Raw genomic sequence first — 71497 nt, forward strand, 5'->3', positions numbered from 1 at the left:
GAACTTTCTTGGCAACAATAAGGCCAGAAACTACGCAGAACTTGTCAACAACATGCTGACTGCTTTCAGAAACCTGGGCTGCAACATGAGCATCAAGATGCACTACCTATTTTCACATATGGACCGGTTTCCTGAGAACCTGGGTTCAATGAGTGACGAGCAGGGGGAGAGATTCCATCAGGACATGAAAGAGATGGAGACCAGGTATCAGGGTCGCTGGGACGCAGTCATGATGGCTGACTACTGTTGGACTCTGAAGAGAGACCTCCCTGTCGCTGAGCATTCCAGGAGTTCCAAGAAACGGAGGTTCAAGCCCTGAAGTTTGAAAAATGGTGAAGCAACATGCAATTTACGTGTACTTACCTTTATCAATGCCCACCATTCAGTTTACAGTAATCGATGTTTCTATCAGGTAATCAATATATATTGTTGGAAAAACATTTTTTTCTCTTAAAAACATATTTAGGATGATATGTGTTGTCAAAAATCAGCTGATAATGCCACAAAAATGTAATCGATTTTGTCACAAGATCTGATTTTTTTTCAAATCAACATAGCACAAAAACCTGACCTGATGGAGAGAAACAGATGCCATTTCCTGATTCAGCAGTGCAAAAATACCCTAAATCAGTTGTAGAAATCTAGACAACATTCAAAAAGTAAAAAATTGCTGCCCAGTGTAATAACAACAGGGCATGCTGTAGTATTAAAGAAACCAATAATCATGAATAACAATAAAATAATGAGCGGAATATTGATTCTTATTATTCATGGCTAATAACAGCAGCAATAAATATTAATCACTGTAAGTTCGGTGAGTATTTCTTTTTTATTATCAGTGACTAATAATAATAAGAGAGTATGAATATTAACCAACCAATTAATAATTAACTGTAAGATGGTAAGGAGAGTATTTCATTTTTATTATTTATGGCTAATAATAATTAAAAAGATGTTTTAGTATTAAATAAACCCATCAGCATTAATAGCAATAAAAAAGTCGTGCGGGTATTTAGTGTATAGTATTAATGACTACTACTACTACTACTAATAAAAATAATAACAGATCATGCTTTAGTATTACGCAACTGACCATCATCAATAACTATGAAATAACGGCGAGAGTATTTCTTTTCTTCATCAGTACTACTAGAGTATGCTATTATTGGCCAAACATTAAAAAAAAAAACGTGTCCCGGGGTTTAAGCCCCACCAGCGCGGCCAGGTGGAGGCGGCGGGGGCGGAGCTTTGCGCGCTGCGCTCGGCACCCGCCTCGCCCTTTCCCTCCTGCGTCCCGGGGCGATTGCAAAGCCCGGTTGCACCTGCGGCCACTCGCGGCTACGGCCAGGTGGGCGGCGCGGGGCGAAGCCTGCTGACCAAAGGAGGGCTGCCATTGGTCCCTCGCGCGCGCCCGCCCCCTCCCCGCCGGCTGGCCCCGCCCGGGCTCTGCTTTGCTCATGCCAGCGCAGCGCTGCTCCCTCGGCTCCCCTGTGCCGCATCGCCAAGCAGCCGCCGCCGTCGCCGCGATGCTCCGCCGGGCCAGCCGCTGAAGGATGAGCGCCGCTCCCTTCCTCCGCCTGCTGCTCCTGACGCCCCTCGCCTGGGGCCTCCTCAGTAAGCCCCCTCCCCCTCTGGGGGTCTCTCTCTCTCTCTCTCTCTCTCTCTCTCTCTCTCTCTCTCTCTCTCTCTCTCTCTTTGGGCCTCCCCCGCCTGCGGGCTTTCTCTCCTCCCGGTCGCTGTGCCCCCCCCCCTGCACCCATCCCCTCCTGGATTTTCTCTTCAGTCCTAATCTCCCCCACCATTACTTTTCCCCCTAGCCAGAATAACCCCCCCCCAACCTTCCTCTTCGCCCCGCTTCACTTTGTCCTTCGCCCCCCTCCACACCCCTTGTTCTCCTTTAGATACGCCCCCCACCCGTCCTTTCCTTAATTAACATTTCTCTTACTAGGGTTCAATCCCATTCCTCCCCGCATTTCCTTCATGACCCCCCCCCTCGCTTTATTTTCCTAATGATTCTATTCCGAAGCTTTAATTCTCTCCCCCTCCATTCTATCCAACCCTGATTCTGTCTGGCTGACCCCACCCTGCCCGAATAATTTCCTCTTAGTTATGTGCTGCCATTTATGCACTTTGTTGTTGTTAGTGGGGGCTTGGGGGGGTATTCCACCGTTGGCAGTTCTTTCTGAGGTGGACTGGCTTATATTGGGGGCTGGGAGTTTAGCTGCAGGACTGGATAGCTCCTGCCAAAGTTATACAGTACAGTCCAGTCGTACCTCTGGTTACGTACTTAATTTGTTCCGGAGGTCCATTCTTAACCTGAAACTGTTCTTAACCTGAGGTATCGCTTTAGCTAATGGGGCCTCCTGCTGCCGCCACACGATTTCTGTTCTCATCCTGAAGCAAAGTTCTTAACCCGAGGTCCCATTTCTAGGTTAGCAGAGTCTGTAACCTGAAGGGTATGTAACCCGAGGTACCACTGTACTGATATGTGGCCTCAAGGCTGTTTCCTTGGTGTTGTTTTTAACGTGAGTGCTCTTATTGTGCCTTACTTCTCGGTCGATGTGTCTTGCATGTGTGGCCTTGGAGCATAAGCTCCTGCTTAGTGGTGGATTTCACACCCTGCCCCCACCCTACCCGTTGGTGTTCACTAAAGGAGAAAGGCTTCATTCCTTCCCACTCTGTTGGACGGAGCACCTAAAACCATGTGTCATCCAGTAAAGAAATAGATTCTGGAAAAGAGGACCTCTTTTCTTGTTGTGCATAATGGGCAGGTAGCTTTTTTGTTGTTGCTAATTTACCATTTAATCATGGTATGGAATCAGACCCCTTTGTCTGTGTTGCAAATACTGTAGCACAGCAGTCCTTGCTAATCTGGGGCACCTCCAGATGTTTTGTACCACAAACCAGCACAGTGGCGTAGCGTGGGTTGTCAGCACCCAGGGCAAGGCAAGTAATTTGCGCCCCCTAACCCGTGGATTTGCGCCCCCTAACCCGTGGATTTGCACCCCCTAACCCGTGGATTTGCGCCCCCTAACCCTAACCCCCAGATGTTGCGCCTGGTGCGGCCGGCCCCCCCTGCACCCCCCACGCTACGCCACTGAACCAGCATAAGCCTGGTGGGAGTTGTGGTCCAACAGACCCGAAGAGCACCAGATTGGCAAAGACACCACCTGCACACACTCACCCTCCTGGCACCTGAGCTGGTTTTGCAACTTCTGACTCTCACAAATACAACCTTGGACACATCACATAAGTCACAAAGCTCCTTGATTGATTGATTGATTGATTGATTGATTGCCCGGATGCCCCGATAGCAGAGATGCTTCCTGCGTTCCCAGTAGTGTGTCAGGATTAGGGTTGCCCAACCTTTGGAAGATGCTGCATGCTGTTCATCTGCATGAGTTACTGATCCGCAGCAAAGGCTCCTGCAGAGAGACAGAGGGCAGCATCCACTAAGGGAGGCCCACTGTCACCACCATTGCACTGGTGTGGCAGAATCAGCCATTTAGACCCCTTGAAGAGACTTGGCGTGATTGGAAGGAGGTGTAGTCAGAGCAGCAAATCGGCCAGGGTTGCAGTCTGCATCTTCTTTGGTGGGTGACTGATTGTTCTTGACTGTGAAAATTTAATGAATTCCTTGCTCACTGGGTGGAAGTTGTTGTGTAAGAGATGCAATAAACTTTCCCCCTTCAGCTGTTTGGGTTTGTGGACTTTGTGAACTGTCTGCTACCTTTACGCGAGGAGCTGCCGCTCTCTTCAGATAGCAGCAACGCTCTTGACTTTCCTCAGTCAATGGATTGACACATCTTGACTTTTACCTGAAGTGGCTAGAAAGCATTATCTCAAGAGGGGCGGTAGGATGCTAGAATCTTGCAGCGGTAGTAGCAATTGTGGATGTACTTCTCAACTCTATTCAGGCCAGTCAGTCAGTCAGTCAGTTTTATTGCACATAGCCAAAGGCTGCCGCAATGTACACAGAATCATTCAACAATTAAAAGAAAATATACTGGATTGATACAAAAAACTTAAAACATTTATATTATGAAGACATTACCTACTCTAAACAGAGCTATAAAAGTACCTTAATATACAAGCTAAGACATTAAAAAATAAAATTTATAAGCTAAAGCTATCACATGGCCACTAACAGATTAAAAAATAATGTTAATACAATGTGCAATTATATTCAGAGTTTGGTGATAAAGATAGAATATAGCTTGATGTAGATAGGGTCAAATAAATTCATCTCCTTTACAGTTGGGGGCTACCTCGGCTATATAATTTGCTCTAATTTTCCTAGCGGCAGTTGCAAAGAGTGCTACACGCCAGGTCACATACTTAGCTGTTTCTGCGAGGAGATATAAAAACACGTCAGAGGGGTTCTGGCCAGGGGACCTTGTCCTTATAGGTGCGAAAAATCGTTCTCTTTCTTCATTATATAAGGGGCAGCGCAAGATATAATGCATAAGGTCCTCTACTTCAGGACATCCCCTAAATTGTGGGTGTACTGCTCAACTCTGTGAGGCATTCAGGCAGTGGATGTGGAAGACAGTTTAGAGCAAATGTTTTAGGTGTCCTCTTGGGTGTTTGGCCTTCATAATAATGCTGAGGCCATCTTTGCATCATTGAAGCACGTAATTTTGAACAAAGCTGTTGCTGCCCTGGCATAGTGCAAAATTAAGGAGAGCTGCTGTGCTAAAATGTGGGATTGCTCTCTTGCAACTCTGGCCCCGGTCACACCATACAGTCAAGGCATCTAAAGCAGTGTGGAGTAGTGGTTAGACCGCTGGACTGTGACTCAGCCATGAAGCTCAGTGGGTGACCTTGGGCCAGTCACTTCCTCTCAGCTGCCCCCACCTCGCAGGGTTCTTGCAGGGATTAAATGAGGAGGGGGAGAACCATGTACACCAACCGGAGCTCCTTGGTGGAATGAGCATGTGTGTGTAATAAATAATAAATAAAGAGTCATGGCTTCCTGCAAAGAATTATTGGAAGTGTAGTTTAAGGGTGCTGCAAATTGTTATATTATATCACTATATTCCCCTCACTGAACTACAATTCTTCAAGTGATTTAGCAATCCATCCCTCTTCCCATAGTCACTGCTGGCTGGCACCATAAGGGAAATGGGGGGCATTGTCCCCACTTTGCTATTTTAAACACGCTTTGCAAGCAGGAATTAAATTGCTTTAACTGACAGTTTGGCAAAAAGTGAGGGGGGGGGAATCATTGACTTGTTGGCATTCATCCAGGGCTGCCTATCCTCTACACAAAGAATTATGTGCCAAGAGAAACTGAATTCTGTGATTGGCAAAAATTATGCAAATTTGGCTTGTTTTGCCTAATTTATTTGGCTTCTACTGACTGTCATGGGGAAGAGAGAGATGGGATAAGTCTCTCTCTCTCTCTCTCTCTCTCTCTCTCTCTCTCTCACACACACACACACACACACACACACACGCAGGTAGCCCTGGTCAGCTCCCCTCTTGCTCTTGAGGTTTTGCCAGGTACTTCCACATATTTTTCATTGTTATATTTGCTGGTGATGAGGGACAGGACCTTTCCTCTTTATTTGTCTTTTAAAAGTGAAAGCTGAAAATGCAATTAAAAAACAAGCAAGCAAGCAATTGGTGGGATTGTTTGGGCTTCAAACCACCAATTAAGAGCCAGATTGTGGCCAGGTGCTATATGGGAATTGACTAATTAAAGGGTCCTTAGAATCCTAATAGTTGGAAGGCACCCAGAGGGTCCAACTCTTCAATGCAGGAGCGGGGAAAAGTGGAACCCCAGCTGAACAGGGCTGCGCAGATGTCCACTGAGACCTCAGCTGTGGGGGCTTGTCATTGTGGAAACACTCTGGAGAATTTAGCCCCAAGTTAAGCATTGTGCAGATATGCTCTTCTAATTCCAGATTCCAAGCAAAAATAGTCTCAGAAGTCACTCAGATTCAGTGGCACAAAATGCATGCAGAGCTGGTCATATCTTGATGACACTTTGCCAGCCCTAAATCAGTTTTGAAAATGACGAGTTAGAGTTATTAACATAATTATTCTTGGGCAGCTAAATAGGTATAGCCTTCCTTAGCTTGAAGGCGTTTGGCTGAGCATATCTGGGACGCATCTATTCTCCACCCATTCCCATTCCATTGCACAGTAGTTGATAAGACTGTAGCTTAATAGCTCGGTTTTACGCCTGTGTCCATGTACTAAATCACACATTCAGAATAAGAGTCTTTAATGGCCTGAACCACTTCAGAAGAGCAATTCTGTTCGTTCCTTTTTTAAAAAAGAGTCCATACTTATAGAAAGCTAGTTCATCAGGGAAGATATTTCTTTCCCACTCCTTTATGTGGTATTTCTACATGCAGGAAGTGCATGTTGGTGCAGTGTAAAGTGATAATTTAGAAAGGACCCTCCTGTTTACATTTTATTGAGGGAAACTAATTTGCAAATACTAATCAGTAATGCATGCATTATTTTAGGTATGCCCATAAGGGGCCATTTGAATGGTGTCCATATGGTCACAATTTGAAACCTGAGCTGGTTTGAAACCATTTTGCCTATTAGTATCTTATCTCCTGTGAAGGACACTCTGGTAACCATGATTTGGGTAAAGGAGTTGAGATATTAGTTTCAACATCACAACTGATGACATGCCTTACTGGTTTGTTTATTTTTAGTACATTTGCTTTTCATATGTGTTTTGATACATTTATTCTCAGTCCCCCCCCAAAAAAAAAAAATTCTCAGGGCACAGTGCATGGTTTTTCATCTTCTCTCAATCTCGATTTTATATTCTCAGCAACCCTGCGAGGTAGTTTATGCTGACAGAGAGTGATTGGCCCAGTTTCAGCCAGTGAGTTTCATGGCTGACTGGGAGGGTTGAACTTGGCTTTCTCCTGGGCCATGTTATTGTTGTTGTTTAGTCGTTTAGTCGTGCCCGACTCTTTGTGACCCCATGAACCAGAGCACGCCAGGCACTCCTATCTTCCACTGCCTCCCACAGTTGGGTCAAACTCATGTTTGTAACTTCAACAACACTATCCAACCATCTCTGTCATCCCCTTCTCCTTGCGCCCTCCATCTCTCCCAACACCAGGGTCTTTTCCAAGGAGTCTTCTCTTGTCATGAGGTGGCCAAAGTCTTGGAGCCTCAGCTTCACGATCTGTCCTTCCAGTGAGCACTCAGGGCTGATTTCCTTAAGAATGGATAGTTTTGATCTTCTTGCAGTCCATGGGACTCTCAAGAGTCTCCTCCAGCACCAGAATTCAAAAGCATCTCCAGGGCCATAGATGGGAAGTTTCCAGATGTTGCTGGACCCCCCAGAAGCCAAGATGGCCAATGGTCAGGGATGATGAGAGTTCCCCATCCCTATCCTAGGTGGTCTGTCTATCCAGGCACTGCAGTTGTCTTCTGTCAGTTCCCCTGCCAGCACTGCTTCCCTTGCAGCTGCATTAGTGCCGCATTGGACGGCGCAACAAAGGTTGTGTGCCTGGAGGTGGTGTTGTCAGTATTTTGGGTCTGTGCTGCAGGCATCTGCTTAGAGGGGTGTGGTGGTGTTGTGGGGAAAGTCTGTTTGCTGTCCATTCCTGAGTGGCACAGCCCATTGAGTCGAGGTGCCATGGCTGCAGGCAAGGGTGGCACCAAGTGCAGCTGTAGCAGATAGAATGCTTCTGAACCTTCTGAACGGCTATAGTGATGCACAGTCCTGTCAGGATCAGCTCCCAGGATACTCCCCCTTGCAGGGAGGACCAACGTAGTCCAAAACATCAGGAGGTCACCAGGCTGACATATGGTGACACTGTGCAAATGAGCACCTAGAACAGTGGTTCTCAATCTGTGGGTCCCAAGATGTTTTTGGACTACAACGCCCAACATCCCTGAGCTCTGGCCTAGCTAGCTGGGGGTGATGGGAGTTGTATTTCAACAACATCTGGGGACCCACAGGTTGAGAAAGGCTGACCTAGAACAAGGGTAGGCAACCTAAGGCCCAGGGGCCGGATCCGGCCCAATCACCTTCTAAATCCGGCCTGCAAACAGTCTGGGAATCAGCGTGTTTTGACATGAGTAGAATTTGTCCTTTTATTTAAAATGCATCTCTGGGTTATTTGTGGGGCATAGGAATTTGTTCATCCCCCCCAGCAAAAATATAGTCTGGCCCCCCACAAGGTCTGAAGGACCGGGCCCCTGCTGAAAAAGTTTGCTGACCCCTGACCTAGAACTTCGGATAATATCAGAAGAAAGGGGGTTGGGGAGACCATTTCCCATAAACAGACTACCCTGTAATAATTTATTTCCCAACTGTATGATACGTTGCTTGATTGCGGTCTCCACTGGGTGGATAAGCTGCATGTTCCGTTTAGTTCTCAAAAGGGTGTTTTGATTTTTAGCACTCTTTGCTTGTTTCCTGATCTTCCAGCTAGCATCCTCTCGGGTCTGATGAGGAAGCAAACGAGATTTATGAAGCTGAGGTCTTGTGGGCAGACTGAATGGGCTGTTTCAGGGATGTAGCTCAGCAGCAGAGTCCCAGGTTCGCTCCCTGGTGTGATCCTTCTATGCTGAGGAAAGATTGTTGTCGAAGGCCGACAGAGAACCACTGCCAGTTCATATGGGCAGAACTGAACTAGGTGGACTAGTGGTTGGACACCATATAAGGTAAAGTCATACATTTCCAGCGAGAAGAGGGTTAGGGCCCAGCAGTTCACAAATTTTGATCCTGGAGAACATCCACACTAGCATTTTACTGCAGCTTTCTCCTAATAAACACATTTTTGTATGCAGTGCTGACAAATATACACATCTTTGCAAGCAGTTTCCTGTAAAATAATGCATTTCTGTATGTTCTTTTCACCAGTGTATCCATTTTTAGGTACGTCATCTTAGCATGTTTGCACCCTTTTTTTTGTTTGGAGGACATCACTGCAACATTCAGAGAAATGTGATTTTCAATGTATTATTGTGACTCTGAGTGTTTACAGCCCTTTGCCTAAAACCTAGATACACATATACCTGTACACATATGTATACCGGTATATATACATATATGTTTAATCAAGCTGCTGCTTTGATGGTATTGGCCTAGATAATTTAGAGTCCTCCCTGTGAATAAGGAAACAGGGGCAGATGTTTCTTTACGCTTATCTGGATTTGAACATTGTGGGTTGCCAAACCTGCTTTTCCTGAAGCATTTCACAGGAGGCCAAAGGTTTGCAGCCAGAGAAATGCGTCCTGGGCTTGCATGTGAGTGACACGATTTGAGGACAAGGAACATGTGTTGTTATTATTGTTAATGGCTGTGGTTCAAGTGCTGCCTCTTTGCTTGGCCCTGGCCTGCAGTATCCTGATCACTGGCTCAGGGTGATGGGAAGGGGCCAAGACCTTGCAGAAACAAAATTTCTGTGCTAAGTCCATTGAGGGGCCAATGGGAGAGGAGTCAGAAGTGGAGTGGAGGCTTCGTGCTCCCCAGCTGAGCTGCCCCATCCCGCTCCTACTTGTGTGCAAGCAGGAGCAGGGTGGGGATCTCTCAGCTGGGAAGCACCAAGCCTCCACTTCTGAGAGATCTCCATCCACTCTTGCTTGCACGCAAGTAGGAACAGGATCAGGGAGCTCAGCTGGGGAGCGCCAGGCTGCCCTCAGGCGGTGCAGGGGCTCTCAGATGCGGCTTCCAAGCTGCCTCCACTTTCCCCAACCCCAGCAACTATTCATCCTGGCTGCCTTCATGGGGTTGCAGGGGATCTGATGCGGAGGTGGGGACTCTTTTAAGCTTCTCCCTTGAGGGGAGTGCAGCCGCGAACCCCTCAGTGGGAGGTGTGACGGAGCCTGTACTTCCCCAGCTGAGCAGCCCCAATCCAACTCCTGTTCCCGTGCAAGCAGCAACGTTGCCTAACAGAACAGCCCAATCCCACTCCTACTTGCCTGCAAGTAGGAGCAGACCAGTATAAAGTAAGCAGCACATAAGCGGCACACAAAACGCTACCAAACCATTCTACGTTATAAAGCTTATATTAATAATCCAAAAATTGAGAGAGCTATGTACAAGATCTACTACAGAAGCCATTCAAATTGTGCCCAAAAGGAAGATTCAGTCTTTAAAGTTCCTTTAGCCAGGCTCCTGTAGATATCAACAAAGGTAAGTTTGATCAAACGAAGTGTCGGCAATGTGTGGCACTCACAATGGAAGTTATACTCAGAACAGAGCATGTTTGGCTTCCGAAAAATGTTCCAAAACTGGAACACTCATTTCTGGGTTTGAAGTGTTCAGGTTCCAAGTAGTTTGAGAACTAAGCTGTTCAAAAACCGAGGTACCACTAAATTGCTCCACTTTCTCTCCACATGGATGCGCCAACCTCCCCTTCTAAACTAAAATCTCAGTATTCAGGTTAAATTGTCATGTTCGCAGTTTGTGATACATAAGTGGGTTTTGAGTTGCAGCTTGTGTACTCTCTCTCTCTCTCTGAAAAGCTCGCCATCACTGCTCTAGCTAAAAAGCCCCAAATGTTGTGACCTTTCCTCATAGGGCAGTTGTTGCAGCTTCTTAATCATCCTGGTGTCTCTTTTCTTCCTGGACTTTGAGATGAGCTTTTCTTGCTCTGACATCAGGTGACCAGGGGGAAAGTAGCATGGCTTTTTCAGTGTTGGCACCACGGTTGTGGAACTTGTTCTTGGAGATCTTCCAAGCTCTCTCCCTCTTTCCACCTTCAGCTGGATGATGAAGTTTTTCATTTTAAAGCCAAGCTAGCTTTAAATAAGTGACCTGCTGCATTTGTTGTTGATTCAATGACGTTTTGCATTCTGCTGTATCATTGTGTTTTAATGGATGTTTGGTTTTATCGATTTTGTTATATTTAAAAAACTGGGTTCGTTTTGGATAGGACAATGGGCCTGCAATATTAAAGTGAAATGAAATGGATCTTTTAAGTGGAGGTGCTATAGGATTGAGCTGGGCATCTGCAGGCAAACAGGATTATGAGCCCATCAGCCCAGGTCTCTGGCCTGTCACTGTCTCTGTGTTTCAGCCAGCCATTTGGCACTGAGAATTTGAACCCAAGGCTTTCTGGCAGGCTCTGCTGTTGAGCTGTGGGGCTTTACCTTTCAAGTGTGCCAGATCCTCATTTTCCTCCTCCAGACTTTTTTTCCTGTTAACTGAATGCAAAATTTTGGGGGCAAGGATACGGACCAGTGAAGCTCCTTTAATCTAAACCTCTGCAGTGTGTTTGATTCTGCTACCCCTGGCAGTAGGAAGGAAGGAGGGGGAAATCCTGAACCTATTATGAACCAGCATGGCCAGGGTGGGGGTGGCCAGGATTAAGAATGGGGAGAAATTCGGTTAAGTTCACATTGAAAGGTGAACCTACCTAAATCACACATTCTGAAATGATATGAGAATGAAACAAAGTTCACCCTTCTCCAATTTTTGCACTGCTGTTCTGCAGCCAAGTAACATGAAAAAAATTGCATATAGCAAAATCTCCATAAAATGCATATTTTATTGTAAATATCATGTACAAATGCATTGTTTTATAGAAAGTTTTTTTTTTTTTACAAATGTGTGCATTAGTGAGATAAATTTGCACTAAAATGCTAATAGATTTTCATGAGCACTTTTTAAAAAAATAAATCACAAACTATGTAACTTTTACGTTGTAAACCAGAGCTTTCCAAACTTTTCATGTTGGTTACAATGCTTTTGTAGACATGCACCATATTGTTACACAGTAATTCAGTTTTACTAGCAAACCGGAGGTTAAACTAATCCCTTTTCAGCCACGGAAGGAGCGCATGCAGTGTTCGCACGACACACCTACACACTGCAGCTGGCACAATAGAGAACTGAACTTTAAATTGGAAAAATGAGAACCCGGGGGGAACTGAAATCTGAAGCATCTCCCAACCCTAGTCAGGATAGGCTAGCTCAGGCCTCCCCAACCTGCAGCCCTCCAGATGTTTTGGCCTACAACTCCCATGATCCCTAGCTAACAGGACCAGTGGTCTGGGATGATGGGAACTGTATTCCAAAACATCTGGAGGGCCGAAGGTTGGGGATGCCAGGCCTAGCCCAACCTCCATCAACCTGGTGCCTTCTGTATGTTTTGGACTACAACTCCCAAAGGCCTCAGCCAGAGTGGTTGTATGATGCTGTGGCTGATGGGAATTGTAGTCTAAAACAGCTGGAAGGCACCAGGTTGGTGAAAGCTGGATGGCCTAGTTAGTGCCTCTTAAAATATCTGTTCCCCCTTCCCCCGTGCAGCTGCCTCATTTGATTACGTGAGCTGATTTGACATGGTGGTTGAGAGCATGAGCAGTGAGTGGGAAGTCGTGGGCTACAAACTCAGTTTACTAGCACAGGAGGTGTCCCTAGATGATTGTGAGTTGGGGCTCTAACCTTCTCCCCCCCCCCAACCCTAACATATTACAATCTTCATTTGTAATATGGTGATAATCATGCTGATCTACCCTACCGGGGGCTGGTTGAGACTGATTTAAGTAAATATTTATATCCCGTCTTCGTAGTGCTTAAACCCCACTTGAGGCTACAAACGATAAGATTCTCTATAGCAGCCTTTCTCAACCCTAGGTCCCCAGCTGTTGTTGGAATACAGTTCCCATCATCCCTGACCACTGGTCTTGCTAGCTAGGGATGATAGAAGTTGTAGTCCAACAATATCTGGGGACCCAAGGTCAACAATATCTGGGAACCAGTCAGTGTAGATGGACTATTGGCATAGGTCTCTGCTGTTCCTGTGTCATATATTTGACAAACCATGAGTGCCTTGTGTAGGTCATGCTCCCCTAAATTCTCTTCTTTTTCCTTCCCACTTCCATTGAGGTACAGTATTGGGAAATCTATTTGGGATGGAGGAGCAACTGCTTATAGCTGCCTGGATGTTGGAACTCCCCAGCCTTTTGAAAACTTGTCAAGTACCTCCACGTGTGGTGGTGGTGATTTTGACATTTTTGTAGCCATCCAAGGTGAAACATTGATAAGGCTTTAACACTCCCTGTTGCTAAAAACCAAGAGCAAGCAGAAACCCCTTGTTTTGCAGAGAAGGTCTTCATCCCCAGTAGCATTCTGCAGATTGCCCTGTTCTGACAAATTTGTGCTTGGGGAGCCCAAGGGCCTTCTGCGTCCGAGATTCTCTTCTTCTTACCCCCAAATAAGCACCACCTTAATAGCGCCTGGTGATGGCTGGCTCTGCTCGAATAATCCCTTAAGCTGCCCTTAAGGAGCTGCCTTTCCTGGAAGTACTCCCAAGGCTGCTTCGAAAACCCAGTTTCTAATCTGGAGCTAGAGCTGTAAGCACTCTGCATCCTGGACATCTGTGCTTCAAGGGCAGGCCTGTAATCCCAGGGGGCGGGGAAGGGGGGAGCTTTTGGGAATGGGTGGTTATATGACCCATTTGAGCAGAAGCATCTTCAAATGCTTGGTATCTGGAGGAGAAGAGATTTTTTTTCTTGAGGGGCTGGGGTGCAAATTCATTCCTCCTAAGAACTTTCCTTTTAAGGGGCAATCAATGTATTTTTATTTTTAAGGCATGTGCCGTTCTTCAACAGTGTTCCCCTAACAATGAAGTTTTAAAATAAAGGCATGGTGTCTCTGGTTCAGGGGATCTCAAACCCCTTGGAGCTGAGGGAAATTGCCCTCACTTCTTTCAGGAGCCCAGGCTGCCCGCTTTCTCCCCACTGGATCAGAAAAGCTGTCCTCGTCATGGGGGAAGGTAGATAGCCCCACCAGCTCCTTGATTCTCCACCTAGGGTCAGCTTCTGCCTCTTTGGCCTCTCCCCCCCCCTCTGCTGTAGTGGCTTCCTCTGGGGCTTATAGGCCAGGGGTCAGCAACCTAAGGCCCATGGGCCACAAGCAGCCCACAGGGGTCGTTTAACCGGCCCCCGAGCCGCCCCCGAACCAAGCCGCCCACTCGGCAAATCCTCGCGCACTGTGCTAAACTGGCGCAGCGCGGCATGGGGACTCGCTTCCGCGGTGCTGGAAATCATGTCTGCGCATGCTCAGACGCCGGAAATTGCGGCCGTGCATGTGATCCAGCCCACGGAGGGATCTCCGCTGGAGTGAACCGGCCCAGGTGAGGTAAACTTTGCCGACCCCTGTTATAGGCCATCAGGAGGAGGCTGGAAGTTTGTATCCTCTAATAAATTGATCCCTTTTGTCCCCATCTGCACCCTTCCTTGACTAACGGTGGGCTGAGCTACTCACGAGCCAGTAATCAGTCTAGCATTCTAACAGACCGTCTTGGCTGTCTCTTAGTGCAGACTCAGGACTGGCAGCAACAGCAGCAGATATGTTCTGTGCTTACAATAATAACTCACTTGTTAATAATGCTGTTTTAAATGTGCATTTTGACTTGCTTTAGAAATGCCTCCATTCAAAACGTTTCAGAAACTTTTCATTCTTAGCTTTGCTGCGTTAAATGTGCATTCTGTAGTTGACCTTTTTGTAGTGTTTTATTTTGAAATATTTTAAATAATATTTTAATTGCCCCTTAATTATGTTGCTTTGACTGTATACTTTATGGTTGACTTTCTTCACTAATGTTTTTTTCCTGGATTCTTTTACTTGATGCTCCAATTCGTTGGAAACAGAATCCTGCTCTCACACTGGCCAACCAAATGCTTCCAGTTGCTGGAAGCCATAGGAAGAGAGAGTGTTGCTTTTGTGCTCAAATCCTGCTTGCAGGCTTCAGAGGCGTAGCTAGTGGGGAGCAGGGGGCATTGTGCACCACACTGCAGGGGTTGACACTTACCACGCATGAGCCACGTGTCTCTCCTGGGTGTGACATGGTTGCTCGGGCACCTGCAGGCTCCGTGCTGCCCAAAACGGCAGTGTGGGGCTTGCATCCAGGCTAGATGGGACATTGGCCTCATCCAGCAGGGTTCTCCTTATGTCTCCACCCCCATCGTTCAGCCCGGATACTGAGATCCAGCACTGAGGGCCTTCTGCAGTTCCCTCATTGCGAGAAGTGAGGTTACAGGGAACCAGGCAGAGGGCCTTCTCGGTGGTGGCTCCCACCCTGTGGAATGCCCTCCCTTCAGATGTGAAGGAGATAAGCAGCTATCCTATCTTTAAAAGACATCTGAAGGCAGCCCTGTTTAGTGAAGTTTTTAATATTTAATGCTGTATTGTTTTTAACACTCGATTAGGAGCCGCCCAGAGTGGCTGGGGAAACTCAGCCAGATGGGTGGGGTATAAATAAATTATTATTATTATTATTATTATTATTATTATTATTATTATTATTATTATTATCCTTCTTCACCCATTGTATTTTGTATCATACCCTCCCTTTCAAAGAGCTCAAGGTTGTAAACATGAGGGTTATCCTACTTGATCCTTGTAACAACCATGTAAGGCCGGGGTCCCCAAACTAAGGCCTGCGGGCCGGATAAGGCCCGAGAGACTTTTTTATCTGGCCTGCGGTGACCCCCGCCACCCACTCTTACAGGCACTGTGCAACTTCCCACTTCCGGGTCGGAGCACCAGAAATAGCTTGTGTGCATGCGCAAACGTTATTTCCGGTGCACATCCGGGTCAGAGGAGGCCCATGCACATGCGCACAAGCTATTTCTGGTCTCCTCTGAACCGGAAGTGCGCTGGAAATAGCGTGTGCACATGTGTATGGGCATGTGCTCCCCCAGCCTCTGGCCCACCGCATGATCAGCGCTGGAGATACTGGCCTGAGGTGCAGTACGTTTGCTGACCCCTGATGTAAGGCATGTAACAACCATGTAAGGTGGGGAGTTTAATGGAATAGCCATAGCTCAGTGGGTAGAAGAGGTTCCAGGCTCAGTCCCCAATGGCCTCTCCGTGCAGGGCTCTCAGGAACACAGGACAGCCGCTGCCCATCGGGGCGAAGGAAGTTTAATCGGCACCCGGTGCGGGGTGTCGGGGGTGGGGCAAAACGCCCGGCGGCACATGTGTGCGTGCTGTACATACGGCGCACACGCAGCGCCACTATGGGTGGGATCCTCTGCTAGCAGCTGCAGCTCTAAGAACTGGAGCTGCAAAGCTGCACACAACCAATAGCTAGTGGGTAATAATAATAATAATAATAATAATAATAATAATAATAATAATAATATTTTTATTTATACCCCGCCCTCCCCGGCCAGAGCCGGGCTCAGGACGGCTAACACCAATAAAATCACAGTAAAAACATAATGGGGGGGGGAGACGGGGGGAAACCAATTTAAAATACAGGTTAAAATGCAATTTAAAATGCAGCCTCATTTCAAAGTAGCCGATAAATCAAGACCATAAGGGGAGGGAAACATAAGGGTCAGACCAAGTCCAAACCAAAGGCCAGGTGGAACAGCTCTGTCTTGCAGGCCCTGCGGAAAGATGTCAAGTCCCGCAGGGCCCTAGTCTCTTGTGACAGAGCATTCCACCAAGTCGGGGCCAGTACTGAAAAGGCCCTGGCCCTAGTTGAGACCAATCTAACCACCTTGCGACTTGGGACCTCCAAGGTGTTGTCATTTGAGGACCTTAAGGCTTGCCTTGCGCACCGCTGTGCAGCTCCCCCCGGCTCGCTGTAGGCTTGGGAGTCGTGGGCGGGGGGGGCAGAATGTCTCCCCCATCAGGATGGCACCCAGAGCGCGCCGCACCCGCCACACTCACCGTGCTCCGCCTCTGCTGCCCATCAGTGTAGACAACACTGAGGTAGCCTCACTTAGGATGAGGCAGCTTCTTACATCCTATGGCGATGATGTTAGCTTTGATACTAACAGCAAAAAAGATGATTTCAGTCATCAAGCATTTGAAGCGACCTTTGGAAAACCTCAAGGTTTTGCCTTCCAGCCTTGCAAATGAGCCCTCAACTGTACTAGCCTGCAAACTTCCTAATTCTGAGCTAGGTAAACCATTGGTCTGACTCGCTCTTGGCCTTGCACATTCGTTTTCCTTTCCCCATAAGTAATGAGTGCAGACTTTAACCCAGGCTCCTTGCTAGACCCAGTGGCGCAGTGCTGGTTACCGGTGCCTGGGGTGGGCATGTGCGTGCAGACTGGGTGAAGTACATGTGCAGGGCAGGTGCCAGCCAAGCCCTCATGCCTGAGGCCACTGGAGCAACCCCACCCCTGCTGGAACAAAGTGGGGCCGCACTGAGCTGCTCGCATGCACAGGGTGGAACCCAGATAGCTGATGCAGACTTTGGTGGGTGGAGAGGAGCTGCACTGGGGGGCTGCACTGGGGGCACCTGCATAGGGGTGCCTGGTTCGTGCGCCCTCAAAAATTGTGCATCTGAGGCCACAGCCTCCTGGCGGCACCACCCCATGTTACGCCCCTGGTTAGACCACACCACCTGTCTCTCACTCATCCTTGTTCCTGTTGTGCTTCTGACACCTGTGCCACAATAAACTCTTCTGAGACAAGTCAAATGGAAGCTGGCAGAGGTGTAGGCTCTAGGTCTCTTCTCTCTTTCTTAAAACCTTCTCTTCTGCTGCTCCTTCCTCTCTGCCTGTCCTGTCCCCTGCTCTTTCTCCAGCCTCTGGGATTGCCTCGTAGAGCATCTATCTGTCTCGCAAGCAGAAGAGGATCCTGGCTTTTGCAAGAGCACCTGCCAGAGGGAGGCACAGGTGGGTGGAGTTGGGTAGCAGGAGCATCTGTTGTGGGGAGGGAGGCGGGCTGGATGGCCTGGCATAGGAGGAGAAGGCTGGTTTAGGTCTCTTGCTGGCACCCCATGTGGCGGTGGGAACCAGGGTTCATGGCTGCATGAATCATGCAAGAACAGCTCATTGTGTGTGGAAGGCGAGCATCTGTAGTCTGGCTCCTGAGCTGCCTCTGAGCACCGTTTGCCTCCTGAAAGCATCTTCTGATTCTGCATGGCTCATGCATCTTAGCTCAGCCTTTTCCCAGGCTGGTGCCCTAGGCTAGATATTTTGTTCTGCTACTCCCATCAGTCTCAGCCAGCAGAGGCTGGTGGGAGTTGTAGCCTCAAACAGTGTGGGGACGGGGAGGAAGACAGGGCACCAGGTTGGGGAAAGATGTTTTTGAGCCTTGGAGATCTGTGCTGTGCCAAAGGTGAAGGCACCTTTGTGAACCCACAATGTGTATGACTTTCAGTTTGAGGGCACTTGGTTTCATCTGTGAAGGGAAAACTGCCTGTCCTTTTTGCGTGTGTGGTGCAAGGTGTGGGGGTCCGGACTAAAAAATGGGTATATGAGCACTGACCCATCTGCTGGGCTAGATTTAATGATGACTAATTTTTATGTGCCTATTTACATTTATATTCTCCGCTTCACCCTAAGGTCACAGGGGCAGGTTACAGCACTGGGTAAACGTAAAGGGACCCCTGACCATTAGGTCCAGTCGCGAATGACTCTGGGGTTGCGGCGCTCATCTTGCTTTACTGGCCAAGGGAGCTGGCATTTGTCCGCAGACAGCTTCCAGGTCATGTGGCCAGCATGACTAAGCTGCTTCTGGCGAACTAGAGCAGCGCATGGAAACACTGTTTACCTTCCCATCAGAGCGGTACCTATTTATCTAATTGTACTTTGACGTGCTTTTGAACTGCTAGGTTGGCAGGAACAGGGACCGAACAATGGGAGCTCACCCCGTCGCGGGGATTCGAACCACCGACCTTCTGATCGGCAGGACCTAGGCTCTGTGGTTTAACCCACAGTGCCACCCGCGTCCCACACAGCATTGGTTTACTCTTGTGCCTATTTATTACATGCAGCATTGGGTACCATATGTAATAAATAGGCACAAGAGTAAACCAGTTGTTTTTTTTAAAAAAAAACCCAAAACCCCTGGAATCTGTTTTAAGTCAGACAATCATAGAACTGGGCAGCAGTTGTTTTTTTTACCTGATTTCTCAGCACCAGGGAGTAACTTTGCCAAACATTTCCATCTTGGACTCAGCCTTGAAACATACACTTTTACCATATGTTTGCATGGTGGCAGTGTTCTTGTTATAACCCACCTGGGTCAGCCTGCAGACCACTAGGAGGTCCCAACCTACTACATGGACCAGCAGTGGCTCTCTGGGGTTTCAGACAGGCGACATTCCCATTAGGGACTTAACCTGGGAGCTTTTGCATGCAAAGCAGAGGCTCTGCAACTGGGCTGTGGCCCTATCCTGACTTCATGTAATCTGTAAGCTGACCTCATTACTATAAGACCCAACCTATTTTTTTCCTCTCCTTTAAAACATTGATTTTCCTTGTTCTGGCAGCACTTTATTTACAGGCTCCTCCTCACCCACTTAGGTGCAATCAGCTTACGTGTGACTTGGTGTATGCACAGCGCCAGAAAATAAATAATTCAAACCCAGAAAGGGAGGGAGAGATTGAGAGAGTCATTGTGGCTCACAAGGAGACTCTCCCTGGAGCCCGGAGAGGATGTTGGTGAGGGCGGAGGAAGCCCCGAAGAGACTGGAGGCAGAGCAGAACCTTTTTTAACACTGTTCAGCCTTCCCATCTAACAGCTGATGTGGCGCAGCTGCAGCAGCAGAAGCAGCAGTCTCAAGGTTCCTGCCTGTCCTCCAGCCTTTTGCAGGACCCAGAGCTTCAATTCTAGTTACCGGTTTTTTTCTCTCTATAAGAGTCACTTTTTCCCTCCTAAAAAGTAAGGGGAAATGTGTGTGCGTCTTATGGAGCGAATGCAGGCTGCGCAGCTACCCCAGAAGCCAGAACAGCAGGAGGGATTGCTGCTTTCTCTGCGCAGAGATCCCTCTTGCTGTTCTGGCTTCTGAGATTCAGAATATTTTTTTTCTTGTTTTCCTCCTCCAAAAACTAGGTGTGTCTTGTGGTCTGGTGCGTCTTATAGAGCGAAAAATACGGTATTTTGGACACAGTGGTTTTGGTATTGCTTGAAGAGAGAGTGGCAGAGAGGGTGTTTAGAGGGAGCTCCCCATTTTACACAATTTCAGTTATGCGCACAGGGGCCTGGAATTCAATTTAGGGATTCAATTTAGGGATTTCTTTTGACGAGGCACCATGGAGCGATTTTACAACACCATAAAAGCATACAGAGATTTATTTGCAACCCGTGTGTTTCCTGCCAAAGAGTTCTCCTTCCTCCCCATCTTACCCTTACAACGGCCCTTCAAGGTAGGCTAGGCCAAGGTCACCCAGCAATCTGCATGATTGGTGTGAGAATGTTCAGTACTGTACTGTCAGAAAGCTGCAATGGATCTCAAATCCCTCCCTCCCACTGCAGCACTATATAGGAGGGGATTCCCTTGCTCTTAGGGAAACATCAGTGCTTGGTGTGTTTTTTTGTGGGGTAGGTGGGCTTGCTTTTCCTGGCGGGAAAGATGAAGGGGGGTACAGTCCTGCCTTGTTCATTAAGAGGGAATCTGTGGAAGGGCCTCCTCTTCCTGCCTGTTTTGGAGCATTAGAGTATAATCTGCTTCTAAATCTGCCTTGTGTGAATTTAGCTATAGGTGCCTTTTTCGGCTGAGGAAGAAAGAGATTTAGTGTTTATTCCCAGCTACTGTAAATCTCCAGCTTTAGGAGCACTACAGAGCTCATATTTTCCCCCTCCACCCCCCCCCCTTACATGCTGCTGAACTGGATATAATATTTAAAGAGGAGAGATTAAGTTATTTAATGCAGAGGCTTGGCGGTGGTGGCAGGGAGTGGGGCTAATGTTTATGAGCTAATGGTACCAGGATCAGGGCTTGGTGTGTTACCTAATTTGTTTTTAATTACATGAACGTTGCTGGTATGCTTGCTCTGAGTTTAAAATGTGTCAGAAAGGTGTGTGTTATTAAATGAAATTACTGCTAACAGTAATCATTGTGTTTCTGCCTGTATTGTGTAATGTTTAGCATTTGGTGCACAATTCAGTTTCCTATCAATGTTTCCCCCCCTCCCCTTCTTCTTCTTCTTCTTCTTCTTCTTCTTCTTCTTCTTCTTCTTCTTCTTCTTTCTTCTTTCTTTCTTTAGCACAGTGATCGCAAGTTGTCTGCCTAGGCTATGGGTTTGCTGTGCTGAGTGGATAAAAATAATTGCCATAGTGATAGCATTCATTTTTAAAGTGTGTGGAGGATACTCCAGGCGGTCAGGCCATGATAGCAGCTGTACTTTTCGTTATGGGCAAATAACAAAGCCAAAGCTATTCAGCATAGCTGAAATGAGTTTATAATCATAACCCCTTTGAATTAAAAAAACTAGTCATTGACCAAAGTGATACTTGAAGGACACTTACCTGACTACAACAGCTGTCTTTTCATAAACTGCTCTGTGTAGCTTTTTTTCCCCAGTGGTACCTCAGGTTACATACGCTTCAGGTTATACCACTTCAGGTTACAGACTCTGCTAACCCAGAAATAGTACCTCGGGTTAAGAACTTTGCTTCAGGATGAGAACAGAAATTGTGCGGCTGCGGCAGGAGGCCCCATTAGCTAAAGTGGTTAAGTGTTATCTGAAGAAGTGTGCATGCACACGAAAGCTCATACCAAGAACTAACTTAGTTGGTCTTTAAGGTGCTACTGGAAGGAATTTTTTTATTTTGGTTAAGAACAGTTTCAGGTTAAGAACGGACCACCAGAATGAATTAAGTTCTTAACCCGAGGTACCACTGTACAGTGAAGCTGTATATAAATGCAATGAAATATATAGAAAAATAAACTGCTGTCTTATTTGCCTGATGATGGTTATGGAAGCTCAGCCTTTCCCCCCCAGCCAACCTTAGGGTTGGACCTTCAGTCCAGTGGTTTCCAAAGCAGGTGGTCCCTCCCCCTGGGATCCTCTAGTGGGGCTCTAAGAAGCAAGCGGGTAGCAGGGAGCACTGGAGGTGCAAACAACGATCACACTGGCATCGCTGGATCAAGTTCATCAAGTATCGATCAAAGAAAATCATTTAAATTGGATTTTGAATAAACATGCAATTAAAGGTTACTGGTTTCAAAACAAATTTTCAAAACAGTGTCGAAGCACAAAATGCTGTTTTCAAGAACAAATACATGTACAGATGCAACTGTTTTGAATTTGATTGTGCTGTGGATGCTGCAAACTGCTATTCTGAATTAAGCTTTTTATAGGGTAGCGGGCACTGAGAGAGAGTTTATGGAACTAGGGGTGGGAGGCGTAGGGGCCAAAACAGTTTGTGAACAATTGCTGGAGACCCTCTACCACCTTGCATTTGTATTTTAACTTTTTAAAGAATGTTTTACAACTCTCTTTAAAAAAAAGTTTTGTTATTGCTGTGCCTGCCACTCTGGGCTCCTTTGGAGAGGAAGGGCAGGATATAAACTGTAATAATAATAATAGTAATAACTCTTTTGCTGTGAGTTGTGGCTTCACTCCAGCAATGACCAGGCACCTGGGCAAGTGAAAAGGGTGCAGCTGCTTGCTTGTGGTGCATGAATTGCTTTGCTTATGCTGGCTGGCAGAGGGTGAAGGAGGAGAAAGGCTGCCTACAGAATTCATAGAATTCTAGAATTCTAGGCTGGGAAGGAACCCCTGCGGTCATCTATCCCAACCTCCTGTAATGCAGAAATCTTTTTGTCCAGCATGGGAACCCACATCCCTGAGATTAAGAGTCTCATGCTTTACCAGAGGCACCCAATTGTGAGGGCGATTGGGGGTGGGTGATGTCAGGGTGTTGGGAGGAGCTGGGAATGGAGCCGGACACAGGGGACGGGCGACTTCAGTGGCCAATAGCTCCGCCGCCACCGCCTGGTTCTGCCACTGGTGGGAGGCTGATTCCATCCTCCTCCTACTTGCGGCAAGAGGAGGAGCCAGTCGCTGGAGCTGTGCCACGCTTGGTTCTGCACTCAACCTCCTCCATCATTGGGAGGGTGCCCCCCCCCAAAAGCCACACCTTTCCTAGAGAAACTGGCACCTGAACCAAGTGCACCAGCTTGCCCCTGCAGTTGAGGGGACTGTGACCATGTGACATGCTCTTGCCTCGGTCCAGTATACCTGAAGGAGTACCCTCAGGTATCCTGGACTGAGGCCGTTTAAGGCTTTAAAGGTCAGCACCAACATTTTGAATTGTGCTCGGAAACGTACTGGGAGCCAATGTAGTTCTTTCAGGTCCGGTGTTATATGGTCTCGGCGGCCGCTCCCAGCCACCAGTCTAGCTGCCGCATTCTGGATTAGTTGTAGTTTCCGGGTCACCTTCAAAGGTAGCCCCACGTAGAACGCATTGCAGTAGCCCAAGTGAGAGATAACCAGAGCATGCACCACTCTGGCAAGACAGTCCACGGGCAGGGAGGGTCTCAGCCTGCTTACCAGATGAGTCTGGTAGACAGCTGCTTCCTGAAGTGTTGCTGTTGTGTTGTGCTTGTGTGGCTGGTGGCTGGAACAGCCATGCTGAAACTTCTGGGGAAACTGTGTCTCAGTGTTTTCAAATGAGTAATAAAATAAATGCACATGCAGTTGGTGGATGACAGGAGAGTGGGTGATTCAGCTGCTATGGGATCGCATAAGGAGGGGCTTCTGGATCAGGAAGGGCCACTGGCCTGTCCTGGGCGTGAGGGCGACTTCCTTCCTTCCTTCCGTGGCTGCAGGCAGATCTGACAGTCAGACAAAGATGCTTCCCAGGCTGTTATATGATGGGCTGCCAGCTCCATATTATTACAAGAGCGGGCGGCTAATGTGATAAAGGATCCTTAATGGGAGGCAGCAGGATTGCAATTAGTAACTTTCTCCCTGTCTCACTTCCCGTAATTGGAAGGAACAGGAGTATATTTCATTCCCGGGTAGGAACAATTCCTGTTGCAACGGAGGAAATGTTGTGCAAAGCTTCATGTGTATTCATGGAGCACAAGCAGATTTCATGAGCCTGAGCAAATATTGGAGCAGCTGAGTCAAAAGAGATACTGGGACCCAGAAGCATAACCTTCACCAGAGTAGCTGCAGCTGGGCTAGCTTGAAAACCAGCAGCTCATTTCGTTCTCCAGTGGCTGGAGTTGACACAAATGGGGCTTCCATGTTCAGGAGCAATATATCCTTGTGTATTGGGAGGGAAATAGGGAATAGCCATAGTGAACTGTTAAAGGAGAGCCTATTCATCAGTGCTTTACTAGTCATAAGGAGTGAGATTGGCAACAAAATGTTGCAGCGTAGAGCACTCTTCTTCAGGGTTCTGGTTAGGCAGCAGTGCCCTCCCCCGTGAGGCACAACATCTCATTCATTAGAGGCCTGGCTGGTGGATCAGACTAGTGACCCACCTAGACTAGCATCCTGTTCTCACGTTGGCCAACCACATGCCTGTGGGAAACCTGCAAACAGGACATAGGCACAAGGGCCCCCTGTGCACTCCAGACACTGGCATTCAGAAGCGCTACTGCCTTGGACTGTGGAGGCAGAGCAGAGCCATCCCAGCTAGCAGCCTTTGACAGCCATATCTCCTCCACAAATGTGCCCCATCTTCTTTTAAAGCCATCTAGATTGGCAGTCACCGCTAACTCCTGTTGGAGTGAGTTCAAAAGTATAACTATGCACTGCGGGAAAGTTTCTTTTGTGCACTTACTAACCATTGTACTTTTTGGGGTGGGGCGGGGATTCCACTAGTTCCCACCCACACCTTTAAAGATACTCACTTCTGTGAACCTCAGGGCTCCACCAAACCTTCTGATTCTTCCCTCTTGAGCATCAGAATGACATCTAAATGGAACCTCCACATTCAGAGGTAAAGGTAAAAGGACCCCTGACCATTAGGTCCAGTTGTGGAAGACTCTGGGGTTGCGGCACTCATCTCGCTTTACTGGCCGAGGGAGCCAGCGTACAGCTTCTGGGTCATGAGGCCAGCATGACTATGCCACTTCTGGTGAACCAGAGCAGCGCACGGAAACGCCGTTTACCTTCCCACTAGAGCAGTACCTATTTATCTATTTGCACTTCGTGCTTTTGAACTGCTAGGTAGGCAGGAGATGGGACCGAGCAACAGGAGCTCACCCCGTCGTGGGGATTCAAACCGCTGACCTTCTGATCGGCAAGCCCTAGGCTCTGTAGTTTAACCCACAGTGCCACCCGCGTCTCTACATTCAGAGGTAGCATAGCCCTGAATTCCAGCTGGCTGGGGAGCCCCACCCCAACCCCAGGTGAGGACAGTTGCTGTCATTCCCTGACAGTGGATTTCTCTGGAGGCATCCCAAAGCCCTATGAATTCACAGACTGCTTCCTATTTTGAAAATGCAAGTGAGAGAGAACCTTAAAAAACAAAAAACCAACAACAAATGCAGCTACAGTACTCAGCTACTACAATGGGTGTCAAAGGCTAGGCTGCTTCCTCCCTTTCAAAGAGTGCTTTGATGTCTCTGAAGGTTACCTTGATGGGGGTTATTTCTGTTTTGCTCTTTTGCCGCTCCTCAGAGTTGTGGAGAACACCATCAATAATTCAGCACTGCTTACATGGCAGAGAGAGAGTGGGACTGTTGCTGTTGGCAGAGCAGGGCTTATAACGGGAGCTGCTCAGGGCCTTGCAAAAGAACAAAGAAAGGGGTGGCTCAGCCAAATGGAAAAAGGTCACCCTTCCTGCTTTGTGGCATTGGTGGGGGTCGGGGGCAATGAGCACAGCAATGCCTTCTCAGTCACAGGTGTTCCCAGCATAGCTGTCAAGCGTCCCTTTTTTGGCGGGACAATCCCTTATCCCAGCGCCATGTCCCACTGCTGTCCCTTATTGATGGTGTCCCTTAAATAAGCTACTGAAGGTAATGGGGCCCTTTCTATGTCCAGCTGTGCTTTGTCAACAACAAATTGTTGCTATTTTTTGTGTTGAATATATGCTATATGGTAATTTATGGACCTAATAGGTATCTAAAGCCATTTGCACGCAACAAAATATGTATTTTATCAAAGTATTTGATCCCTTATTTTGGCTGCTGATCCCTTATTTTCGAGGCTACTGGTCCCTTATTTTCAAATCTGTAAGTTGACAGCTATGGTTCCCAGGCTCTATTTTAAGAGAGCTTAGCAGAAGAGGAACTTGGCTGCGGAATCAGCCACCTAGGCCACATTCACACCTGTGACTTGTTAGGAGGGCCCCTGTTCCCTTACCTGAATTCCCAGAATTTCCTGGGAAGAGGATTGTCGATTGTTAAACCCTTCTGGGAATGGCATCTCTTTGCAGTTGCATCTCAGCAGAGCTGAGAAACAACCTTCAACACCTCCCACAGTGCTTTGGGGGAAGCCATGACAGTTTGAAGTGGCACCAAAGTGTTTAAAATGGAATGACTGATGGGTTCCTGGAGAGAGGACTTTATTGGTCATGCCCTCAATGTGGACTGGCACCCACATTGTCATTCTTTGGGCATCAGGAGAAGACCTTTATATTTCCCAGCTGTTTGGGGTTAGTCTTCTAGTACTTTCTTTGTATGGCTTGGTGGTCGTATTTCTTCTGCTTATGCTGTAGTGATTTGTTTGCTTTGTTAATTGGGGAGGGAGGGAGGTTGATTTTGTGATTTCTATTGATTAGCACCCAGAGAAAGCTAATTTATTGGTTGGTATTCAAATGTTGTAAGTAAATACAGTGGTGCCTCAGGTTACAGACACTTCAGGTTACAGACTCCGCTAACCCAGAAATAGTACCTCAGGTTAAGAACTTTGCTTCAGAATGAGAACAGAAATCATGCGATGGTGGCACAATGGCAGCGGGAGGCCCCATTAGCTAAAGTGGTGCTTCAGGTTAAGAACAGTTTCAGGTTAAGAACAGACCTCCGGAACAAATTAAATTCTTAACCTGAGGTAACACTGTAAATGAAATAAATAAGTGAAGGTAAATGTGAGATTCCTTCCCCTGATCCCAGGTCCAGAAGTGATGAAATTGTGCATCAGAGCGCCTGAGCGAAAGTTATTTGGATGTTACCTTAAGGGTTTTCCTATAACAGTCTGGTCTGATCCGCGGCTTCTGTGTACCCTGAACTGTGCTGAAATGGGGACACTTGGGTACAAATTGTGTCCGGATCAATTATTCAAGAGGCTGGGGATTTTACTGCTTGAAGCAAGTGGCAGTGCTTACATTGAGTGTGCAGAGACTGCTGGGGTTGTGAGTGCATATGGAACCTTGGAGCAGTAGGGATGAAGTGAGTTTTGCACACTCACACCCTGAGTGATCCATTTATGTCCTTGTTTTTCTCAGTGGTGCAATCAGTGTTCCAAATTTATTTTCCAGTTTAGGTTGTCCCTGCACTTCAGAACAGAACACCCTTTTCTGCTGTTCCCCAAGACTGCTTTCATCACTTCTTCATACATAAGATAAAAATGTAACACTGTCGTCATGCCACAGTTTGCATGGCCACCTACGGGCAGCGCGTGAGCAAGCAGCGTGGGTGACAGGCAGCCCAGGCAATCTGTCTAACAGAGGGTAAGGCATTTCACTGCAGCCCCCTCCATTAAATGTGGCTGCAGCGAGGTTTAATGGAGGGGGGTAGGCATTTCAGAGAGTGGCTTGACAGGAAAGGAGCTTGGTCAGGTGCAGAGGGAGGAGGGGTTGGCCAGGTGTGAGGGAAGGGGGCTAGAGGGTGTAGGCAGGGTTATCAAATGGAGGAGGGAATACAAATACAAATAGGTACAAATTAAAGGTAAAGTGACCCCTGACCATTAGGTCCAGTCGTGGCCGACTCTGGGGTTGCAGCGCTCACCTCGCTTTATTGGCCGAGGGAGCCGGCGTACAGCTTCCGGGTCACGTGGCCAGCATGACTAAGCCGCTTCTGGTGAACCAGAGCAGTGCACGGAAACGCTGTTTACCTTCCCGCCGGAGTGGTACCTATTTATCTACTTGCACTTTGAGGTGCTTTCGAACTGCTAGGTTGGCAGGAGCTGGGACCGAGCAACGGGAGCTTACCCCGTTGCAGGGATTTGAACCACCAACCTTCTGATCGGCAAGTCCTAGGCTCTGTGGTTTAGATCACAGCGCAACCCGCGTCCCTTTAGGTACAAATTACAGCAGCACTAAAAACTGGCATGCCAAACAGGAAGCTGCACTCCTAAACAGTTTCACGTGGTTTTATGATCTCACTGAAACTGAACTTGGAAATCCTGGTAAAATGAAAAAGAGGGGTTCCCTGGCGTTGAGAGGTGACAAAAACTGTGCCACCAGGCAAAATGTCCTGGGGTGCTGCTGGTACAAGGTTATGTTATTGCTTGACGCAGGATAGCAAATGGAGCAGCCTCAAGCAGAGAGTGTCCAAGGCTCAGTCAAGTGGTTTTTTGCACCCGAGGCTGTTCTCCCTGGCTTAAAAACATAATGAATTAAATGGTGCCCCCTCCGCAAACTGACTGTCCTTTATGGCACCCGATATCAGGTCCCCAGGGCAGTCACTTCTCTTTACCTAATGGTAGGATGTGTTCTGGGGAAGGTGCACCACAACTGGAGCATCACCCCAGAGAAGGCCTGCTTCTGGCGTTGCAGCTTTCGCTCCTCCGATGGTAGGGGCACCTGGAGGAGGGCCGCCACTCACACAACACTTTGAGGAGTGCAATCCAAACCAAGTTGGTTGTTGGAAGTGAGCACTGGTGCTGCCTATTGCACCGCCAAATATTTCTGGGGCTGTCTTAAGTACAGTGGTACCTCGGGTTAAGAACTTAATTCGTTCTGGAGGTCCGTTCTTAACCTGAAACTGTTCTTAACCTGAAGCACCACTTTAGCTAATAGGGCCTCCCACTGTTGCTGCTGTGCTGCCGCAGCACGATTTCTGTTCTCATCCTGAAGCAAAGTTCTTAACCTGAGGTACTATTTATGGGTTAGCGGAGTCTGTAACCTGAAGCGTATGTAAGCCGAGGTACCACTGTACAGTCATACCTCATGTTGCGAACACTGCGGGTTACGTCTTTTCAGATTGCGTCCCGCAGTGACCCGGAAGTACCGGAAAGGGTTACGCCGTTTGCGCATGCGCAGACGCGCAAAATAACATCACACGCATGCGCAGAAGCAGGTTGCATTCCGTTCAGGTTGCGAACGGGAATGGATCCCATTCGCAACCAGAGATACCACTGTACTGCCAATATGTGCTTTCAAAGCCTGTTCTGACTTAGAAACCAAGGAAAGTGTATAAAATATACCAGACTTCCCCAGCCTGCTTCCCTCCAGATGTTTGGGACATAGTTGCTGAAGGAAGAAATAATGCACCCAAGTTTCTCTGCAAAATTCAGCTCCCCATTGCCCAGATTCTTTAAAAAGAGCATTTTAATAAGGGGGGGGACACATCCCACATCCCCTTCCCTCCAACCCCCAGTTGTACAACTTTCATATCAATCTCGATATACAACTAAATACCTACATTGCCCAGATTCTTACTTTGAAGGCTGAAGAGACCTACCCTTGTGTCACAGTTACCAAAACTGTTATTTGTGTTCCGATCTCAAATACCACCCCTTCTACTTGCCATCTGATGTAAGCGCTTTCTTCCTCGCCGTGGTTGGCGGGCCCTTGTTTACTCCCCTGTGTGTGTAAAACAGACTCCGCTGACGTGTCCAACTGCTGCCGCACAGCTGAGAACACCCTCTGTGAGAACCTGAAAACCTGTTGTTTAATTTCTCAGTTCCCTGGGTTTTAAGCTCACAGCCTCTTTGCAGCCGGCTGAGGCGTCGCAAGTGGTGTTTAAACATTGCACACACATTTTTAATTCTTTGAAAAGTGGAGCGTCCATGTCTTTTTAAAACAAAGTTGGGGTGCAACTGTTGTTTTAGTGCAGAACTGGAGGCATGGCCCCTGCTATAGTAGATGTGTTCCAACTTACTGTGAAGAGTCCTAGTTTTTATTCTTGTAATTTGTGTGTGCACTTGATAAATATCTAAAAGATTAGCATCCACTTTACCTTCTTTGGGGTGGGGTGAGGGAGGATACTTGTCACCAAGTTTGTAAGTGCGCATTTGTATGGTAGGAGTTTTTCAGAAACAAGACTCTCACGTTCCTCCACTTCAGTTCTATGTTTGACATAGGAGTGCAAGAACAGCCTTGTTTGCTCCAGCATTTACCGTATTTTTAGCACCATAACACTCACCATTTTCCTCATAGAAAGTAAGGGGAAATGTCTGTGTGTGTTATGGAGGGAATGCCTACGGGTGGCTTGCCTACAGATTTTCCTCCTCTAAAAACTAGGTGCGTGTTATGGTCGGGTGCGTGTTATAGAGCGAAAAATACAGTACTTTTTTGGGGGAAAAGAAAATAGAGAAGGCTCTACGTGCCAGAGGCTTGCAGGTGGACTACTTTGGAAAACTGAGGTTCTATTCAGCTACCCAGACTAGTAGCCATTCGTAGACCTCAAATCCACTTTTCGCTAATTCCCATACTCCAAGCTAGCAGCAATTTTACAGAATTGTAGAGTTGGAAGAGACCTCCTAGAGGGTCATGTAGTCCAATCTCCTGCAATGCAGGAATCTCAACTAAGACATCCATGACAGATGGCCGTCCAACCTTAAAAACGCTCAATGAAGGAGAGCCCACCACCTTCTGAGACAGTCCGTTTGATTGGCTGACTCTTACGGTCAGAAAGTTCTTCCTGATGTTTGGTCGGAATCTCCTTCCTTGTAACTTGAAGCCACGGGTTCGAGTCCTACCCTCCAGAGCAGGAGAAAACAAGCTGGCTCCATCCTCCATGTGACAACCCTTTAGATATTAATAATAATAATAATAATTTATACCCCGCCCATCTGGCTGGGCTTTCCCAGCCACTCTGGGCAGCTGCCAACAAAATATTAAAATATAGTAATGCATCAAACAATAAAAGCTTCCCTAAAGAGGGCTGCCTTCAGATGTCTTCTAAAAGTCTGGTAGTTGTTCTTCTCTTTGACATCTGATGGGAGGGCGTTCCATAGGGTGGGCGCCACTACCGAGAAGGCCCTCTGCCTGGTTTCCTGTAACTTGGCTTCTCACAGCGAGGGAACCACCAGAAGGCCCTCGGTGCTGGACCTCAGTGTCCAGGCAGAATGATGGGGGTGGAGACGCTCCTTCAGATATTGGAAGATGTCTGTCATCTTTCCTCTCAGTCTCGTCTTTTCCAGTCTAAACATACCCAGCTCCTCATAAGGCTTGGCTTTCAGAACCTCGTTCATCTTGGTCACCCTCCTCTCCACACTTTCCAGCTTGTCAATACCCTTCTTAAACTGGACACAGGACTCCATGTGGGGTCTGACCAGGGCAGAATCGAGTGGTACTATTACAGTCGAATATTTTTTAACAAGTACATGGCACATTTCCCTCCCACCTGCCTCCCAAAGCTCAGTTTCCCCTGTTTCTTGCTTGCTTCTTTCTTTTCTTTCTTAGAAGGCTGACACTTTGTAAAGCTTGTTTGCTTCTCCGCTTGAAGACAACAGGGCTAGCAAGGCTTCACCTCTGACGATAACCTGCTGTCTGTGAGCCGGATGACATAGTTTGCCTGGGACAATAGCAGGATGGAAGGCTTGGCTCTGCCTCCTTCCCTCTTAGCTGTTGCAACCCTCAGAAGGACGTCACTCCCTGGCTTTCCGGACTGTGTTAACGCTCTTAGTGTTTCTTCCTCCTGCCCTCCTTTGCTACCAGGAGTTCGGCTTGCTTGTAGCAGCCATTATATAAGGCCTTCTGGAAGGCAGGCAGACAATTTTTAGAACTGTTTTCTTTTTTTCATTTGCAGCAGAAGGGGGGGAGTTCTGATTTTCCCTAGTGTTTGTGCGGCTTGACTCCTGAGCAAGTAGTGATCAGCAACATAACCACTAGATGAGATTGCTAGGAGCCATCAATTGCCCTTTCCTCCTCTATGAATTCATCTAATCCTCTTTTAAAGCTTTCGCAGTTGGTCACTGTCACTCTCTCCGATGGATTCCATAGTTTAACTATGTGCTGCACATCGATCCTACTGCTCCTGAGCTCGCTGTCCAGTCTGCCTGGCCAAATTTTTTGAAAGCCTCTTGACCTAGTGTCCTTGTGGGATTTTTCTTTTCAATTTAATTATTTATTTTTTAGCAGTCTCTGCTTACTGGTTGTGGGTTTTTTCCTTCCAGTTTGAAAATTTACAATGAAATGATTAAAACGTGAGGCTGATAAAATAGTGCTCAATGAATTATAAATTATTTGGAGGCTATTATAAATGAAGGCATGGAAGACCCAAGCTCAAATTTGTGCTGGTTTGTAAGATTTGTATTGGCCATTGGCCAGCCATTTATCTCTTGGCACCCCTTTCCCATCTGTGAAATGGGCATGTTTCATGCTTGCTTCATAGAGTTGTTGGGCTGTACTGAAGCCAAAGAGCAGTGCAAAGGATATCCTGTGCGACTGAAAGAGCTGCTGTGCAGCTTTGACTCATCAACACACACACCCCAACTCTGTTTTCAAAGAACTCAGCTAGATCAGGCCAAGGCTTCATTTAGTCCAGCAGGTAATGTTCCTGACCATGTACAGAAGCAAGTTGCTTATGGAAAGGCTTCAAGCAGGACATCAGCCCTCCTCTCTGCACGGCTGCTGTTAGGTCCTTAGGTAAAGGTAAAGGGGCCCCTGACCATTAGGTCCAGTCGCGGACGACTCTGGGGTTGCGGCGCTCATCTCGCTTTACTGGCCGAGGGAGCCGGCGTACAGCTTCCGGATCATGTGGCCAGCAGGACTAAGCCGCTTCTGGCGAACCAGAGCAGTGCACGGAAACGCCGTTTATCTTCCTGCTGGAGTGGTACCTATTTATCTACTTGCACTTTGACGTGCTTTTGAACTGCTAGGTTGGCAGGAGCAGGGACCGAGCAATGGGAGCTCACCCTGTCGCAGGGATTTGACTCACCGACCTTCTGATCGGCAAGTCCTAGGCTCTGTGGTTTAACCCACAGCGCCACCCACGTCCCTTCTGGGTCCTTAGGGGTGGACAAATCCGCATAGAGGAATTTGTATGTGGGTGGGTGGCACTGGGCAAATGAAGATGAAGGGTGACTGATGCTTTGCAAGGTGCCTCCCACACCACCTCTGCTCTGAGAAGGAGGAGGAGGAGGCAGTGCTGGAGATTTGAAACTCAGAGGCCTGGATATACTCCTAATGTTCTGCTCCCCTGTACGCCCATGTCTCCAAAAGAAAACCAGGGTTCACGGTTGTTCCTGTCTTCTGTTATCTCCACAACAACTTTATAAGGTGGTTAAGGCTGAGGGATAGTGATTGACCTAGATTACCCAGTGAGCTTCAGGGTTGGAGCTGGTTTTGAACTTGGGTCCCCTTGCCTCTGTTTGAGCTTTTGGGACTGGTGTAGGCCACACATCCCTCCTTACCAATTCCTGCTCTGCACCCTCCTTTAGTTCTTTTGGCCGACCAGAATGTGTCCTTAACCTGGTCAACCTAATCCTCTTGCTTGCTAGGATAGAGGGGTGGGCTGCGTGCATTTGTATGTGCACACATATACACACTCACACATACATGCACAGAAACCTATGCCTTACCCGAAAGTAAGATTCGCAACCTCTGCTTAGCCCACTCTTGCCTCTGGCAAGCCTCCCCCATTAGACTCTCCATGAGGAAATGTGAAAACGTTTCCCTGTTTCCTGTTCTTACCCCCATGCTGAGAGTCAGTGTGACATGTTTGCAGGTGGGCTGCCTCTGAGTGTGCAGGCTTTGCTTATTTCAATTTTGCCTTCTCTGGAACTCAAGGCAGTTTTTGTGGGGTTCCAAGCTGGTCCTAGACTAGACCCTCAGATCTGCCTGGCATCTTGCGTCACCCCTCTGTGCCAGGCAGGCTCTGATTCCATTATAGCAAACATGACTAATGGCACCTGATGGAAACAATTCTTGGCAAATGTGTCTAATTCTTTTCCAAGGATGTGCAGAGCAGTTCATGTTTACGAAAATCTCAGGTGCTGGTAAATGAGGCCAGACTTCCTTCCCACCCGCTGCCCTTCTAGAAATTTCCAGCACCGTTAACCACCAACAAATGGGAGTTTAATTGCATCGTAAGTAGCAGTTGCAACCGGAGACTGTAAGTGGCAGCCAATAACCTTATTGGAGCTTTAATTAGATTGAGAAGTATCTCTCTTGCTGCTTAATCCTTGTTGGAGGGAGGGAGGGGGAGGCAGAGCAGAACTGCGCCAAAACCTCCCAGAGGGCAAAGCAGAGGCAAGATAGGTTTGTTGTTAGCAGGAAGCTGGCGACAGCTGCAGGGTCCCGAGAGCTTCGCTTGGAGAATCCCCTCTATCTGGAGGAAGGGTGTGAGGATTCTCTCCTGTTAACCTAAGATGAACTTTCTGGACTGGGCCCGAAGGGGACCCACCTAGCCCAGCGTCCTGTTCTCAAAGTGGCCAGCCGGGTGTCCCAATGGGAAGCTCAGAAGCAGGACCTCAAGCACAGTAGCAACTTTCTCCTTCTGCGGTTTCCAGCACAGAAACCAGCACTTCTTTGGTGTTCTGGCTGGCCAACCTTCCTGGCCCTGAAGGCTTCTCAACAAGTGGTTTGCGGCTGTTGCTCTTTAATAGCAGTATCAAAGGAGAGAGGCCATCATTATAAAATCAGATTCTACACAGGGCAGGAAAGGCAGTCACTTATCACATTATTCAGCTGTACACTTTAATTTTAAAAGAATGCTTTAAAACAGCTAGGAGATACGTGAAATGGATGTCCAGGGTGTGTGTGTGTGTGTGTGTGTACAACTAGAGGAACTACCTGCCCACCCCACTGGAAACTTCATCTCTCTGCCACCAGCATTTTGCCGGCCCAGCACCTAAGTCAACAAGAGCAATCATTGGGTTTCTTTGCAAAAACCCTTCTCTCTCTCTCCTCTGCCAACCTTCCAGTCCTGTAGACAGGTAGCCAATGGTCCTGAGATCTAGCTCAAAGTCACCACGTGCAGCCAGGTTGTGTCTGCAGTGGATGGAAACTGCTCCTGTGTCGTCGTCTCCCCTCGCATTACCACCCTGTGACTTTTTTTTTAATTTAAAAAAAAAAGCTTCTCAATTCTTTTCAATCAACAAATTCTCAACATTCTCTCCCTGCCCCCATGCTCATCATTGCTTTGCAAGAAGTACATAGTAAACCCTCCTTGCTTTACTCTTCTCTCCACCACCACTAATAACCCACAGTATGAAGAATATAGTCACCTGAGGCAACACCATCACATCACATTCTCCCTCTGCTAGCAGGCTGGGCATGGGTTGTTTGCTTTTCAGGTGGGGGGGGGAGTTTCAGTCTACACACACACACACACACACACACACACACACACCCATTTAAGCAAACAGTTCCTGGAAGGGAGCAGGATGTCAGGGCAGGCTCCAGCGTCCTGTGAGTTGCACCTTCTCCTGGAAGACTGTGGAGCACTTTTAAGCTGGTGTGTGGCAAGTGACTGTGTGAAAGGATGGCAGATCCCATCAGTCTTGGTTGCTGTCACTTTTTCATTTTTCCAGTCTTAAATCCACAACCCCCAAATCTGCATTGTTTGCTTTTTTTTAAGTTACACATACACACACAAAAATCACATGCTATTTCCCTCCAATATACACGGGGTAAGTTGATTTTGAATAGGACAGTTGTGCAAAGCTCTACATTCTAGTTGGGGAAAGAGGAATGGGCATCCACACAGGGCAGTGGAATGGTAAGTCCTCCACTTAGGCGAACCCAAATCCCCAGATTCCCAGCTTTCATTTTTTGAAAAATATACATACAGTCATACTTCAGGATAAATACGCTTCAGGTTAAGTACTTTCAGGTTGCGCTCCGCAGCGGCCCAGAAGTAACGGAGCGCGTTACTTCCGGGTTTCGCCGCTCGCACATGCGCAGTCAGTCAAAATGATGTCACGCACATGCGCGGAAGCAGCGAAATGCAATGCGCTATCGCGTCTTATGTTCTGTTCGGGATGTGAACAGGGCTCCGGAACGGATCACGTTCGCATCCTGAGGTACCACTGTATCTGTAGATGTGTAGAATCTGAAATATGGGTGAAATGTACTGGTGGTATTAATATTTTTCTTCTGAGAAATTAGCCTGCTCCCCACAGCCTTTTCAGTGCTTTGTTCTGCTGCTGGGGAAAACTTGCAGACAACCATGATGTGTATGTGTATGTGTATGTGTGAGTGTGAGTGTGTGATAGAGACTTATAATACAATGCAGGGTGTGCAGGAAGTGGGTTTGCCCCCCCCCCAGCAATACAAGAACTTGGGAGGCCGGTGTGTCTGCCAAAAAGTGGGTGGTAGATTCAGGCTAAATAAAGGAATGCAACATTCATTTCACTGCCACAGTGTTGCATTAATTTATGCAACAACGGGATGGCCACTAACTAAGGTGATTTTTTAAATGGAGTCTCCATGAAGTTCAGTCCAGGGCTGTTGGTGATGTTGTTCCTGTTTAGCAGTGATATGTAGCTGGGTGGCATCTGCTGGGGGAGTGGGAGGGCTGGAGCCCCTGTGGCCTCTGTTTGGGGGGCAATGCTCTGCCCGAGCCCCACCGCCGCCGCCGCCGCTCTTGGCCCTCCTTCTCCGCCTTCCATGCCTGACCCATCACGCACCACTTCCCCACCCCCCCACCCCCCGAAGAACCAATAACTCAGGATTCATTGAAAAAAATCTGGTTACCTTAGCTCCACTACAGGTGTAACTCGAAAAATTAGAATATTGTGGAAAAGTTCAATTATTTCAGTAATTCAACTTAAAAGGTGAAACTAATATATGAGATCGGCTCATGACATGCAAAGCGAGATGTGCTTCTACTTCTCAGAAGTCCAATCTTGCTCGATTTGCAATCCTTGTTTTGCTGATTTCCTTGAATATTCTAATTTTCTGAGATGGTTAATTTGGGGTTTTCATAAACTGTACACCATGATCATCTCAATGATAACAAATCAAGGCTTGACATATCTCGCTTTGCATGTCATGAGTCTATCTCATATATTAGTTTCACCTTTCAAGTTGAATTACGGAAATAAAGGAACTTTTCCACGATATTCTAATTTTTCGAATTTCACCTGTAGAACAAATAAGGCTTGACATATCTTGCTTTGCATGTCATGAGTCTATCTTGTATATTAGTTTCACCTTTCAAGTTGAATTACGGAAATAAAGGAACTTTTCCACGATATTATAATTTTTTTAGTTTCGCCTGTAGGTCACGGTGGTGCTTTTGTCTTATCTAGCAGTGGCATTGGGGGTGACAACTTTGTGCAAAATGCATACAGATTACTAATGGGTTCTCTCTCTCACACACAGAGTCTTGTCCTCGAAGTCTGGAATGTGCTTTGCTGCGCCGTGAGTTCTGCCTCCCCGGATCGTATTCCTGTGGCCCGTGTCTCTCTCAGTTCATCGAGGATGAAGACGGCCAATGCATCCCCAAGGCACGAGCGGCCAGCGGTAGGTAGGGCTGGGTGCAGAAAGCATCAGCCAGAACAATATTGCCAGTTCTCTTTCCGCAGTTGAAACCCAGTAAAGCTCTATGCCAGAATCAGAAGTCTGGTGTCCATGTTGCCCTCTACTGTTTCATTTTCTGTTTGGAGGAGAGGCCCCCATCCTCTGCTGCCATGCTGTTTCCTCAGAGCAGCATTCCCTTGGGAGACTTGTAGGCAGCCTCCATGCTTTGGTGTGAAAGGTGAAAGCCGTTGAACCCAGACAAAGCATTTGAGTGTTAAAAAGGAGTTGTTGATGTGTTGTTGTTGTTGTTGTTGTTGTTGTTGTTGTTGTTGTTGTTGTTTTTGTGAACACAAATAAAACAATTGCAACTCATGACAACATAAAACCAGGATTCCTGCAGCATGGAGAAACTTGCTGAAACTTTCCTCCTAGAAAATTTATGGGGAGGAGGTCCAAATCCTTGCAGTAACACATTTGTTGCATCAGTATTTGACCTGTTTCTTATTCCTTTGGACCTCAGCAGCTCCAGTGATAGGCCACACATCTAGATCGGCCCTCCCAGGGAGAGCAGAAAGTGTTAATTTTCTCGGGGCTTCCCACCCCCCCAGTTTTGTAACTCAGTGGTTCATGTTAAGCAATAGCACCATCTCTAGGCAGCTGATGATGATAACTAAAAAAAGGTCTTCAGTGCACTTTGGTGCTACTCATTCTAGCCTAATGCAAAAGCTGGTTTTGGAAGTGCAAGTTTGAAGATCTTGCCACCTGTTGTATAAGGAACCTATTTGTCCCAGGTGAATGTACTGGACCCATGTGGGTACAGTTGTCTTCCACCTACCCACCTTTTGAAAAGTGAGGAATGGTGTTGGAAAGGAATGCAGTTTGTACACTGTGGTTCTCAATCTCCTGCCTGAAACATGACTTCATGCAAACTGATGATTCTTAGCGACAGATGGGAGCTTACATAAGAGCTTGTTTGTTAACGGATTGGTGTTCGGACTGCATTTCAGTTACCCGGGGAGATTATGTACTGCAAGTGGCACATCCTTTTCCCTTTAAAATGCTGGAGATTTGGGGCTTCTCTGTTCCTGCGCTGTTTGTCATTTCCTTTAACACTCTTGCAGTGGGTTAACTTCTAATGGAGTCTCACAAGAAACAGCTTGCCCTAGACAACTCATTCCCCCTTACTCATCGCACAAATGAATAACAAACTGGATTATCTGAAGGTGGACCCACATTTCAGTCCCAAATGCTTTCGGAGAATGCCTGAGGCACACCTCTTTACCCTGACTTTTAATACATGAGGGGCATAGTTTTAGGCCTCACCTTGTTTTTATGGTTGTAAGTTGTTTTATATATTTTTAATATTGATTTCAATGCTGCAACACATAGGTGAAGGGCAGATAATAAATGAACTAACAATAATAAGAAGTTCACCACCACAAGTGCACAAGGAGGAGGTAGCAGTTTGCAGAAGTCTAAAAAACATTTAAGGGGTGGGAACGTAACACGTATTCACAAAACAGCCTAGTGGCTGACTGGGGGACAGGGAAGAGAGATGAAACAGAGCAAACTCTTCAAAAGTGGTGGGCCATGGATCAGTGCTGGCCAATAATAATAATAATAATAATAATAATAATAATAATAATAATAATAATAATTTATTTATATCCCGCCCTCCCTAGCCGAAGCCGGGCTCAGAGCGGCCAACAACAATAAAAGCAACGTAGTTCACATAAAATCACAATCAATCAATTGAAAAGCATTCTAAAATCAATTCAAAATCAAATTAATGGCAACCATTGGGCTATAGTTCTGTGAGCATTACCGAAAGAGGGGGTCAGACTGTAAAAGTATGTTTAATTACTGTTGAAAATGATATGTTAAAAAAACTAATAAAAATTTTATATATATATATATATATATATATATATATGCAGGTTTTGGTGTCTTCGGGTGTCTTCCCGTGTAAGAGTTGGGGTGTCTAGGCGACGTTTCGACGAGGTCTCACTCGTCATCTTCAGGCTGGTGCTTTCGGCTTCTTGTTACTGGAACAGAGCCGAAAGCACCAGCCTGAAGATGACGAGTGAGACCTCGTCGAAACGTCGCCTAGACACCCCAACTCTTACACGGGAAGACACCCGAAGACACCAAAACCTGCATTCCTGTACCCGTGAAAATCTACGAAAGCATATATATATATATATATATATATGAATGAATGATACAGTGAGAACAGTATATTGGTCTAGATGGGCTACTGGCCTGCAGCAGACTTTTTATGTTCTTATGTACTTTCCCACACTCAAGAGCCCAAAATTCTGGATACCAGCATTCCTTTGCGGGGGTGGGGGGGTGTCCACTACCCAGGGTACACCTTGTGTCCCATGTAGTCCCTGTGTTACTATTTTTAGAACTCTGTGAATATTTCATGACTCCGGCAAGCTTTCCCAGCTTTTTATTGCTTGGGACATGAAAAAGTGTCTTTAATAATGCAAGCATATAGCACAGAACACACACAACCGAGGAGAACTGCACTCCTTCTCTCTCTCTCTCCGCCTGCAGCTCTAGGCTTGGCAGAGTTAACAGGCCTCTTTGCTCTGAACTACCAGTAGAAACAGACTCGCCAGCCAACCCAGCCCTTCCTCAGTTCATATTCTCAACCCTTGAGACAGCTTCCATCAAAACATCACCAGGAACTCATGTTAAGATTTATTTGCTTGGAAGCGTCCATAAACAGTTTCACCAAAAAAACAACAACAATCTTTTAGCAGTGTACATAAGCACAGTATAAAACAATCACTGGTAGTACACAAATAAGATCAGCCACATTTTAAAAATAAGTGTAGCCAGCTAGATGGTGTGTCCTGGTAAGGTTTGCTGAGACAAAACTTCCAGGCATGTGAAATCATGCAAGGAGGGCCAAATCTGAAGTGTCCCACTCAACCTTGGCTGTAGTGGAATCCCTGCAGGCCAGCAGCTGATCTTGTACCTACAGGACCACCTCTCCTGGTATGTCCCACGGAGGACCTTAAAATAAAGAGAGCCTTGCAGGCAAACACTTGATATCTGGGGGAAAGTGACGCAGGGGCCAACATCTAAGATGCTGGGTTGGTGGTGAGGGAAATGCAAGCTACAACTTCTCAGTCATGTTTTGAATCAGGACTTCGTGTCAGTCTGGGCTGGGAGATATTGGTGGCCCTACAGGTGTTATTGACCAGGAGTCTGAGATGATGGGAGTTCAGCAGCATTTGGTTCCCCATCCCTGATGAAAGGATTAAGAACTAATGCCATGTAGTAGAGTTTTCTTCTCTTTCCTTTTTTTTTGTAATCTGCTTTGTAATAAAACCTAAACCGGGGAGCATTTAAATTTTGTTAAATAAAATAAAGATTAAACAATAAGGGACAGGATAAATTGAACCTATTTATGTCACTTGGAACCTTGTGGTTACTGATTTGTTACGCTTTATTCTGGTATGTAAATTTGTTCCTTTATGTTTGGTTCTAGATATCCTCTTCAACTTTTGCTTAATTTTATTTGTCATCCGTTTTTGTACTTTATGTTTTATTATGAAAAAAATATATGAAAAAAGCAACTGCAAAATAAAATAGATTGAGTATGAAGTTACAAGTCCCCAGTTCAAATCTTACCAAGTTGCTTCTGGCAAGTCTCTCTATCTCTCATCCTCTCCACCAGGAATAATATTAGTGGCCTACCTGCAAGGTGGCTGTAATACATGTCAAATGCTTGGCAGAAGTCTACAGACAGTGTGGCAGCTTTTCCCCCAACCTGATGGCACTGCTGTGCTGATTGGGCTGATGGGAATGATAGTCCAAAATATCTGGAGGGCAGATAGAAGGAATCATAGAATTGTAGAGTTAAAAGGAACGCCAGGGGTCATCTAGTCTAACCCCTGCAATGCAGGAATCTCAACACATGGTCCATCTAATCTGAAACTACCAGACCCTGCTTAGCTTTGAAAATGTGGTAGCAGTTTTCTTGCTCTAGTACTAGGAGTAGGCTGGCATATATAGACATTTCTCATCTACACTATTAAAGGTAAAGGGACCCCTGTCCATTAGGTCCAGTCATGACTGACTCTGGGGTTACGGCGCTCATCTCGCTTTATTGGCCGAGGGAGCCGGCGTACAGCTTCCAGGTCGTGTGGCCAGCAGGACTAAGCCGCTTCTGGCGAACCAGAGCAGCGCACGGAAATGCCATTCGGTACCTATTGATCTACTTGCACTTTGACGTTCTTTTGAACTGCTAGGTGGGCAGGAGCAGGGACTGAGCAATGGGAGCTCACCCTGTTGCGGGGATTCGAACCGTTGACCTTCTGATTGGCAAGTCCTAGGCTCTGTGGTTTAACCCACAGCGCCACCCGCGTCCCATCTACACTATTAGGGTGGGGGTTTTTTTGGGGGGGGGGTTTGTTAAAAAAAACTGCTGGGAATGTGATGCCAAAGCCAGCTAGCTGCGCTCCTTGACCCTCCCTCCCCCATGCCAGCCCCCTCCCACACCCTGCGTACAAGAAACTCTGGCAATCATTCACTCTGATCTGAGGACGCTTAGCTCCTCCGGCAAACATCATAATTGCCACTCAGGGAACTGCATCTAACTGAATTTGAAGAAGTGACCTGGAGGGGAGGGAGAGAGAGAGAGAGAGATCTACAATTCCATCCTTTCAAAGAAGCCTGGCTTTATATAATTCCTAGCAACATAGGAGAAAACTCCCTAGGGGCTGAGGGGTCTTTCCCCCCATAAAACATTTGAGAGGGCCATGCCCCCCCCCAAGAGTTGACAGACATTGCCATTTTAAATGGTGTGTGTGCGCTGCTTCTTGTGATCAATTATGCAGGGCAGAGCTTACCTGCCCTCCCCTCCCCCATATTTTACTCAAGCCCCCCCCCCCCCGCCTAGCAGAGTGTGTCCAGTGTTGCCCGAGATTTTTTAGAAACTGAAAAATATTGCATTTTTTAAAAATGGATAGCGTGATTTGTGAGTTTGGACCCACCACGGCAAAAATTGGGTGAAGTCACGCCAGTCATGTTTTGGTCCGCCATCTTGGTTTGGAATTATGTCCTCACATCAGTGAAGACTCCCTACCTTAATGATCTTATTGAGTGGTGATCGAACCTATGCCAAAAAAAAAACCAGGTGAAGTAACACACACAACTTTGCCTGGATATTTAATCATATTCACATTTAGATGTGCCACTGTCTTCCAGAAGCAAGCGGACTAGACTTCAGTATGGGAGAAAATCCAGTTCACATCCCCAAACCTCTGCCCCCAGCCTACCTCACAGGGTGGTTGCGAGGGTGAAATGCCACTAGCTGGGGGAGGGGGGAGAGAACAGGATGCAAACATGGCAGCCACAAGTCCAACGCTGTTCGATTGGGGAAGAAACACAGTCAATCTTACTTTTAGCCTATTGTTGATTTTATAATTTATTATTATTTTTTACACATATTTTCCAGCATAACATCCTTTTAAACATCATTTCGAAATTTTCAGCTATCACAGCCTGAGACTTCCTTCAACCTTGACTGATTGTTTTCTAAAGTCTTTCTAATTATGCATTTGGTTACTGCTATAGTTATTGCTATAAACTCAAAATCCCCAGTACATCTATTCTTAATTCTCTTCACAATAATTTATAAATTGCTCCTTATGAAACTTCTTTCAACCCTACAAGCGATGTCAAGCTTATTGTTGGTTTTAATTATTATTTTTGAACGTTTTGCATCTTTTAAAACTATTTTTACTGACAATTATCAGTAAACCACCGTGAGGGTTTATTTTAAGCAGTTGTCTGGTCTATAAATTTATGAAATAATATGTTGATAACTTTTCTTTGGATTTGTTGTCCCCCTCCCCCCCCCAATATCTTCTGTCTTCCTTCTTAGGGCGAGCCAGTGCTCCCAACCTAGAGGAAGAAGTTGATTTAGTGGCAGATGCACTGTCCAAACAGAATAATGCTCTCCAGGATGGTAAGTCTCTCCTGCGGACCAGTTTCCACTCTGCACATCTTGGATGAAAGATTAGGGTTGATACTTTCTTTCTTCTCACATAGCGTGAGACCGTCCAGGGGTGCATGTGGGTTGCCCTTCTGCATGAATTAATTTGTAAAGAAATATACAATAATAAGAGTACAGGTGAAACTCGAAAAATTAGAAAATCGTGGAAAAGTTCATTGATTTCAGTAATCCAACTTGAAAGGTGAAACTAATATATGAGATTGACTCATGACATGCAAAGCGAGATATGCTTCTACTTCTCAGAGGTCCAATCTTGCTCCATTTGCAATCCTTGTTTTGCTGACTTCATTGAATATTCTCATTTTCTGAGATTGTTAATTTGGAGTTTTCATCAGCTGTACGCCATAATCATCACAATTATAACAAATAAAGGCTTGACGTATCTCCCTTTGTATGTCACAAGTCTATCTCATATATTAGTTTCACCTTTCAAGTTAAATGACTGAAATAAATGAACTTTTCCACGATATTCTAATTTTTCGAGTTTCACCTGTAGAACAAATAAGGCTTGACATATCTTGCTTTGCATGTCATGAGTCTATCTCATATATTAGTTTCACCTTTCAAGTTGGATTACTGAAATCAATGAACTTTTCCACGATATTCTAATTTTTCGAGTTTCACCTGTAGAACAAATCACGGCTTGACATATCTCGCTTTGCATGTCATGAGTTGATCTCATATATTAGTTTACCTTTTAAGTTGAATTAGTGAAATAAAGGAACTTTTCCATAATATTCAAATTTTTTGAGTTTCACCTGTACATTCATTGGTAAAAAACCTGTACATTCATTGGTAAAGAACGGGATAGACAGGAAGTCCAAAGTGTTTGTAGATATATGATTTTGGAATAGTTTTTTGTCCTTGTTTATTTTATTTAGGTATATAAACTTTGTATACATGCTGAAAATTATATTGTGATGTACTATGAAAATGTTTGCCGATGTAACATAAGAACATTAATAAACAAATAAAACTCAAAAAAAGGAGAAGAAAAGAAAATCTTTCGCCCTCACCCCAACCTTTGTGGACATGTTTTTGCCTTACACAGAAACCCCAGCCCCCACAGGCAAGCACCCCAGGATCGGTGCGTCGAAGTCAGTGTCCTGGCCAAAGGGACAGGCAAGACGCCCTCCTGCAACACCTTCCCTTCGCACAGAAGCAGTCAAAAGTACTCCAGTGAAAACCTCACTCTCGTCAAATGACGCTCTCATACTGGGTAAGTGGTTCAGCAAGGCAACTGGGTGTTCCATATATGGCAGAATATAATATAACAATGGAAGACTATATCAATCCAAATTTCAAACGCACAGCAGTGAGGCAAATAGTTGTTTCCACTTGGGGGGGCTCCCCCTCCCACCACAGAGTTTTGGACCCAATACCTGTGGAACTTAGGGAGTACTTCCGGAGTGCTTGGCTCACCACCGGAGTTGGATAAGAGGAATAACAAAGAAAGATGGGTTTGACTCGGTAGGGTCTCAGCTTATATCCTTTATTAACAATAGGAGAGCCTCTTCCATCTCAGTCTCAGGAGCCACTATGGAGACATTATCTTAACTCTTGAGATTGAAGCATAATCCTGTGGATGTGAGCTTAACCTGAAACATAAAAGATTTTCCAAGTTTGTTTTGATGCCATGTGGGTAACTACATAGTAAACTTAATAGCTGGACATGCATTTGTCTTGGAAGACAGCACTTTGTTTGGTTGGTTGTTTTAATTGTAATGAAGTTTGTAAAGAAAAATGTTTAATAATAGTAATAATGAAGTTTGTAAAGAAAAATGTTTAATAATAATAATAATGTTGCTTTTAATCGGTGTACAGTAAAGTTGAAAAGACACAATGAAGATAAATCAATTTAAACTCAACCACAGAGTTACAAAACTTGCTGAAATTGTCCACTGAGGTGGAAAGGACATCTCCAGCTGCCAGAAGTCTAATAGGGAGGGGACTCCTCTAATAATAATAATAATAATAATAATAATAATAATAATAATAATAATAATATTTTTTAATTTATAACCCGCCCTCCCCAGCTGAAGCCGGGCTCAGAGCAGCTAACAACAATAAAAGTAACACAGCATTCTAAAATCAATTCAGAATCAAATCAATTCAGAATCAAATTAATGGCAACCATTGGGCTAGAGTTCTATGAGGATTACAGGAGGAGAGAGGAGGTCAGACTGTGCCTTGGCCAAAGGCCTGGTGGAACAGCTCTGTCTTGCAGGCCCTGCAGAAAGATGTCAAGTCCCGCAGGGCCCTAGTCTCTTGTGACAGAGCGTTCCACCAGATCGGGGCCACAGCCGAAAAAGCCCTGCCTCTGGTTGATCTCAACCACGAGAGAGTTCCACAGAACTGTCCCACAATGCTGAATGCACCACTGGTTACTGATTTGCGGGTAGTGATTTTATGCTTCCACCTGCAATGAGGGGCAGTGTATGAACACTTATAACAAGGACAGTGTTCAAGCAAACAAATAAAATGCTAATGAAGAAAATAAAACCATAAAGGCTGGAAGTTCTTTGACGATGTTTCACCTGCCATCATCCCAGGAGGTCACTGCTGGTTCCTTCCCCACTTCCTTCCTTCCCTGGTGTGTCTCTATACAAACTCTCCGCCTGTGTGTCTCTGCAGGGATGATAGTCGTGTGTACAGCTGCAGGAATCGCAGCTCTGGTGGTGGCAGCTGTGTGCTGGTGCAGGTAGGCCCATGCAAAACCTTTACTTGGCAAGAGGCCAGCAGTTTAATTTTGTGCTTCCCCCCACTCCCACCCCAAAACACCATTCTTGGGAACCACCAGGAGGGGTGGAGATGCAGGTATAACAACGGCTAGAATGAGGAGCTGCTTAAGAGCAGCAACAACTGCAATTGTTTATTGCATTTGCATCCCACCATTTTCTCCATGGAGCTCACAGCGTCACCCATGGTTCTCCCCTTCTTCATTTAATCACTACAACAACCCTGTGAGGTAGCTTGGGCTGAGAGTGAACGAGTGGCCATGTAGGGATTTGAACCCTGGTCTCTCCCAGGTTCAAGTCTTGCACTCTAAGCACTAAACAAGGCAGCCCTGGGTACCAGGCTGTGCTGTAGTATCAAGGGCTGAGGGATGTGGAATGTTGCCCTCAAGCCCTTCTTATGGGCTTTTCAAAAGCAGGCCACTGTTGGTAACAGGCTCAGCCTTTCTCAACTTGTGGGTCCCCACATGTTGTTGAACTACAACTCCCATCACCCCAACTAGCAAGGCCAGAGCTCAGGGATGATGGGAGTTGTAGTCCAACAACATCTGGGGACATACAGGTTGAGAACCGCTGGCACTAAATGGATTTCTCACCTGATCCAGCAAGCTGCTGGTGTGTCTAATTATTCGCTTGCTTTCCTCTTCCTAGGCTGCAAAAGGAAATACGCCTTGCTCAGAAAGCAGACTACCCAGTTCAGAAACTCCCGGGCCCTCCATCGTATGACAAGATCTCAGTATGTCCTTTCCTCTTTGATGCCTGTTTGCTGGCTATGCACTAAACTTGATGCTCTTCACTGTTTAAAGGGAATGTGGGGGGAAAAACATTTGTATGCCTAATTCCAGGCAATAATGAGCCCCAGTTACCCAGCCATAGCAGGGGGTTGCCTTTGCATCTCTGTATCATATACCGTTCTGGCCTCACAACCTTCCAAATACATCTCTGCTAGCAGGGGCAAGTCATTCTGCATGTTTCTGCACTGGATGCAGTTAATACAATTGCTCCTGGGGCATAAGAATTACCTTCCCTAGGGAGGAGTCTGCACATTGCTTCCCTTTGTAAGCAACTGCTGTGGACTTGGCTCCTTCTCAACAGGAAATACTTGCCTGGACTGTGATAATTTCTGCATGCTCTTTTCTTCCAAACTCACTGCAACTTGGGCTAACTTGCAATGTTATGTACACTGTGTCTGTTTTTCTCTCCCCAAAGCCCGGCGATAAGAAGTTGGCACAGAGTGCCCAGATGTACCACTACCAGCACCAGAAGCAACAGATGCTCTCCATGGAGAAGTGAGTAGCACCTTTTTTCACCCATGTTTTTAGCATTTTCTTCAGACTGCGGCTTCCACACACCCCGTGGCAACAAGTCTGCTTTATTAAAATACTTTTATCTCACTCTTCACCCTAAAAATAGAGGGAAGTCCTCTTAGAGCAGCTCCCCAATGTCATTGATGAGACAATTCCCTGCCCCTCAGGCTTACAATCTTTAAAAAAGGCATAATATAAGAGAGAAAGGAACGGATTTGGATGAAGTAGGAAAAAAGCAAACTCAGTTAGGCCTCTTCCTTTCCATGCATGGTTCTGGGACTGGGTTCCTGTGGAGGGTGCATTTCAAAAACTTCTGCCCGAGAGAACTGGAACAGCCAGTCCACAACCTTGCATCCACATCTTTAGTGTATTTTTAATGTGGACTTGGGTGGCGCCATGGGTAAAACCTCAGTGCCTAGGGCTTGCCGATCGCATGGTCGGCGGTTCGAATCCCCATGGCAGGGTGAGCTCCCGTCGTTCGGTCCCAGCTCCTGCCCACCTAGCAGTTCGAAAGCACCCTTAAGTGCAAGTAGATAAATAGGTTCCGCTTTCTAGCAGGAAGGTAAACGGCGCTTCCGTGTGCTGCACTGGTGCTGGCTCGCCAGAGCAGCTTCGTCACGCTGGCCACGTGACCTGGAAGTGTCTCCGGACAGCGCTGGCTCCCAGCCTCTTAAGTGAGATGGGCGTGCAACCCCACAGTCGGTCACGACTGGCCCGTACGGGCAGGGGTACCTTTACCTAATGTGGACTCACTTGGGAGAAGAAGAAGAAGAGGAGGAGGAGGAAGTTGGATTTGATACCCGTCTGTATCACTACCCTAATGAATCTCAAAGCGGCCTACAATCTCCTTTCCCTTCCTCCCCCACAACAAACACCCTGTGAGGTGAGTGAGGCTGAGAGACTTCAGAGAAGTGTGGCTAGCCAAAGGTCACCAGCAACTGCTTGTGGAGGAGCGGGGAAGCGAACCCGGTTCACCAGATTATGAATCCACCGCGCTTAACCACTACACCACACTGGCTCTCTACATTCCTTTGGCCTTTGTGATGTGGCCTCTGACTCAGATAGCCTTTTTAAAAGCTTAGGTCAGCCTCTCCCCAACCCAGCAAGCCTCCAAACTGCAGCTTGCACCAACTCCTGCTAGCTAGCACAGCCATGCTGGATAGGAGGTGCAGTTAAAACACCTGAAAGGTACTAGGTTGGGGAAGGCTGGTTGGATTTTGGGAAGATTCAGGACAAAATAAAGTGCTTATTTACACATCACATATTTAAATTATGGAACTCCCACAGGAGGCAGGGATGGCCACCAGCTTTGGGCGCCAGGCAAAAACATTTATCTTCTCACAGACCTTTGGCCAATTAAACAATATGTTGTTTTTTTTAAAATGGCGGAGGGTATTGTTTTTGTTATTGTGCAATGTGCTTTTGCATTGTAAACCACCCTGTAATCTTTGGATGAAGGACAGCATGTAAATAATAATAATAATAATAATAATAATAATAATAATAATAATAATAATAATAATAATAATATTCCCATGCTGTTCTTTATCCAAAGATTGCAGGTGGTTAATAATAATAATAATAATAATAATAATAATAATAATAATAATAATAATTTATTATTTATACCCCGTCCATCTGGCTGGGTTTCCCCAGCAACTCTGGGCGGCTTCCAACAGAACACTAAAATACAATAACCTATGAAACATTAAAAGCTTCCCTAAACAGGGCTGCCTTCAGATGTCTTCTAAAAGTCTGGAAGTTGTTTTTCTCTTTGACATCTGGTGAGAGGGCGTTCCACAGGGTGGGTGCCACTACCAAGAAGGCCCTCTGCCTGGTTCCCTGTAACTTGGCTTCTCATAGTGAGGGAACTGCCAGAAGGCCCTCGGCGCTGGACCTCAGTGTCCAGGCAGAATGATGGGGGTGGAGGCGCTCCTTCAGATATACCGGACCGAGGCTATTTAGGGCTTTAAAGATCAACACCAACACTTTGAATTGTGCTTGGAAATGTACTGGGAGCCAATGTAGGTCTTTCAAGACCGGTGTTATGTGGTCTCAGCGGCCGCTCCCAGTCACCCGTCTGGCTGCCACATTCTGGATTAGTTGTAGCTTCCGGGTCACCTTCAAAGGTAGCCCCACATAGAGCGCATTGCAGTAGTCCAAGCGAGAGATAACCAGAGCATGCACCACTCTGGCGAGACAGTCCACGGGCAGGTAGGGTCTCAGCCTGCGTACCAGATGGAGCTGATAAACAGCTGCCCTGGAAACAGAATTGACGTGCGCCTCCATGGACAGCTGTGAGTCCAAAATGACTCCCAGGCTGCGCACCTGGTCCTTCAGGGGCACAGTTACCCCATTCAGGACCTGGGAGTCCGCCACACCTGCCTGCCCCCTGTCCCCCAAAAACAGGACTTCTGTCTTGTCAGGATTCAACCTCAATCTGTTAGCTGCCATCCATCCTCCAACCGCCTCCAGACACAAATAATAATAATAATAATAATAATAATAATAATAATAATAATAGCAGCAATGCTCCTGAATAACAGTTGCTGGAAACCACAGAAGGGGCAGAGGGCTCCTGTGCCCAGAGCTGGCTTGCGGGTTTCCCACAGGCATTTGGGTAACCAATGTGAGGACAGGATGCTGGCCCAGGTGGGCTCCCTTTGGCCTGATCCAGCAGGGCTCTTGTCGGGTTCTTATATGACGGCTTTTGGAAAGGTATAGTTAAATTGATGGAAGGTCTGTGTATACACCTGAAAATTGCCAAGTGCAGTCTTCTGTGTTCAGAGACAGGGCACTTTTGAGTACCAGGTGCCAAGGTCAAAGGGGGGGCGGGGAGTAGCAGTCTCACTTTATTACCTGCTTGCCAAACTTTATCCTTGGTGGCTCCCATTAGAAGAGAAACCCTGGACCAGGTGCCCTGTGGGCTGACCTAGCAAGGCCAGCTGAGTTTCCCCAACACACCTAGCCAAGTTTCAGAAACGTGTTGTGTCAGAGTGCCAGAGTTCTGCAGATGGCTAAGCTTGGAAATGCAGCTTTTGATATTCCAGGGTTTCAACACAGGACTTTTTAAAAACCTGGGAGTGGCTCCAGCTAATTCCTGGAGCTTCTGAACCACCACCACCACCACCACCACCACCCACCAAAGACATTTTGGCTCCCTGTGTGTGGAGTCATAGAATAATAGGACTGAGTCAGAAGGGACCCAAAGTGTCCTGTAGCCCAGCTCTGTGGGGAAAGTGGGTTGGGTGTTCTGAACTGGTGAAAGGCAGCGGTGTGCCGGTATTGTGTGCTACACTCTCTCCCTTCCTGCCCTGCCACCATCTCACCTCCTCCACCCCATCAATAGGAATAAAGAGGAGGCCAAAGTTCCAGAATCTGCATCATCGGATGAAGAAAACGAAGATGGAGACTTCACCGTCTATGAGTGCCCGGGCCTTGCTCCTGTGAGTGTTTCCTCTTCCACGCACCAAAGAGTGCCCTTGGCCCTCTGACAGCTTTTCTTACTCTTTCTGTGTGCTTCTTGATATCTAAGTTCTACTTGTTTTATTGAGTAATGGCTCACAAACTCAAATTAGGATAAATTATTGATGTTGCACTTAACCCACACCTCCAAGCAGTGTTGGAAGTGGCCGGGGGTTCCTGCACTTACCCAGAGTTCAGTTTCCTTGGAATGAGGATCAACAGAGACATCGGTGCCTTTAGGAAACATGGTTTTATTTACAGGTATATACAACCTGGGACGCAGGTGGTGCTGTGGGTTAAACCACAGAGCCTAGGGCTTGCCGATCAGAAGGTCAGCGGTTCAAATCCCTGTGACGGGGTGAGCTCCTGTTGCTCGGTCCCTGCTCCTGCCAACCTAGCAGTTCGAAAGCACGCCAAAGTGCAAGTAGATAAATAGGTACCGCTCCGGCGGGAAGGGAAACAGCGTTTCAGTGCGCTGCTCTGGTTTGCCAGAAGCGGCTTAGTCATGCTGGCCACATGACCCGGAAGCTGTACGCCGGCTCCCTCGGCCAATAAAGCGAGATGAGCACCACAACCCCAGAGTCAGTCACGGCTGGACCTAATGGTCAGGGGTCCCTTTACCTTTACAACCTGAGCATAGGATGGAGGGGCTCACAGTATCGGTGGCCCAGCAGATCTTGCTACTTCAGTAGGTTTCCAAGTCATAGCTTTGGGGTCCAACACAGAGCAAGGTGTGCCTCAGTCTCCCCAGCTTCCAGCATCAACCCAAACTCACTCACACAACTCTCAACCCCTCGCACTTAGCCTATTGTCCTCAGGAAAGGCACACCCATTTGTCTGTACGGCAACAGAGCTCACTCTTTCAAGATGTGAATGATGAGTAGTACTTAGCTGACCTGCTAAGGCCATCACCATGAAAAAGAAGCTGATTTGGCAGTTTCTCTCTTGCAGAACATAGCTTCACAGATACAGGACTGCAGGTTTGGGAAGGAACCCATGGTATCCTCCAGACTGAATTCACAGACTAATAATTATTAATACAGGTGATTCCTCAATTATACGAGGGTTATCTTCCAGGGTTCCATCATAAGCCCTCAGTCCTCCAGCCAAGCCAGAGCCAAGATTGCTGTTTAAGGACAACTTCCACCCAGGCAGAAATCCTTGTGGAGAGCGTAGAGCAGGACTGGTGAGGGGGAATGGCCTCAGAAAAGGGGATTTGAACCCTTGGCTCCCTGGTCTGGTCGTCTAACCACACACTGGCTCTTGAAGGGGAACACCAAGTCTTGCTCTATTGTGAGAGAGCATTTCATTTGTGTGTAAGAACTCTTGAGTTCTTCCAGTTGAACAGTGTAGGGCAGTAGATTTTTAAAAGGAAATGCTGAAAAAACTGGGGGTTGGGGGAGATGACTAAAAATTCTCGAGGCAATTAATTTTTGCTGCTTTTCACATCTTCTCCCTTCTCTTTCCCCCCTCACCTGTGCCACCCTGGACTCCATGCAGACTGGCGAAATGGAAGTGAAGAACCCTCTGTTTGATGACTCCTCGCTGCACTCCCCACCCACCAAGTTGCACCCATGACCTCTGGCCGAGCATGTTGTGGACTGTGTCTGCCGAGCCTTATGTGTAGGAATGTCCCAACCTGCCGACATCCTCACTACCTAAAGAAAGAGTCTCCTTTGCAGCACCTCCAGATGCCCGAATGTGCATCTCCCCTCCCCCCTCCCCACGCCAACAAATGAATCTCTGAAATGAATGCACATTATTGGCTTCTGGGGAGGGCGGGTGGGGGGGCTTCACTCTTCAGCTCTTCATTGCTACCACTGCAACCCCCAACTCCTCTTAGATACAACAACCTAGCACTATTTAGATGATTGGGCACATGAATTGGGGTGGGGGGAGGAAATGCCTGTTTGCTGTTTTGTTGACTGGGGTGGGGGCAGAGTGTGAGAGAAGGAAGGGGAGTTCCCTGACTTTTTCACCCACCCCCAACTCCTGAAAGGGGCCCTTGTCCTGGGGGCCAAGTCGTCTTGTCAGCCCTCAGAGCAAAAGCCCGAAATGAGAATCCACCCAGCATAAAATGCTATAAATCTATTTTGAATCCAGTGGTGTAATCCCTCCAATTTGTAATATATAAAAATACATGTGGATATACCTTGCAGTTCTTTATTTGAGCAGTATGGTTGGGGGATCGTGCCGACGATCTGTATTTTGTGGAGATTGAAAGGGAAGTTTCACCTTCCTACCCAATAGTACTCCTAGGACATTAAAATGCCCATTTTAAAGGTGGGAAGGGGGACAAAGTAAGGCAGAAGGATAATGGCATTCATGGTAGTGAAACAATTTCAAATCACTTCTGGGCTTTTATCTGCCAGGCAGTTGGGTCCTCAGCTGTTGAGTTGTGATCTACAGCAAGGTCCAACCCCATCCTAGGGTGAGTTATAGTCCCTTTGAGAAGCCTATCTACATGCCAAAAATAAAACGCTTTTAATGCCCCTTTAACACTCCCTCCCAAATAAAACTGGGAATTGTAGTTTTAAGACTGCTGAGAACTCCAGAGGTTCCAGCTCTTCTGTGCAGAACTGTGGTTAACAAGATTGCGTTCATTATCATGGCCATGTTGTGGGATAAAGAAAATTGTGGAGGAAAGGGAGAGTTAACGCAAGTGGAACAGCTTTAAAACATAACAGTGCAGTCCTGCGTCCATTTACCCAAAAGTAAGCTTTGCTGCACTGATGGGACTTTCTCCCAAGCTTGGGACTGTGCCCTTAAAGTCATCAAATCACTGCTTTAATTGAAGCACCGGGTGCGGGGAAAGCACTGCATCTGGTCTTCACAGATTGCCCCACCTGGTGCTGCAAGGGGGCATGGGGTGGCAGTGGCAAATATGCGTTCCCTTTAGAGTCTAGAGAACCCACCCTGCTAGCAAGAGGAAAAAGTTCAAAGGTGGCTGACCGGGCATTTCAGACTGCCGGGGGTAGGAGTGATCCAGCTATGGGTTTTAGCAGGAACCAAATATAACATACTGGTGTTCACAGGGGGTTCCTTGAGTTTAGGCACAGTGGTTCTCAGCCTGTGGGTCCCCATATGATGATGGACAACTCCCATCATCCCTGAGCTCTGGCCTTGCTAGCTAGAGGTGATGGGAGTTGTAGTTCAACAACATGTGGGGACCCACAGGTTGAGCCAAGCTGGACAGTGCTGGGTTTCTGTGCGCTGGGTGTGCAGCAGTCAGGCCTGGTCCAGGATGTTCTGAGGCAAAACAGAAAATCTGCCCCAGAGAGGAGCAGGTGGGAATGTGGATGTGGGGTGGGTGGGCGGCAACAAGCAGAGGGGGAGGTGAGATGGGCGCTCCTCAGGAGCCCTGATCTGCCACCCATCCAAGCTGTCCCCACCCTGCTGTCTGAGGCGCCTGCCCCACTGAACATCATGAACAGGCTGGCCCTGACAGCAGTGCAAATTTTCTGCCCAAAACATTGGCTTCTTTCCCCCTCTTTCACCACACAGTAGTGCTGACCTCCCTGTTTCTACCCTAGCTGACAACAGGGGTAGCAACTTCTGTTCTGTTGCTTTTTTTCTACCCAACTAACCCCCAGTACCTCCAGGGCATCTAACTGATGAGGGATACCCCTGCCATTCTTTGTGATAAGTGAGAGATTATTGCCAGGGGGCAGGTGTGTGTGTGTGTGTGTGTCAATCATGCCCCTGGGCTGCACAAGAACCAAAATGGGTCTATTCCTCGTGAATTTGGGATGGAGCCAAGTGCTTCTAAAAGTTCAAACCTCAAACCCTGATTTTTTTGGGAGGGAGGGGATTTTCTAATGCTGATTCTGAGACACTTTAAAGAAAACAATTGAAAACACGATTTTTGAAAGTTTTCCCTCTCCTAATTTGCTGAACAGAGGAAGGATGAGGTTCCTAACTTTGGGGTAACTCCGTTGTTTTGCATTAAGAGAAGACTGGGGTGAGAGAGACCTCAGTTCATAAAGCAGTCTTTGTAAACCAGATGCATTGGACTACATGCTGGGATGGCTCAGTTGGCAGAGCATGAGACTCTTAATCTCATGGTTGTGGGTTCGAGCCCCACCATAGGGTAAAACATTCCTGCATAAAGAGTTGAGTCTGGATAGATTCTTAAAATCAGACACGAGATAAAGAGAGCCTCATATATCCACACCTGTTTTGTGTTTTATTTCCCCTGGTCCGAAGGCATTCCTGAACAACAACAACAGGAACCTATGGCCCTTTAAAATTTTGCTCCAGTCATGAGGTCTAGAAACTTGGGTTTCTTAATTTTACAGTGGTACCCCGCAAGACGAATGCCTCGCAAGACGGAAAACCCGCAAGACGAAAGGGTTTTCTGTTTTGGAGGCGCTTCGCAAGACGAATTTCCCTATGGGCTTGCATCGCAAGACGAAAGCCCATAGGGAAATGCTGGCGGTCGGGAGCAAAGACTTTTGCCCACAGCCGGCCTTCAGAAGAGGACCTCTTCTGAAGGCCGGCGGGGGGCAAAAGTCTTTGCTCCCCCCCTGCCTTCCCCCCGCCTGCCCCGGCGATTTTAAAATGCTGGCGGGCGGGAGCGAAGCGTTCGCTGCCGACCCCCAGCATTTTGAAATCTCCCCGTGTCCCGGGAAGGTTTTAAAATGCTGGGGGTCGGCAGCGAACGCTTCGCTCCCGCCCGCCAGCATTTTAAGATCGCCGGGGCAGGCGGGGGGAAGGCAGGGGGGGTCTTCCCGCCCCCCTCCCCGCTTCGGAACAGCGGGCTAAGCGGGACCTCCCGCCGGGCATGCGAGGCTTGCCGACATCTGCCTGAAGCAGGGGGCGGGCTCCGCAGCTCACCCCCTGCTTCGGGATGCAGGCTGCCGCCCCAAGCCTTGCGCGCAAGGCTTGCCGACATCTGCCTGAAGCAGGGGGCGGGCTCCGCAGCTCACCCCCTGCTTCGGGATGCAGGCTGCCGCCCCAAGCCTTGCGCGCAAGGCTTGCCGGCATCTCCCCCAAGCAGGGGGCGGGCTCCGCAGCTCACCCCCTGCTTCGGGATGCAGGCTGCCGCCCCAAGCCTTGCGCGCGAGGCTTGCCGACATCTGCCTGAAGCAGGGGGCGGGCTCCGCAGCTCACCCCCTGCTTCGGGATGCAGGCTGCCGCCCCAAGCCTTGCGCGCAAGGCTTGCTGACATCTGCCTGAAGCAGGGGGCGGGCTCCGCAGCTCACCCCCTGCTTCGGGATGCAGGCTGCCGCCCCAAGCGTTGCGCGCAAGGCTTGCCGGCATCTCCCCCAAGCAGGGGGCGGGCTCCGCAGCTCACCCCCTGCTTCGGGATGCAGGCTGCCGCCCCAAGCCTTGCGCGCGAGGCTTGCCGACATCTGTCTGAAGCAGGGGGCGGGCTCCGCAGCTCACCCCCTGCTTCGGGATGCAGGCTGCCGCCCCAAGCCTTGCGCGCGAGGCTTGCCGACATCTGCCTGAAGCAGGGGGCGGGCTCCGCAGCTCACCCCCTGCTTCGGGATGCAGGCTGCCGCCCCAAGCCTTGCGCGCGAGGCTTGCCGACATCTGCCTGAAGCAGGGGGCGGGCTCCGCAGCTCACCCCCTGCTTCGGGATGCAGGCTGCCGCCCCAAGCCTTGCGCGCAAGGCTTGCCGACATCTGCCTGAAGCAGGGGGCGGGCTCCGCAGCTCACCCCCTGCTTCGGGATGCAGGCTGCCGCCCCAAGCCTTGCGCGCAAGGCTTGACGGCATCTCCGCCATGCAGGGGGTGAGCTGCGGAGCCCGCCCCCTGCTTCAGGCAGATGTCGGCAAGCCTCGCGCGCAAGGCTTGGGGCGGCAGCCTGCATCCCGAAGCAGGGGGTGAGCTGCGGAGCCCGCCCCCTGCTTGGGGGAGATGCCGGCAAGCCTCGCGCGCAAGGCTTGACGGCATCTCCGCTATGCAGGGGGTGAGCTGCGGAGCCCGCCCCCTGCTTCAGGCAGATGTCGGCAAGCCTTGCGCGCAAGGCTTGGGGCGGCAGCCTGCATCCCGAAGCAGGGGGTGAGCTGCGGAGCCCGCCCCCTGCTTCAGGCAGATGTCGGCAAGCCTCGCGCGCAAGGCTTGGGGCGGCAGCCTGCATCCCGAAGCAGGGGGTGAGCTGCGGAGCCCGCCCCCTGCTTCAGGCAGATGTCGGCAAGCCTCGCGCGCAAGGCTTGGGGCGGCAGCCTGCATCCCGAAGCAGGGGGTGAGCTGCGGAGCCCGCCCCCTGCTTGGGGGAGATGCCGGCAAGCCTCGCGCGCAAGGCTTGGGGCGGCAGTCTGCATCCCGAAGAAGGGGGTGAGCTGCGGAGCCCGCCCCCTGCTTCAGGCAGATGTCGGCAAGCCTCGCGCGCAAGGCTTGGGGCGGCAGTCTGCATCCCGAAGCAGGGGGTGAGCTGCGGAGCCCGCCCCCTGCTTCAGGCAGATGTCGGCAAGCCTCGCGCGCAAGGCTTGGGGCGGCAGCCTGCATCCCGAAGCAGGGGGTGAGCTGCGGAGCCCGCCCCCTGCTTGGGGGAGATGCCGGCAAGCCTTGCGCGCAAGGCTTGGGGCGGCAGCCTGCATCCCGAAGCAGGGGGTGAGCTGCGGAGCCCGCCCCCTGCTTCAGGCAGATGTCGGCAAGCCTTGCGCGCAAGGCTTGGGGCGGCAGCCTGCATCCCGAAGCAGGGGGTGAGCTGCGGAGCCCGCCCCCTGCTTCAGGCAGATGTCGGCAAGCCTCGCGCGCAAGGCTTGGGGCGGCAGCCTGCATCCCGAAGCAGGGGGTGAGCTGCGGAGCCCGCCCCCTGCTTGGGGGAGATGCCGGCAAGCCTCGCGCAAGGCTTGGGGTGGCAGTCTGCATCCCGAAGCAGGGGGTGAGCTGCGGAGCCCGCCCCCTGCTTCAGGCAGATGTCAGCAAGCCTCGCATGCCCGGCGGGAGGTCCCGCTTAGCCCGCTTTCCGAAGCGGGGAGGGGGGCGGGAAGACCTTCTGAAGGCGGGCAGGGGGCGAAAGTATTTGTCCTCCCTGCCTGCCTTCCCAGGGGCTTTTAAATCGCCCCGGACAGCGGAGAAGTCCTCCGCTGTCCGGGGCGATTTTAAAATGCCTCCCGCCAGCATTTTAAGATCGCCCCGGACAGCGGAGAAGTCCTCCGCTGTCCCAGGGTTTTTTAAAATGCTGGGGGTGGGAAGAAAAGCCCTTGTCCCCCCCCCCCAGCCTTCAGAAGAGGTCCGGGGACAGACTGTCCCCGGACCTGGTCTGAAGGCGGTTTCCCTAGGAACGCATTAATTGATTTTCAATGCATTCCTATGGGAAACCGTGCATCGCAAGACGAAAAAACCGCAAGACGAAGAGACTTGCGGAACGAATTAATTTCGTCTTGCGAGGCACCACTGTATTTTAATGCTTAGCTGGTTGGCATGGGGAGGGAAGCAATGCTGGAAACAGGAGTGTACCTCTACAACGCTGACCCCTTGAATATCGTCTTCCTCAAAGCCTTCTAAGACTCATGCTTCATTTGCAGGGCAGAGGAATTTAGGGAGCTTTGCCAAATGTGTATCTGAGGTTCAACACACGTGTGTGTGTGTGTGTGTGTGTGTGTGTGTGTGTGTGTGTGTGTGTACACATATATAGCCATGTCTGTGGGGTTTCCTCCCACCTGCTAGGGCCCGTGGAATGACAGACAAGATCTACCGGGAAAAGAGATGGCAAATTTATACAATTTTAAATGCACAAAATTGGAAGAGATCTGATGTTCCACACCCTCTTTCCTTGGAAGCCCCTGACGCAAGAGAATCCACAGCTCCTTCTGTAGCTGCTGGACTGATTTTTAGTTCAGATGTTTAAAATACACCATTGCTGGTTATCCCTTGTATCCCTTGTACAGTGTAAGAGAGCCACACTTTTAAACTGCAGAAGGGACTGGAAATTGTCATGGAAATGTATTGATGGAGGGTGGGGGGGTTAGTATAAAGTTATCTGAAGGTAATACACCAAGAAAACCCGTGGGGTCTTATATGCAGCCTTCATTGATTTGAAGGCTGCCTTTGATACAATTTCACAAGTAAGACTCTGGGCCAAATTGAATACATCCAGTATAGATAAAAGATTATTATTTTTTATTAATGGCCTATATAAAGATACTGTGTTTTACGTAAGATCCTCCACAAATGGCCAACTCATAGGCCCTGTACCAGCCACCAAGGGGGTTAAGCAAGGCTGCATTTTAGCCCCAGCTTCATTTAACCTATATATCAACGACATGGTTAAAAGCTTGACATCTCCGGAGTTCCATGCTCCTAAATCGGCCACAAAACCAACTCGGTGCTTTTATGCGCTGATGATGCGGTCCTCCTATCCTGAACAAAAATAGGCCTTAAAAGCTTGATGGGATTTATCTCAGCATATTGCAGGAGAGAACATCTGGAGGTAAACTATCAGAAAACCAAAGTCACGGTTTCGCAAGGAAACATAGATCACATAGATGGAGGATGGACAGTCACCCTACTGAGCAGGTTAAAACCTTTAAATACCTGGGCATAGTCTGAGGGTCCGCCATCTTGTGAATCTTAAAAAATCCCCCCCATACCCCCATAGCATCTTTGGGACAGTCCCTTCTGCTTTCTATTGCTTGGCTTTGAATTTAGCAAAGTACTCTTTAACTTATTTTCCATCATGACAGCCCTGCAAAGTAGGGCACTGTCTCCAAGTTATAAGTTGCCTGAGGCTATACAGCTCGCTGGCGTTTGAACCCAGACTGTGCAGCTCAGAGTCTTAACTAGCTGTGGGGCATTCAGGTTCCTAAATCATAAAGTGAGGGAAGAAGGAAGGAATCCTTGATTGTATGCTAACATTTTTTATAGCTCTACAGTATTAAGTATCCTGAGCACACACACACTGCTATTGAGAAGGCTCTGCATTCTACCTGCTCCTTGTTTGGCATTTGCAAAGAGCTTCAAAAGGCGTGCGCGCGCGCACACACACACACACTGAGTCTTACTGGGGGGCTATGCCCAGGGTGGGGGGTAGAGATATCCAATTTCTCTGATTTATTTCTCTCTTCTTCTGTTACATGTGACTCCTCCAAACTAATTTCATTGTATGGACTGTGCTTAGTGTTACTTTAAAGAAGGGGAAGTTTTATTAAAGGACTAAATTTCAAACCAAATCATGATTTCCTCTTCTTTCTTAACCCACTCGCACTCATAATACAGTGGTGCCTCGCAAGATGAAATTAATTCGTTCCGCGAATTTTTTCGTCTAGCGAATTTTTCGTCTTGCGAAGCACGGTTTCCCATAGGAATGCATTGAAAATCAATTAATGCGTTCCTATGGTCAAAAAAAGTCCAAACAAAGCCAAATTTGGTACAACAAGAGTTTATTAAGTGCTCTTTAAAGTCACACATACTCTAAAGAGCATTTCAAAATTCAAACCCAGATTTTTTTAAAAAAAACAGCAGAGTGGCCCAATGGTCACAGAAAATCATAAAAATGCAGAAAAAAACACAAGCTTCCAGATTCTTGCAAACCCCTCCCCAACTGTTCCCCCAGCCACCCAGCACACAGAAATTCAAATCCAGAATTTTTTTTTAAACACAGCAGAGTTGCCCAATGGTCACAGAAAATCATAAAAATGCAGAAAAAAACACACAAGCTTCCAGATTCTTGCAAACCCCTTCCCAACACCAAGTCCTTGAATTCCAAACACCCCAACCCAAAATCCAAAACCCCCCAAAATTTTTAAAAGCTTAACTTACCAAATGGCTGCAAAAGAAGTTTTGGAAAAGCTTCAAAAATCACCAAAGTCTTTAAAAACCTCAAAAAAGGCTACTATGTACACTGCGTTCTATGAGTTGCTCCTCGAAGTCAAGTTGCAACTGTATTAATGGTGTTAAGAAAAAGGAAACAAACTTGCAAGACGTTTTCGTCCTGTGAAGCAAGCCCGTAGGGAAAATCGTCTTGCGAAGCAGCTCAAAAACGGAAAACCCTTCCGTCTAGCGAGTTTTCCGTCTTGCGAGGCATTCATCTTGCGGGGCACCACTGTATAAGCTGGTTTCTAGGTCTTTGGTTTAAAGGACATATTTAAGGAGGTATGTTGGATTTCCATATTGGGGGGACTGGACTCTCTTCTGCCTTGATTTCGATTGCCAAGTAATCTTTGTGCCCAGAGGATTCTGGGAAGTGTTTCCAGAGTGCACCTTTCGGTCATGTGAAGGTCTAGTGCCGACTATAATATACAGGATGCAGTGGCGTAGCGTGGGTTGTCAGCACCCGGGGCAAGGCAAGTAATTTGCGCCCCCTAACCCGGGGCAAGGCAAGTAATTTGCGCCCCCTAACCCCTAACCTGACACCGCTTCCAGCTTCTTCTTGCTGCTGCCTGAGCTGGTCTGGTGTGGTTCTCTCCCGCGCTCAGCACTGCGCTGGGCGGCCGCTGCACTGTCCCGCCCTCAGATAGTCCCTCGCTCTCTCTCCGCACCGCACGCCTGGCACCCCCCCCAGTGGGCGGCGACCCAGCGGCTCGGATCGGATTCGCACAGCCAGCACTGCAGTGAGAGAGAGTGAGTGAGCCAGGTAGGGGCAGAGAGCTGAGAGTGCGAGCGCCCCCCCCCAGATGTTGCGCCTGGTGCGGCTGGCCCCCCCTGCACCCCCCATGCTACGCCACTGACAGGATGCTTTTATCTAACCATTTTGAGCTCTTGGGGTATCGATGGAAACTGCTTGTGTCTTCTGCCATAGAGACATAGGTTGAGTCTCAGTATCAGATGAGGCAGGTTAGACACCTGGCCCAGGTAGCATCCGATGGGAACATGGGCAGCAATGATGATGATGATTTCATATATTTTTAGCCTGCAGTTTGGGGCATTAATGCTTCAAAATGCAAATATTGCTGTAAAAATGTTGCATTCAAATAACAGCAGCAGTCATTGCCATTCTTTAAATATAACACCTGTACAGTTACCACTCCGATGAGGAATATGCATAGCTGTCAACTTACAGATTTGAAAATAAGGGACCAGCAGCCAAAATAAGGGACCTGCAGCCTCACCTGTTCCAGGCACTCCAGTCTTCCTGTCCTCCTGCAGTCTGGTCAAACCCATGCTGGTAGCTTCGAGAACACTGTCCAACCAACTTTGTAACCAGAGGTTCAACTGAATAGAATCTGAATCACATGCACCACAAGGCCTATGCAGCCTCAACTTAAGATGGCTCCCCAGCCTGGCTTTGCACTGCAAAGTTTGCAGCAGCACGTGCAACAAAATGGCGTCCAGCATTAAAAAAAACCCTCAGCTTGCATTAACTAGCCACACACAAGGCATGCAAGCTCCACCCCCCAGTCATTCTTAGACTTCTTATTGGGTGAGCAACACAGCCAAGCAACACAGTTGGAGCCTCCCTCCTCCCTGGCTGGCAGGGAGGAAGGGAGAGGAGCTGCTTCCTTTGAAATTTAAGGGACATCATTTAAGGGACATTTATCAATAAGGGACAGCAGCGGGACATGGCGCTGGAATAAGGGACTGTCCCTTCAAATAAGGGACACTTGACAGCTATGGAATATGGAGTTTAGGCAAAGCTTCTTTTCGCCACTTGTCTTTGGCCTTTATACAGTCACCATTGTGGGGGGATGAAGGCAACCACAGGAAGGAAACAAAGTTCACCTGAAGCTATTTGTGGTACTGCAACTCCTAACTTGCTTTGCTCGGTGATATCTGACTAATGTTATGGCCGCCATATTGTAGATTTCCCTTTTCTTCTCTGTCCAATGCCACTAGCTGCTAATAATAATAAAAATTGTTTGTTTGTTTATTTCCTGTCCCACCTTTTTCTCTGAGGAGCTCAAACTGGTACACATGGTTCCTCCCCACTCCTCATTTAATCCCCACAACCACCCCCTCTTTTAAAACACTCCCTCTTTTAAAACAAGACTTTTCTCCCATACCATTGGCACAGTTCCCACTGCCTCCCCCCCTTTCCGTCCTCTCTTTTCTTCTTCCTTTTCCCCTCCTTCCTTTTCCTCCTCTCTTTTTCTCTCCCCCCTCCCTCTCTCTATCCCCCTCCCCCTCCCCCTCTCTTTAAAGGAAACACATACACACACTCATATCACCGTATTATACTTTGCTATACCCCTCATACTATAGTTAAAACTACCACTGCGATCTATTACCGCTGATATTACTCTACTATCTCTCCTCTCTCTTTCAACTCTCTTTTTGTCTCTCTTTCTCTCTTCTATTTTACTCCAATTTCACTCCTCCCCCCACCTCCCCCCTTTTCTTCTTCTTCCTTTTTCTCCCTTCACCCTTTACGTATAGCCTATTTGTCTGGTTCTGTTTCTGAACGCATTCCCAACCCCACCTTCCACCTTAACTGGACCCCAGTACCCCTTTTGTGTATATACAACCCCCTCCTAAACACACATTTCCCCTGCCCCCCCTTTGATCTCTCACATCTCTACCTGCTAACCCCCCCCCCCCCTTTATGTGAACTGTCTGTTGGTCTATCCGTCTCTGCTTACCTGCTCCCCGCTCTGGCGGCACCACTGAGGCAACTACGGAAACCCCAGAGAAGTTCTTAAAACACAGCCTAGAAGTGACACAAATGACCACCTAATCCGAACGCTCTGTAAAAGCCACCAGTCAACAACACTTGATCATCTCAGCAACCCAGCAACACCCAGGAACCACACAGCCACAACTCCTAACCACCACACACCCTACTCCAAGAGCAGACCTCAAACCAAAACCATTTAATCCCCACAACAACCCTGGGAGGCAGGTTAGGCTTAGAAGCAGTGACTTGGCCCCCCAAGGTCACCCAGTGAGTTTCACGGCTGAGTGGGCATTTGAACCCTGGTCTCCTCCGGGCCCTGGTCTGATGCTCTAACCACTCTTTCAGGGAACACCAAGCCACGTGTCTTAGAGTACAGCACCAATCATTACTAATAATTGACTTTGCTTGCTGGGGCTGATGGAAGTTTGAATCCAGCACACCTGGAGAGCTGCCCCTGAACTATATGCATCAATGGCTCTCCAGGGAGACATCCACCTGGAAAGCACAGGTATTCCCCAATCTGCATTTTCAAAGCATTCTCCCTTTGAAGCTCTCTTGAATATTTCTTTGCAGATACGATACGATAATCTTTATTGTCATTGTCCCATACAGAACAATGAAATTGAAAAAATCTGTATCAGACATTCAAAAACCAACAAGCCTGCTATCCCAGCTAACCCCCTAAAAACTCTGATACCCCATAATTAAATATAATATGCTCCCACAGAGACTACCTTACACTGCGTTTAAAACCAAAATCGCATTTGGGTAGAAACTGTTTCTCAGGCGGCTAGTCCTAGTCTTTATAACCCTGTACCTTCTTCCAGAAGGCAGAAGCTGAAAGAGATCATTTCCGGGGTGCGCACTATCCTGCGCTATCTCTGCAGCTTTCTTGTGGCACCTGGAAGCACAGATTTGATCCAAGGTGGGAAGAGTGCACCCAGTTATTCTCTCCACAGTCTTTACAACCCTGGACAGCATTGTTGTTTCCCTGCCCGTGCAGCTCCCAAACCACACGCAGCTTCACAACACTTAAGAACTGTAGAACTTCTAAAAAACAATATTAAGACTCTGTCAAAAATGTATAATTTGCTCCTAGAATGGCGTACAAAGGATGAACAGCTTAAATTGGTTATGATAAACTGGGCAAAGGACTTAGGACACAACATACAAATGGCAGATTGGGAGAGGCTATGGAGAATAGAACTGAAATTCACAGCATGTTGTATGCTGAAAGAAAATTACAGTGGTACCTCAGGTTACATACGCTTCAGGTTACAGACTCTGCTAACCCAGAAATATTACCTCGGGTTAAGAACTTTGCTTCAGGATGAGAATAGAAATCGTGCACCGGTGGCGCGGCAGCAGCAGGAGGCCCCATTAGCTAAAGTGGTGCTCCAGGTTAAGAACAGTTTCAGGTTAAGAATGGACCTCCGGAACAAATTAAGTACTTAACGCGAGGTACCACTGTATATGAAAATGACTCCTACTAAGTTATCCAAAATGTATAGAACAAGCTCCAATATTTGTTGGAAGTGTAAAGAAAAGGAGGGTACCTTTTATCATATGTTGTGGTCATGTAAGATAACAAAGCTTTTTGGGGAATTGATATACAATAAATTGAAAAAAATGTTTAAAATAACATTAGTCAAAAAGCCTAAAAAAAACCTAAAGCTTTTTTACTAGGAATTACAGGTTCCGACATCCCAAAAGACCAGAAAATACTGTTTATGTATGCGACAACAGCTGCAAGGATGCTACTAGCCCAAAGATGGAAAGAACCAACAGTTCAGACTAGGAAAGAGTGGCAAGCCAAACTGTTGGACTACGCAAAACTGATTTGGGAGACTCAAGAATCAAGAGGATAATGACTTTAAAAAAGAATGGAGAAAATTCATAACTTACTGAGGAGACCATTGTAAACAAATAAAAACATTAGCTGGCCTTGTAACTTGTAAAGAAACAAAAGACCTGGATAATTCAGAGAGATGAAAAACTGTGGAGAACGTAATGATAGGTAGTCTTAGGGAAATTACCGGTATTTTAAGGACCCATGCAGGGGCCAGGGGAAGTCACAAGATTCAGAGAATCTCATATATGGATATGTTAAAAGTTTTTCCTCATTATTATTTTAAATTTGTTCTTGTAAAAACTAAAAAAAAATTTAAAAAGAACAATATGAGAAGTTTGTTCCCTGCAGGTTAGGATAGTCCAAGGTCACCCAGTAAGCTTTATAGCTGAACAGGGATGAGAACCTGGCTAACCTAGCCAAACACCCTGAATCTCCACCAGCACCCCCACATCCCAACCTGATGGGTTCTGATGTTTTGATCAAATAGATGTAAAGGTCTACAGAGCTGAATAAAGCCCCAGCCAGCGCAGGTATGCTCCCACCAGCCCCAGTCTCATAGGAATGATGGGCATTGTAGCCCCAAACAGCTGTAGGGCACCATGTTGAGGAACGCAGATCAATTCTGTAGGGTTGGGAGATCTCTTTGGGAAGGGGTGGGACATGTACTTGGGTCTTACATTTGGCTGCAGGCTCCTTTGAAGCTGCCAATAATCTGGAAATGCCCCATTTGTTTTGATGGATGCTTGAACTAAGAAGATATTTCCAGCCATTGGGTGGAGCAAGTGAACCATGCTTTCTGCAATTGAATGTTACGGATGGCGCTTCATACCACACCTAAGTCACACTGTAGGACTCCCTTCCATAAGGTGCAGCTTTGAAAAGAGTGTCCTTCCCCTCCCCCTCCCCATTCTTAAAGGTAAAGGTAAAGGGACCCCTGACCATTAGGTCCAGTCGTGGCTGACTCTGGGGTTGCGGTGCTCATCTCGCTTTATTGGCTGAAGGAGCCGGCGTACAGCTTCCAGGTCATGTGGCCAGCATGACTAAGCCACTTCTGACGAATCAGAGCAGTGCACCAGCGGCGTAGCGTGAGTTGTCAGCACCCGGGGCAACGCAAGTAGAGGGAGGGAGAAAGGTTGTTTTCTGCTGCTCAAGAGAAGCGGACACGGAGCAATGGATTCAAACTACAAGAAAGAAGATTCCACCTAAACATTCGGAAGAACTTCCTGACAGTAAGAGCTGTTCGACAGTGGAATTTGCTGCCAAGGAGTGTGGTGGAGTCTCCTACTTTGGAGGTCTTTAAGCAGAGGCTTGACAACCATATGTCAGGAGTGCTCTGATGGTGTTTCCTGCTTGGCAGGGGGTTGGACTCGATGGCCCTTGTGGTCTCTTCCAACTCTATGATTCTATGATTCTATGATTCTAAGTAATTTGCGCCCCCTAACCCGGGGCAAGGCAAGTAATTTGCGCCCCCCCTAACCCCTAACCTGTGAGTTGCCGCTGGCGCTGCCGCCCAAACGACGCCGCTTGCCCGGAGGAGAAGGGGGGCAGAGAGGCGAGGAAAATGCAACGGCCCAGCAGCTGCAGCAGCACCGGCGGAGGCAGGGCTGTGAGGAGGGGCTGCCTGGCGCGTCCTCCGCGGCGAGCGCTGAGAGCCGCTGCCTGCCGGGCGCCTTCAGCCTGGACGCGCGCACAGCTCATCGGTTCCGCGAGACATGCGGCTCCGCTACAGCCTGCGCCCGAGGCTCTTCGGCGACTCCGGAGGCAGCGAGTGCGCCCCCCAGATGTTGCGCCTGGTGCGGCCGGCACCCCTGGCACCCCTCACGCTATGCCACTGCAGTGCACGAAAACGTCATTTACCTTCCCGCTGGAGTGGTACCTATTTATCTACTTGCACTTTGATGTGCTTTCAAACTGCTAGGTTGGCAGGAGCAGGGACTGAGCAATGGGAGCTCACCCCGTCGCGGGGATTCGAACCGCCGACCTGATCAGCGAGTCCTAGGCTCTGTGGTTTAACCCACAGCACCACCCTTGTCCCATCCTCATTCTTACTCCTTCATTAAATTATCTATCCATGGCTACAGGTCAACATGGCATAGAGAAGCTACACAGAAGTTTTTCTCCCTCATAGCACTAGAACTTGTGGCCGTCCAAGGAAGCTGATTGTTGGAAGATTTGGGACAGAGAAAAGGAAGTCCTTTTACATGCACCACACAGTTAAACTATGGAGATCACTCCCACAGGAAGCAACTGTGTCCATGGAGGTGGATGGCTTTAAAAGAGAACTGGGAAATGTGATGTGGGATATTGATCAAAGGCTCCTGGCCACAATGTCTACGTTCTGCCTCCATTGTCTGAGACAACAATACTTCTGAATACCAGTTGCTGGAATGAGCCTCTGGACGGGAGAGAGTGCTTGTTCACAGATCCTGCTTGTGGGGTTTCTTAGAGGCAGCTGGCAGGCCACCAGACATCTCTAAGATGCTGGACTAGAGGGCTCACAGGCCTGATCCAGCCTCAGGACTATGTTCGTATTGCTGCATGCCCCCTAGATTATTGGAGGCAGTACGTCAACTGCTGGAGTTCACAGTCAGGAGGCCAGTGTTGCACTCATGCCTGACTTCATTAATTAATTCATTAAAATATCAACATCTTTCCTTCCGAGGAGCCCTACGTAGTTTACAGAATGAAATTCCAACTAGAAAACATTTACGTGTGAGTTTGAAATATATGTACAGCAAACAATGATCAATGGTACATTGAGGATGTATACAAATACTAAAACAGGTCCATAACTTTTCTGGGTAAAGTCTGAGCAAAGAAATGTGTTTTCAACAGTCTTCAGAAGTAGCCCAGCATGGGTGCCTCCAGTAAATTACCCAGAGGCATATGTAGGAAGACAGGAAGTGACTTCACTGACTGAGTCAGCTCAAAATAAAAAAATTCCTTCCAGTAGCACCTTAAAGACCAACTAAGTAAGTTCTTGGTATGAGCTTTCGTGTGCATGCACACTTCTTCAGATACACTGAAACAGAAGTTGCCAGATCCTTCTATATAGTGAGAAGGTGGGGAGGGGTATTACTCAGAAGGGTGGTGGGAATGGGAGATTGGCAGTCGTTAAGCGTCGTCAACAGGCTCATCTCAGCTATCTGCCAATCTCCCAATCCCACCACCCTTCTGAGTAATACCCCTACCTATCTGTAACTGAGTCAGCTCATTCATCCTTCTAGCTGGGTACTGTCTACACCAGGGGTCAGCAAACTTTTTCAGCAGGGGGCCGGTCCACTGTCCCTCAGACCTTGTGGGGGGCCGGACTATATTTGGGGGGGGGGAATGAAGGAATTCCTATGCCCCACAAATAACCCAGAGATGCCTTTTAAATAAAAGGACACATTCTCCTCATGTAAAAACACCAGGCAGGCCCCACAAATAACCCAGAGAGGCATTTTAAATAAAAGGAAAGGACACATCCTAGTCATGTAAAAACACGCTGATTCCCGGACTGTCCACGGGCCAGAATTAGAAGGCACTTGGGCTGGATCTGGCCCCCGGGCAGTCGTTTGGCCACCCATGGTCTATACCAGGCATAGCCAACTTGGCCCTCCAGCTGTTTTGGGACTACAATTCCTATCATCCCTGACCACAGGTCCTGTTAGCTAGGGATGGTGGGAGTTGTAGTCCCAAACCAGTGGGAGGGCCAAGTTTGGCCATGCCTGGTTTACACTGACTAGCAGCAGCTAATCAGAGTCTTGGGGTGGGGGAGTGGGATTCCTAGCCCTACCTGGAGATACTGGGGATCAAACCTGGGACCTTCTGGATGCAAGGAAGTGCTCTATCCCTGGGCTATGGCATAAGCTTGGCCACTGTGAGAAATGGGAAGCTAGACTACATATGCATTTGGTCTGGTCCAGCTGCAAGGGCTCTTCTTATATTAAACTGGAAATTCTTGCTTGGAATTGCCTAGATTTGCAGCCTTCTGTGTGAAATCTGCTAAGTGTGTGGGTCACCAGCCCCCTCTAGTGCCTGCACTGTGCCCAGCAACACTTCCCAAGGTGCTCCTCACGCTGAATTAATTTAAGGGCAAGAATGAGGAGCCTTCCCCACTTGGCATGTCTGCAGGAGATACTCATCTGTGCACAGCTGTGGTTGAAAGGAAACAAATCCAGAATATTGACTCAATAGAGGTCAGCAGCCAACCTTTCCTGAAGCTGCAACATCTTTGCATGGAGAGTGATTGAATAATGTTAGATGTAGGAAAGGGAACAGAACAACCTATACTGCACAGAGGCTGAGCTGGACAGAGGCAAATCCAGCTGGCAACTCATGCAGAGATGCGACAGAGAATCTCGTCTGAGAGAAATGACTCTCCAGCACTCCAGTCTGGTGTGACTTTGGTTGCGTTAATAAGGAAGACTTAAGCTTGTCTCTTCCTCCAAGTTCTCGGGACATTTGGGACAAATAAAGCGCAGCTTAACTCTGATCTTTTTTTACTCCATTTTCTGCATTTACTATGAGGACTGCTTCTGGCACCTGTTTTATTCTACACAATGTAAAGTTTTTATATCACTTTACCTTCTGATGTCTTAAGTTATAGTTAACATGATAACACAGTTCCTTTGCATTAGACCCATAGCTGTCAACGTTTCCCTTTTTAAAGGGAAATTCCCTTATTCCGAATAGGATTCCTCACAAGAAAAGGGAAAAGTTGACAGCTATGCATTAGACGTTAGTGTGCAGGCTCATAAGACTTAAGAGACACTCCTGTTGGCATATGACATTTTGATGTGCCATCTTATGCCAGCCTTTTGCCTTTCCTCCTTCCTTCCTTTTTGCCATTTCTTCCCCTCTTCTGTTTCTTATTCTCTAAACTAAATAAACATGGTCACAAAACCTGGTGCCGTTGCAATTACATTTTGGTGTGTGATCTCTGCCACCAAGTCCGGCAAAGGCTGGTCCATTGGGGCAAATGGGCTGCTGTCCCACCAGCCTCAACCTGCCCTCGGCCTTCTTGCTTGCAACTGGCCATGGGGTGGGTCTGTGTCTTGCCCTTGACCCTGACTTGACCAGCTGTTGGTCTTCCTGTCTCCCTTACTACACAAAATGAGTTCCAATGAACAACAAATTAAGGGCAAAGTAAGAATACTTTGATTTCCTGAGATTGCTTTGTCCATTTGAGTGGCGATGTCTGCCACTATCTGGTTTCTGAGAATCTCATTGCAGCTTAAATGGGAGGAGGTGCAGCTTCGCAGACATGGCTCTTTCCACCTGCTCCCTATTTCACACACTTTGGGGAATAGCAGCTGCAATAAACTCCAAAGATTGAAGCTTATTTCTGCAGTGGCTTAAAAAAAAAACTGAGCTGAAACCCTGCAAAAGCAGGAGCAATGCTGTCATCTGCCAGAATACCAGGGACTTTCCTTGGCCAGTGAATAAGATGATATTGAGACTTTCAAGTTGTTTTAGAACAGACTGGCATAGAAGAAGTCGTAGAATGAAGAAAACAATCAATTAGAGGCTAGATACCTCTTTGCTTTTCTTCGATAGGGTTCCCACTTCATGCTAGCAGCTTAAATTGTACCCTTTGTCAGCAAGACTTTTTGTATTTTCAGTTAAAAACTAAAGGTCTGGCTCAAGATCCTTGTTTAAACCTCAGAAGAATCAATGCATTCAGAAGCCAGCACTGCCGATTTCAAAGGAACGGAATGTTGCCTTTTTTGCAGTATGGTAGCGCTGCAGAGAGCTTGCTGGGGAGATCATGCATTAAAAAGAAAGGACTCAAAAATAACTTAAAGAAGGTTTTAATAAGAAAAACAAAAACTCCATTTACACTAAGTATAGTAAAAGGTAAAGGTACCCCTGCCCGAACGGGCCAGTCTTGACAGACTCTGGGGTTTGTGCGCCCATCTCACATCTATTGGCCGGGGGCCAGCGCTGTCCGGAGACACTTCCGGGTCACGTGGCCAGCGTGACAAAGCTGCATCTGGCGAGCCAGCGCAGCACACGGAACGCCGTTTACCTTCCCGCTGGTAAGCGGTACCTATTTATCTACTTGCACCCGAAGGTGCTTTTGAACTGCTAGGTTGGCAGGCGCTGGGACCGAGCAGCGGGAGCGCACCCCGCCGCGGGGATTCGAACCGCCGACCTTTCGATCGGCAAGCCCTAGGCGCTGAGGCTTTACACTATACACTAAGTATATTAACAAACAAACATGACCCAACCACCAACCCATCCCCCAGGGTAATGGGAGAGCTAGGTGCTGCTCCTTATATACTCTACCCAAATGCTGACACGCCTTAATCAAATACAACTCAGCAGCACCTGCTATGTTTCACAGCTGTAAAGCTGGGTCTCGTTATCTTGCTCTGGCCCTTGCTCCGGCCCCTTAAAGACATACACATGGAGTGGAACAATGATGAAACTTTACATTTAAAG

The 71497-nt window shown here is 47.7% G+C and overlaps 1 protein-coding gene across 1 annotated transcript; it reads left to right on the forward strand.

Annotated features, from left to right (window-relative positions):
• Window positions 1-1440: 1440 nt before the first annotated feature.
• Window positions 1441-52863, forward strand: NPDC1 (neural proliferation, differentiation and control 1). The gene is made up of 9 exons (XM_081179860.1): window positions 1441-1614; window positions 37031-37171; window positions 43074-43157; window positions 44257-44424; window positions 45840-45906; window positions 46592-46676; window positions 47150-47229; window positions 50597-50693; window positions 52213-52863. The coding sequence occupies exons 1-9, from the start codon at window positions 1554-1556 to the stop codon at window positions 52288-52290; spliced, it is 861 nt and encodes a 286-aa protein (XP_081035986.1). The 5' UTR covers window positions 1441-1553; the 3' UTR covers window positions 52291-52863.
• The last annotated feature ends 18634 nt before the right edge of the window (window positions 52864-71497 follow it).

Source organism: Podarcis bocagei (assembly GCF_964188305.1).
Source record: "Podarcis bocagei genome assembly, chromosome: Z".
NCBI lineage: Eukaryota > Metazoa > Chordata > Lepidosauria > Squamata > Lacertidae > Podarcis > Podarcis bocagei.

What these genes read in the sequence shown, in the direction of transcription:
- NPDC1 (XM_081179860.1), top strand. Translation starts at nt 1,554, where the DNA reads ATGAGCGCCGCTCCCTTCCTCCGCCTGCTGCTCCTGACGCCCCTCGCC. An exon ending in GAATAATGCTCTCCAGGATG is followed by an intron (nt 43,158 to 44,256) that starts GTAAGTCTCTCC and finishes TGCCTTACACAG; the next exon opens with AAACCCCAGCCCCCACAGGC. An exon ending in GCAGCTGTGTGCTGGTGCAG is followed by an intron (nt 45,907 to 46,591) that starts GTAGGCCCATGC and finishes TCCTCTTCCTAG; the next exon opens with GCTGCAAAAGGAAATACGCC.